General features: G+C 38.0%; 12 protein-coding genes, 2 non-coding genes and 1 pseudogene across 16 annotated transcripts in view; 5 read left to right on the plus strand and 10 right to left on the minus strand.

Moving 5' to 3' along the window:
* Window positions 1-836: 836 nt before the first annotated feature.
* LOC113695096 (protein BREAST CANCER SUSCEPTIBILITY 2 homolog B) lies at window positions 837-7,927 on the plus strand. Its single transcript, XM_027214062.2, has 19 exons — window positions 837-1,240; window positions 1,328-1,480; window positions 2,032-3,111; window positions 3,197-3,321; window positions 3,414-3,568; window positions 3,938-4,060; window positions 4,163-4,360; window positions 4,437-4,518; window positions 4,611-4,661; window positions 4,755-4,830; window positions 4,981-5,092; window positions 5,165-5,236; window positions 5,628-5,826; window positions 5,954-6,136; window positions 6,265-6,407; window positions 6,477-6,539; window positions 6,633-6,843; window positions 7,197-7,367; window positions 7,453-7,927. Exons 1-19 carry the CDS (start codon window positions 901-903, stop codon window positions 7,507-7,509), a joined length of 3,594 nt encoding a protein of 1,197 aa, XP_027069863.1. The 5' UTR covers window positions 837-900; the 3' UTR covers window positions 7,510-7,927.
* Window positions 7,928-12,676: 4,749 nt separating this feature from the next.
* LOC113694624 (protein trichome birefringence-like 35) lies at window positions 12,677-16,082 on the minus strand. Its single transcript, XM_027213472.2, has 6 exons — window positions 15,663-16,082; window positions 15,168-15,447; window positions 14,743-14,914; window positions 14,368-14,564; window positions 14,079-14,231; window positions 12,677-13,124 (listed from the first exon to the last, which is right to left on the minus strand). The coding sequence occupies exons 1-6, from the start codon at window positions 15,904-15,906 to the stop codon at window positions 12,794-12,796; spliced, it is 1,377 nt and encodes a 458-aa protein (XP_027069273.1). The 5' UTR covers window positions 15,907-16,082; the 3' UTR covers window positions 12,677-12,793.
* Window positions 16,083-17,844: 1,762 nt separating this feature from the next.
* On the minus strand, window positions 17,845-19,895 carry LOC113694649 (protein trichome birefringence-like 34). Its single transcript, XM_027213503.2, has 5 exons — window positions 19,491-19,895; window positions 19,223-19,394; window positions 18,654-18,850; window positions 18,373-18,534; window positions 17,845-18,268 (listed from the first exon to the last, which is right to left on the minus strand). The coding sequence occupies exons 1-5, from the start codon at window positions 19,826-19,828 to the stop codon at window positions 17,899-17,901; spliced, it is 1,239 nt and encodes a 412-aa protein (XP_027069304.1). The 5' UTR covers window positions 19,829-19,895; the 3' UTR covers window positions 17,845-17,898.
* A 4,376-nt stretch (window positions 19,896-24,271) lies between these two features.
* LOC113694719 (protein trichome birefringence-like 34) lies at window positions 24,272-26,454 on the minus strand. Its single transcript, XM_027213574.2, has 5 exons — window positions 26,032-26,454; window positions 25,668-25,842; window positions 25,220-25,416; window positions 24,889-25,047; window positions 24,272-24,773 (listed from the first exon to the last, which is right to left on the minus strand). The coding sequence occupies exons 1-5, from the start codon at window positions 26,433-26,435 to the stop codon at window positions 24,428-24,430; spliced, it is 1,281 nt and encodes a 426-aa protein (XP_027069375.1). The 5' UTR covers window positions 26,436-26,454; the 3' UTR covers window positions 24,272-24,427.
* Window positions 26,455-27,277: 823 nt separating this feature from the next.
* Window positions 27,278-29,991, minus strand: LOC113694988 (protein trichome birefringence-like 34). 2 transcript variants are annotated; one of them, XM_027213932.2, is made up of 6 exons: window positions 29,514-29,985; window positions 29,172-29,322; window positions 28,842-29,016; window positions 28,438-28,634; window positions 28,176-28,334; window positions 27,278-27,846 (listed from the first exon to the last, which is right to left on the minus strand). In XM_027213932.2, exons 2-6 carry the CDS (start codon window positions 29,261-29,263, stop codon window positions 27,480-27,482), a joined length of 990 nt encoding a protein of 329 aa, XP_027069733.1. In that variant the 5' UTR covers window positions 29,264-29,322; window positions 29,514-29,985; the 3' UTR covers window positions 27,278-27,479. The 2 variants fall into 2 exon arrangements, with proteins under 2 accessions (XP_027069733.1, XP_027069732.1); XM_027213931.2 differs by having other exon boundaries at window positions 29,172-29,991.
* A 1,219-nt stretch (window positions 29,992-31,210) lies between these two features.
* TRNAL-UAG (transfer RNA leucine (anticodon UAG)) lies at window positions 31,211-31,290 on the plus strand. The gene has a single exon. It is a non-coding gene; the product is annotated as a tRNA-Leu (tRNA).
* A 3,410-nt stretch (window positions 31,291-34,700) lies between these two features.
* LOC113695649 (abscisic acid receptor PYL4-like) lies at window positions 34,701-35,857 on the minus strand (annotated as a pseudogene).
* On the plus strand, window positions 35,839-38,515 carry LOC113695648 (uncharacterized). Its single transcript, XM_027214772.2, has one exon. It carries the CDS (start codon window positions 37,005-37,007, stop codon window positions 37,902-37,904), a length of 900 nt encoding a protein of 299 aa, XP_027070573.2. The 5' UTR covers window positions 35,839-37,004; the 3' UTR covers window positions 37,905-38,515.
* Window positions 38,516-38,631: 116 nt separating this feature from the next.
* Window positions 38,632-41,130, plus strand: LOC113697192 (uncharacterized protein At5g01610-like). Of its 2 annotated transcripts, none has more exons than XM_027216688.2 (3): window positions 38,632-39,033; window positions 39,856-39,910; window positions 40,601-41,130. In XM_027216688.2, the coding sequence occupies exons 1-3, from the start codon at window positions 38,947-38,949 to the stop codon at window positions 40,969-40,971; spliced, it is 513 nt and encodes a 170-aa protein (XP_027072489.1). In that variant the 5' UTR covers window positions 38,632-38,946; the 3' UTR covers window positions 40,972-41,130. The 2 variants fall into 2 exon arrangements, with proteins under 2 accessions (XP_027072489.1, XP_071910304.1); XM_072054203.1 differs by having other exon boundaries at window positions 38,661-39,033; window positions 39,870-39,910.
* A 399-nt stretch (window positions 41,131-41,529) lies between these two features.
* TRNAG-GCC (transfer RNA glycine (anticodon GCC)) lies at window positions 41,530-41,600 on the minus strand. The gene has a single exon. It is a non-coding gene; the product is annotated as a tRNA-Gly (tRNA).
* A 491-nt stretch (window positions 41,601-42,091) lies between these two features.
* LOC113694868 (uncharacterized) lies at window positions 42,092-43,667 on the minus strand. The gene is made up of 2 exons (XM_027213766.2): window positions 42,764-43,667; window positions 42,092-42,548 (listed from the first exon to the last, which is right to left on the minus strand). Exons 1-2 carry the CDS (start codon window positions 43,568-43,570, stop codon window positions 42,345-42,347), a joined length of 1,011 nt encoding a protein of 336 aa, XP_027069567.1. The 5' UTR covers window positions 43,571-43,667; the 3' UTR covers window positions 42,092-42,344.
* Window positions 43,668-49,115: 5,448 nt separating this feature from the next.
* On the plus strand, window positions 49,116-51,467 carry LOC113692674 (ferritin-1, chloroplastic-like). The gene is made up of 8 exons (XM_027211149.2): window positions 49,116-49,628; window positions 49,917-50,000; window positions 50,132-50,192; window positions 50,336-50,423; window positions 50,541-50,602; window positions 50,724-50,789; window positions 50,933-50,996; window positions 51,118-51,467. Exons 1-8 carry the CDS (start codon window positions 49,249-49,251, stop codon window positions 51,180-51,182), a joined length of 870 nt encoding a protein of 289 aa, XP_027066950.1. The 5' UTR covers window positions 49,116-49,248; the 3' UTR covers window positions 51,183-51,467.
* A 1,127-nt stretch (window positions 51,468-52,594) lies between these two features.
* On the minus strand, window positions 52,595-55,663 carry LOC113695813 (small ribosomal subunit protein eS4z). The gene is made up of 5 exons (XM_072054204.1): window positions 55,523-55,663; window positions 54,590-54,667; window positions 54,287-54,467; window positions 53,620-53,717; window positions 52,595-53,283 (listed from the first exon to the last, which is right to left on the minus strand). Exons 1-5 carry the CDS (start codon window positions 55,523-55,525, stop codon window positions 52,849-52,851), a joined length of 795 nt encoding a protein of 264 aa, XP_071910305.1. The 5' UTR covers window positions 55,526-55,663; the 3' UTR covers window positions 52,595-52,848.
* A 4,347-nt stretch (window positions 55,664-60,010) lies between these two features.
* On the minus strand, window positions 60,011-61,769 carry LOC113692784 (uncharacterized). Its single transcript, XM_027211339.2, has 2 exons — window positions 60,443-61,769; window positions 60,011-60,287 (listed from the first exon to the last, which is right to left on the minus strand). The coding sequence occupies exons 1-2, from the start codon at window positions 61,080-61,082 to the stop codon at window positions 60,226-60,228; spliced, it is 702 nt and encodes a 233-aa protein (XP_027067140.1). The 5' UTR covers window positions 61,083-61,769; the 3' UTR covers window positions 60,011-60,225.
* A 484-nt stretch (window positions 61,770-62,253) lies between these two features.
* LOC113692783 (protein TIC 56, chloroplastic-like) overlaps window positions 62,254-66,373 on the minus strand; it is a 4,660-nt gene continuing 540 nt past the window's right edge. Inside the window, exons 1-6 of the mRNA XM_027211338.2 lie at window positions 66,201-66,373; window positions 65,143-65,353; window positions 64,233-64,430; window positions 63,434-63,716; window positions 63,097-63,259; window positions 62,254-62,762 (exon numbers count right to left, since the gene is read on the minus strand). The exon at window positions 66,201-66,373 is cut by the window's right edge and continues 540 nt beyond it. Of these exons, the coding sequence (XP_027067139.1) occupies window positions 62,565-62,762; window positions 63,097-63,259; window positions 63,434-63,716; window positions 64,233-64,430; window positions 65,143-65,353; window positions 66,201-66,373 (1,226 nt within the window). The 3' untranslated portion in view covers window positions 62,254-62,564. The remainder of the gene's footprint in view (window positions 62,763-63,096; window positions 63,260-63,433; window positions 63,717-64,232; window positions 64,431-65,142; window positions 65,354-66,200) is intronic.

Here is a 66,373-nt window from a genome sequence, read left to right on the forward strand (position 1 = left end):
CTGTGATTTAGGCATTTCTGACTAATTTCTCTTATCTTAACAAAGAGATGAGCTTTATATAGAGTTGGCTTTTCTTTTTGGATTATTCTGTTTTACACTATTAATGTAAAAATATTCTAAAACTAGCGAGTTTATATATGAGAGAGAGAGAGATGCACCTAAACTTCGTGTACCAACTTGTTACACACTAACGTTGTACAAAAATATTTAATAAAACCTTAATTGATATCGGCTGTATGAAGATTAATAAGTTTGTTTGGATAAGAATTTATTTGATCCAGTTACTGTAGTACTTTATGTGATGTGATGTATGTGAGATAAAAAGGTGATTGGGAATTGTGTGTATGATGCAAGCAAAACAAAATCTGAAATAAATCTTGCAAATTTTCTTTGTCCAAACATGTGAAATGGTTACTCTTTTTTTTTTTTTTTTTTTTAAACCATGGTAGATATTTATATCACAAATTCATCATGAGAGGTCTCCGGCAAGAAAAGATTGAAAAAATAAAAGAATAATTGAAGCGTTTGATTGGATGGTTAGTCACATACTTACAAGGCATTGACATGCGCCGAAGGCGGGCTATATATCCTTCTTGATCCAGAGCCAGTCCAGCCAGCGCCTGTGTGGGCTTTATCCTGACGAGAAGTAGATAAAAAACCCAGTAAAGCCAGAGGCATTTGAGCCCATGAATCATCGGATCTGGACTGGAGTCCTATAGATGGAGATGGAGATGATGTTGTGGCGCCATTTCTCGATTCAAAAATTCCCGCTTTTTCCATAAAATCACCATCCCCATTCCCCAATCTTACTTTAATATAATTATTTTCCCCCCATTTTCCATCCAATTCATCTCGATTAACCAAACCTCGCCAAATTCGTACACGGAAAATCTCTAATAAATGTCAACGTGGCAGTTGTTCTCCGACGCCGGTAATAATGTCCGATGGGAAATCTCCGATCAACACCTCTGCAACCAAGAGGCAGAATCAAATCGTGCCCTCGAATATCCGCCTCCTCAATCTCACCGCCTTCCTTCAATGGCCGATCTCTTGCTCCAAGGTACTGCAAATGAATTACTGTTTACTGGATATTCAAGGTTCACTGAAGTTCGGGATGGAAATTCGGACAATACTCCTAGTTTTAGGAGCGGATTGGGGAAATCGGTGGCTGTGAAGCAGTCTTCGATTTCAAGAGCCTTAGCGATTCTCGGTGATGAAGGAGACGCGGTCACGCAGACAGGTTCCAAATTTTCAACTCCGTTGTATTGTCTGTAATTTTGTCAGAGTTCCTTAGCAAAAGCTGAAACTTCCAATTACTACTGTGCAGGATGTTCGAGGTTGAGGGATGTTCGCCATGGCAATTTGGATAGTGCTTCAAGTTTTCGGACTGGACTGGGAGAGTCGGTGGGGGTGAAGCAGTCCTCGATACCAAGAGCTTTTGAAATTCTCAGCGATGGGGGAGACGAGGTCATTCCGACAGGTTGAAGTTCTAATAAACGTTGCCACATAAAAGACCAGCTTTTAACTAATTATTATATTATGTGAAACTTCTAAACCACGAACTGTGTAAAACTTCAGTCCGTGTGAGCTGGCCGACTGCTTATAAATTGAAAAAAAGCCATGCAATGTGGTGGATTTGATTTAAACATATGTTATGGTGGTTCTCATTGAAATTAAGAGCTGGACATACTTGAATCCCACCTGCATCAAGTTTTATAGGCCCAATTTTGTGATACAGTTCATCCTATATAACCTAATGCATGTCCTTGGGTTTATCTGTGCTTCATAAATTGGTGACTTAGATTGAAGTTACGGCCTATAACTTCCAAAGCAAATTATGTGTTGCCCTTTTCTTTTAATAACATTGAACCCATCATTATGTTGCAAATAGTATGTTTAAATCACATTTTCAATACTCAAAAATGGGGAGGGATGTAAGAACCAACTAAAGTTTCTGTGAGTTTATACCATGTACTGAGTATTTCTGATAAGTTGATTACTTAAAGGTTACTCTTGTAAACATATGAGCAGGCCAGCAGATTAGAGGAGATAATGAATTTGGTTTTTCAAATACCATTTCATGGACCGGTCCAAGGAAAGCAATTAATGTACCAAAATCTGCTTTGAGGACTAGCTTGGAGCAAATGACTGATACATCAAATTCCTTCTTCCAGACAGCCTCAGGTAAGACGGTCAGCTTATCTTCTGCCGGTCTTTTAAGAGCCAAGGCTTTGTTGGGCCCAGAAGAACATGGTGATTGCAAGAATTTTGAAGACCTTGAGCAGGAAGGACAGCTGTCAACCTCATATCAGCCTAGTGGTTTGAGAAGTTCATTTCTTTTTGAAGGGGAAGCAGGTGTTAATAACACACTGCTTAATGGTGATATAATACTCCCAATATCTCCCTTAGATGGTAAAATTAATTCTGCAAGTTGTCAATCGAAGTATGTCATTCCGGATTTTCTACAGAGTGCTCCAAAACCACCTCCAGTCAAGTTTCAAACTGCTGGTGGGAGATCAATATCTGTTTCAAATGATGCACTGAAACGTGCACTTAGCCTGCTTGGAGATCAGGAGGCGGGAGCCTACTCAGATGAAGGCGATGCAGCAGATCATGAATATCCATTTTCCAGAGACAGAGAATCCAAGAATACAAAACCAAGCAAAGAAAATGACCCTAATACTCCATTTCCATATCAAGAGACAGCAAACAGCAATCATTTGTCAAAGAATTTCACTTCTCCATTCAGATCAAATTCATGTCAAAGAGAATCTTCAGTTAGACCACGCATTATTGGTCAAGGGAGTAACTTGATCAAGAAGTTCGATGCGGAGGCAAAACATAATTTAAGTAGTCCCTGCAATAGTCTACCTAGCTATGAAAATCATTTAAGGAAGAAAACTCAAGTGGCAACCATGGATTCATTAGAAAGGCCATCAAGTGGGCCTCTGGTGGATATCTCAAACAGCATTGGTGCGAATTCCACAGATGTCAAGTGGAATTCTGCTGAGAAGAGAAGACTAGGGAGAAGCACTGTATCTCCATTCAAAAGGCCTCGAAGTTCTAAATTTATCACCCCATTTTGTAGAAATAAGACGTCAAGTCCTAATGGTAAATAATCAGATCTTGTGGATAACCTTCTTCATTCTTCTTGAGACAATCTTATGAGCAAATCTAAGGCATATCTTTTAACTAGGGATGCCATCTTTAACAACTAATGAAATCTCTTATGAGGGACGGGTTTCTACTCGATTGCCGTTTCAAGTTTCTCGGTTGTATGTGAAGGAATATTTTAGGGAGCCCCCATTTGGCCGAAGCAAGGTGTAGCAGTGTAGAATACTTGTTTGTTTCTTAATTTACCATCCCTTTTTCTTTGAGCGGTTGATACTTACATCGATGCTCTATGTATTCAGATAGAGAACTTGTCAGATGAGATAAGGAGGATGAATCCAGGTGTTGCTGAATATTATACGTTTCCTGATGATTTTGGTTCAGGTTGCATTGGAGCAGAAGAATTTTACCATATGCTGGTTCAACCTGAAGTTTCTCCGTATCATGTGTCGAAAGAGTAACTACTTTTTTCAACTTCAATCAAATTGATTATTCAGAAATTGTACATTTTCTAGGCTTTACATGGATCAGATGTACATTCATAACTACATGAAGGACCTAGAGTGATACAGTACTTTCTTTATACAATTTTGGTTATTTCTTGGTATTTCTTAATTACTCTCTGCTAGGGATGCACGTGGGGAAGCCTAATCTCTTTTTTCTTTGTTCTTGATGGTTATCCTTTATATATTATTGACTTTTGTAACGAATGGAGGCCCATAGGTATTTTCCGTACTATATTTTTCTAGAGCCGTTTTTTGTTTCTTTTTTAATTTGTATGATGCTCCTGCTGGTGATATCATAATTTGGTTTTTTGTCTATCCAGGTGGGTTAAAAATCACTATAAGTGGATAGTTTGGAAACTTGCATCTTATGAGAGATGTTATCCTGCCAAATTTTCTGGAAAACTGTTATCAGTTTCTAATGTACTTGAAGAATTGAAGTACAGGTATTCAAACTTCCCATGGTCAAGGGAAGTTTTTCCTTATCCTTTTTTTTCTCCTACTAATTTCCAGAACTTTACAGAAAAATTTCTAAATTTTCTGGTCAGATATGACAAGGAAGTAAATCATGGGCATCGATCTGCTGTCAAGAGAATTTTAGAAGGAGATGCACCACCATCTTCAAGGATGGTATTGTGCATTTCATCTGTCCTTTCAGTTTGTGGCACAGAGGTTGGCTGTCAACCTATTGCATCAAGAGAGGTTGAAAGTGGTGCAGCTGCAAAAATTGAACTAACAGATGGATGGTTAGGAAATTCTTAGTTAACAGTAGTGTTTACAAATTTAATGTCCATGTTTGTCTAAAACTTACCCCTTTGACAGGTATTCTATCATTGCTCTACTGGATGTACTTCTATCAAAGAAACTGGCAGCTGGGAAACTGTTCATAGGGCAAAAACTTACTGTAATTTGTTCCTTTGGTTTCAGTTTCTCCTTTTTGTTATAGGGTTTTAGTTACAATTTATGTAATGCTTACCATTTCTTTTCTATTTGAAGATCTGGGGAGCTGGATTATGTGGGTGGGCTGGGCCAGTTTCGCCACTTGAGGTACTTGCATGTTGAATTCATTTCTTTCATGCCTGGTTTTTGAACTATTTGTGCTACTAGGGCCTTTTGTTTTTGTATGAATTTCGATTTCAGGCACCAAGGACAAGCACTTTACTATTGCATATGAATGGGACATATAGAACTCATTGGGCTGATCGACTGGGTTTCTGTAAGGATTTTGAATATTAACATGAACTTTTATTGGCATAGAGCTGACTAATAACATGAACTTCACTGGCTAAGATTAATTTGGTGCAGCTTTATTTTGTTGCTGTCTGGTTGTGGTTTTCTTCTCTCTAACCTTGATATCCATTCCTAGGTAAGGTTGATGGTCTACCACTAGCATTTAGGTCCATCAAGAGTACTGGAGGAGTTGTTCCTAGCACATTGGTGGGAATTTTAAGAATATACCCTGTAGTGTACTGGGAAAGGTAACTTGTATTAGATCAGTTGCATTTGATACTCATCCTCAGATGAGTATGAAGGCAATCTTTCTCTTTCAGGTCAAGTGATGGTGGATTCATAGTGAGATCTGAGAGGATGTACACTAAGATGCTGCATTCATATAACAAAAGGTAACAACTGTTTGAGTTACTTCAGGCAATTCCAATTTACTACAGAGTTTTTGCCATTGGTTGCCTTTTGAGGATATTCATTCTATTGTCATGCATCTATAACTGCAATAGGTTCTTCCTTTATTGTCTTTGTATCGTTATGCATCTGTGACTGGAATAGATTCTTCCTCTATATAGCTTTTGTTTTTGCTTCTCAAGCCTTCTACCCCTCTCTCTCTCTCTCTCTCTCGCTAGACTGGTATTTGCAGATATTACTTCATAAATATTTCCAGCATTGAAAATTATGTTGCCAATGGTGATGCTAATATTTTGGACCCTAAATAGAATCTAGGCGATCTGTTGATAAAGACCTTCATGATAAAGATTGTAACTTTCATGATCTCAATTCTAGGCGATCTGTTGTGGTAGAGGATGTATTATCCAAATTCCAAGGGGAAAACGAAACATTCCATACTCTAGATGATAATGACAGTGAAGAAGGGGCTAAAATCATGAAGATGCTTGAGAAAGCTGCTGAACCAGAAGTCATAATGGCTGAGATGACTTCAGAACAACTAACTTCATTTGCATCTTATCAAGCAAAATTGGAGGTACATTTTCAAGAACTGATTTCATTTGCTTCTTATCAAGCAAACTTTGAGCAATGTTTGGATGTTTGGCTTGTAATCCCCTAATTCTACTAATGGTTGATAATGACTTTTCTCCATCTGATATTAGATGCTAAGGCACTCAGATATGCAGAAATCTCTTGAGACCGCTTTGAAGGCTGCTGGTTTAGGTGGCAGAGAAGTCACTCCATTCATGAGGGTCAAAGTTGTTGGCTTGACAAGCAAAGATTCTCCACAAAAATGTTTCCCACATACGGGCTTGATTACAATCTGGAACCCAACAGAGAAACAGGTTAAGTGTGCCTGTGAACATTTTTCTGTGTTTCATTATTGGAACCTGCTTCTTTAATAGGCCCCTATGCCAGTCCCGGTTGTGCTCCTCTTTAACAACCTTAATTTAAATGATTGTTACTGTGACAGCAATCAGAGTTAGTTGAGGGCAGGGTTTATGCTGTGTCTTGCCTTACACCATCAACCTCTGATTCAAGTACTCTTTATTTGCAAACCAATGGATCAAGTACCAAATGGCTATCTTTGTCGCCTTCAGCAATTGAGCATTTTAAGTAAGTCCTGATAGGTTTCCTTTTTATTTTCAAAAGTATGTTTATTATACTGATGGGAGTTATCATCAGGCCGTTCTTCACTCCTCGTAAGTCAATTTTATTGTCAAATTTGGGTGAAGTTTCTCTATCCAGGTAACCTCGGAATTCCAACTTCTTGGAGTTTGTGCTCTTTCTCTGAATGAGCCTGTTCCATGCTTACCTGTTTGTGTTGTTTGGCTTACACAGTGAATTCGATATCGCTGCATGTGTTGTTTATGTGGGAGATGCATATACAACTGATCGCCACAAGAAACAGTGGGTGTTTGTGACGGATGGATCCATACATGGATTACATTCAAGGGAACCTTTGGAATCGCTGCTGGCAATTGGCTTCTGTTCACCATTTAGTGACGGTGATATGCTTGCACCAGTAAATTATAATTTAGCAGGTTCCACGGTGAGTTCTAAGTGGGTTTAGGATAATCTTAGAACTTAATACTCCCAAGGTCTATATTCAGTAACTTAGATGACTTTTTTTCTGTATGATATCGTATTTATTAATTCCACTAGCAGCAAACTAGATGATTTACCAGAATAAAGGGAAAAGTAATATGAATATTGAAAATAAACGTGATCTGAGCAAAACGGGACGTCTGACTGCACATTATGCATGCCTATAGATACCAAAGAATTCTTTAAGATTTTACCTATAGATATCAAAGAATTCTTTAAGATTTTACTAAATCTCGAAACGCTGGCTCTTGGTTTTCAGATGTAATAAGGAAACAAACAAATTTATGTCTTTTACAGGTTGGTTTCTGTAATCTCATCAAGAGAGCCAAAGATCAGGTGAACAATGTCTGGGTTGCTGAAGCAACAGAAAACTCAACCTATTCTTTGACATTTGATGACCGTTGTTACTTCTCTCACTTAAAAGAGGCAGCTGCTTCTACCCAAAAGTGGGCGAGCAACTCCAGCTTGGTATGTGAATTGTCTGACGTCGTTGAGTTATCCAAACTGGGGTTCTGGAAGTTGACTTTCTGCAAATTTGTTGCTTTGCCTACAGGCTATTGAGATTCTTAGAAAGAGAGTTGTGTCTATTGTCAGCAACTCTGAAGCCTAAAGTTTTGAAAGATACGGTGGTATACGCCTCCGCTGTTTGGTTGCTTATCATGGAACAATAATAAAGCTTGTGCGATTCATGTTCACATGTTTCATGACGATCTTCTTTCGAGGTGTAAAGCTGCATGCCCGGCCCAGACCGGTTAACTTTTGGGAGCTAAAAGGAGGCCGCGAGCCGTTCAGCGTTCCCTGTACCCCATCGCAGGATCTGTTCAGCGTACCAGTCTCAGTGTGACCGGCCACTGTAGAATGGGCTGGGCTTCCAAATGGTTATGATTATGCGGACCTTTGTCAGTTGTTTTGTGAATAGATTTGGAGCCTAATTGAAATTCCAATCTCTCCTCCCGGGTCCAAGGGCCCCACCAATAGGCGTCCTTGATTTCAACAGGCGAAGATCTTCAGCGTATAGTTTATGGATTTCTGGTTTTACTTCTTTCCACAATTATTTTTTTTTAAAGTAAATCGGCAACCTCTTAGTGCTTTTTTTTTTTTTTTTGGGCCGATTGTTAATCCGAAATTATTGTTGCAAATTCAAAGACAAATATCAGCCAACTGGGTTCAGAACTTTTTTAACAATTTGAATGAATTGATCCCTTTAATAATGTTTTACTAATAAGGATAATTTTTATTTTCACGCGTACATCAGACGAGCGCGATTTGTTGCAAGGCAGATGGTCAACTCCTTGCATAATTTTCACTTGAAACCAAAGTTGAACTCCTTGCATGTACGAGCTAGGACTCAATGCGCCCCGATCCGTTGACGTGCAAATGAGAAGCAGAGAGTTGGGGTAAATCTCCCAACACATTTCCAACAATCAAGTTAGTCTTGGTACGACTAGGGGTGTTTCGCGAATCGAGTCGCTCGCGAGCCGATCGCGAGCGGCTCGAATACGAGTTCGAGCTAATTAAGTCGATTTCGAGCTCGAACTCGAGCTCAAAAACATTAAGCTCGTTGACTCGCGAGCGGCTCACGAGCTCAATTATATATATATATATATATATATATATATATTTTTATTTTAATAGTAAAATTACATATATATCATTAATATTTTATTATTTGTTAAAAAAAATTATTATTTTATTCATTTTTTTAAAATTTTTTTTATTTTTTAAAAATAAAATAATAATATTTTTTTTTTATTTTTTAAGCTCGAGCTCGAGCTTGATATTTTGAGTTCGTCGAGCTCGAGCTCGAGTTCGAACTTCACAAAATTAACTCGAGATCGACTCGTTTAGCCAAAGCTCGACTCGAGCTCGACTCGTTTGCACCCCTAGGTTTGACACATTAGGAACTTTAGAGTTTGAATCAGATACCTTCTAAATGAAGGTAGGTGAAAGTGATTATCAGGGAGAGATGATGAACAGTGATTGATGAATTACTTACTTTAAGATTTTGATAAAGATACGAGACACAAAACATGTTCTAATCAGTCTTTTCATCCAATAAAAAGAGAGTGAAGGAACATCTCAGAGCACGGCGGTCCATTTGGATCCATCCCTTCCATCTTAATATATAGTAAAAATAGGAGTAGAATAGGCAATTTATTGTATTGACAATATATATATATATAGTAGAAATAGGAGTAGAATAAAAAACCTATGGTGTTGGAAAAAAACAAAGTAGAGCACGGCAGAAAGAGGTATTTGCTTTACTGTTGGGGTATTTGCTTTTGACCCAATATTTTTAAACCCAAATTGTTAAGTAAACCGGATGAGATTTCAATTCACAGTTAAAAACTGATTCAATCAGTTTAATTTGATTCAAAAGTTTTTCTTTTTATTATTCTTTTATTTATTAATTAACCTACATGATATTGAAATTTAATAGAAATTAAATTAATTTGAGCCGATTTAGAAATCTCTTATTTTTCATTCATTTTGATTAGTTTGACTAGTAAGTACTTGATCAGATTTGACCGGTTTAAACAACTTTATGAGTTCACAGGTGAATTGAACTAGCATCCCGGTTCATGATTCGACTGGTGGAACAGCTCGGATTTCAAAACACTGGTTTGACCTAACACGAACTTAAGGAGAAAATAATAATCCCAATCACCATTGTATTTCGTTGAAGACAAATCGTATATTGAGGCATTGGTCCAAAATCCAGAGTCTTAGCCGGACGGGCCTCTTGATCTCTGAAAACTAGACAGATAGAATTGTAGAATATTTGCGTTGCTGAAAAGATAAGTTTGCTTCCTCTGCATGGAGATCTTCTGCTGGCAGATGTTTCGTACTTGGAGGGAATCACTTTTTGAAGAATAGCAAGGTCTGTTATGCGTGTCTCCGGTGATCGTATCAATTAGGAGTGATAATACTCAATTCGGCAATGTTTGGAAAATGGTAATCAACGGCCAAGCACGCCATGCCGTCGACTTTGCAGTCTGGTCTCTGCCACCTCTTAGCTACTGCTCAAATGGTTTTGCACGCAGGAATCAGCAGGATGGCCGACATTCTACGTACAGAATTCCGTATTCAATAAGCTTTTTCGTGAACTCCACCAACCCCAAATGCAAACAGTACGATCATAGAAGGATGACACCCAGACAAGCTCAGAAAAGTCTTTCTGGTTATTTTTTTCTCCTCCAAAAGCACAGACATATCTAAAAAGTAGAGAGCAGACCACACATACCGTATGTATGAAAGATGGAATATTATGGTGCAATATATCTCTTTCTCTCCTTTATGCGTATATTGTCTTCGTATATATTAACGCCCTATCAGAAATAGAACACTGCACAAAGTGGAAAGAGAGGCCCAGAGACATTGAAGAGTAGTGGAACAGAACAAGTCATGGCAGAAGACACTAAAAATGCTGGTCTTAGTCATAGGGGATGCATAAAGAGCAGCAAAGGGCCTTGGGTGGTTCGCAGGACCACCAGAAACGGTGGTACAGTCACCAAGTATCGCTACCCTTCCGACAGAGAGCGCCTGAATAATAAGCAAAGGGAGCGCCACCGTCGTGCTGTGGCCCACAAAATCTTTGCTGGACTTCGGGCTCATGGCAACTACCAGCTTCCCAAGAACGCTGACTCCAATGATTTGCTGAAAGCTCTCTGTGAGGAAGCCGGCTGGCATGTTGAAGACGATGGAACAGTTTACAGAAAGGTAATTTCCTTCCTATTCTTGATCTACCACTCCTTGTCATGTTGGTGCTGTATTTCATGCATGATTACCACTATTTCTCATACTACTTATTCATGATGTATTGGCGAAAACAAGATGTTGAGCTAAGTTGGGGTGAATTTGGAATTTGCAACTCGGAGACATCTTTGATACTTTCAGTTTTTCGATTGTGTTAGACATCCATGGTGGAAGAGCCAAGCTTGATTAAGATGGATTCCTATGCTGTTGGCATGCCTCATAAATTGGAAGCAGCAGGTTACTGTGCTTGCAAGGAAGCTATTGCCTCATCATTTGCTGGAGAATGTCGCCAAAGAAATTTGGTGCCTTTCGGTATATACGAAGGAATTCATACCGATCTGGCACTCTCACTCTCACTCCCACTCGCGCACGATCATCAATTTAAGGATAGGGTGGTATAGACACAAGTTTGTTAGTTACAAAATCAAGTAGTCTCTAGGTAGGTTTAGTATGCTACTATTTTCAGTACAAATTCTGACTAACACAATGTTGTACAAGTAAGATTATAAACAAAATGCCCAATTCATACTTGGTTCATTTTATCTAACCTCAATGTCAATGATGTGTAAGTTCCAAAAATCTAAAAGAAATAGTGAGCTACCAGTTTAATGCATATAGAAGAAGGAGGATAGTTATTCTAATTCCATATACAGGAAATATAGCCACAAATTGCAAAATTTTGTGCACAAGTTTCCTTTCTTAGCTGTCCAAAAATAGTTACATACCATATAGGAGTAACATTTACTCGTGGAAATTCGGGGCTAACCCCTTCACTGCACATGAACAAGAAATGTGAGGTGAATGTGTTGAAGTTTTCATGTTTGGAATAAACACAAATAACGCTAATCCAAGACATTGGTAGATGGAGATCAAATAGGAATTGTCTATTGTTACTTCTTGGCAAGATATAAGATACATGTTGCCACGTGGTTGCGGTGTTAATGATATACTACTAAAATTAATTTTCATTTATGCAGATTATGCAATAAAAATAGAGAAGATTAAAAGGTAGAGTTGTGCTTAAACTTAAAGGGAGTTGATATATGCAAACAGCGAACGTAGGTTAAATTGCTAGCAATATGCTTAGTTAGCATTTCTCTACTCTTCTACCATTTCAAACATGTGGGCTACTACGTACACTCCCTTGGGAAAAGCAAGGGAGGAGGTAGAAGAAATAAGCAAAGACTGAATTGCGTATCCAATGTTTGGTCCTTAAAAAATAAACCTAAGAGGACGTAATTTTTATAATGATTTACCATATAAAATAAGACTACGCAACTAAGCGTATTTTGATAAGATAAGAGAGGTATCTCACTGCCCTAGTGTTTCATGAAGCAACCTTTCGATATTCGCTTGCATTGTTAAGCAACACTCGTAATCTAATAGCTTTTCAAAATTTTCTTGATGATGTCCCAAGTCAACAATATTGAGGTGTCGCATGTACAAGTTCACGACTTTTTTAAGTCTAGGTTTGAATTGAAAGAGGATCAAATTAGCACAGCCAAAATGTTTTTGGCTTAGTTAATAAACGAAAATAATTTTACTAAATAGAGTATTACTAGCATAGTGCCTAAGATTTCCCAATCCCACATATACTCCTACATTCACGTATCTAAACCGGAACGGTTCTTCTGTACCACACCCTGTCTCACATCATGTCCCACTCCTTAAAATCTCTCCAAGTGTCCTTAATAAACCAAACCCTCAAACAACCTAACCCAACTTGACAAGTAATTGAAAGTAAAGAAAGAAAGGAAAAAAAAAAAAAAAAACTCGTTAAACAGGCTAGACGCTAGAACAACACCAAATAGTTTAGAAGTGCCAGTATTGGTAAAACTGACGCCATCTTTTGCAGATTTAAGGACCGGGAAAAGGGTATCGTCTATGTGCATGCATTCGTGGCTCTAGTCAGTCGGTACTTAATTTCGAGTCGCAATTTCTAGCCATAGCCGCGCAAGCGCAAGTTTCATGGTCCAACCACTGGTATATGGAACCAGTTGCTAACTCGGTTTGGCCCGCCATTTTCAAGGATTACCTTCAATAATTGAATGTTGGAAACCATAAAAACAGCGTAACTATTATGAACAAGCTTTCTCTGGGATATGTGGTAAGTGCAAAGCACAGGTGCATCGGACCTTCTACAAATATTGAAACAGCAACTCATTCCAGACATCAGGCACACCCGGCAGGCACCAATGTATACAATCGGAATAACTCGCCGGTTTCGACAGCGTCTCAGGGCTCAGCATCTCCCAGAATTTCCGATAAATGGTTGGGTGGCCGTCTTTCCTATAATCTGAGAGCCGTGTGATGTTGAGCACAGAAACCTTTGAGCTCAACCGCCTCAATACCTTCTCCGCTATTTGCATGGTGGGCAAGTGAATACCGTTTCCCAGGTACCTTTCACTCGAAATTGGCTGTCTCTCATTGTAACAGTTTCCTTCACTTCCTGGCTCCCATTCTTCTTTCCTGATAATTTAGAAAAGCAAACAACTGAAAATTTTTTTCCCTTTGTTTTGGTGTAATTTCCAAAGTGAGAGAGAGAGAGAGAAGGGGCACACAGGTCAAACTTCAAAGTGGCTAACACATAAAGACAATCCCTTAACAATTCGGTGATCATCTGCGATCTAATAAACAATGAAAAGAAGTTGAAACTGGTGATGATATGAAACGAACCAAAGAGAAGAACATGATCTTTTGCTTCGGCACACCACATAATTCCTGTATAATGAAGAATCCTTAACAAACTGCTTATGCAACTCAAAACAAATCTAGGCAGTTTTGGATACAAGGACTGTGGCCTGCAAATATCAGCATGCATGCATTTGATGAAATAGATGACCCAGAAAATCACATCCTAAAATCCTGCTAAAGGACAAAGAAAGAACAATATAGAAGCTAAACATGTCAGAACTACGGATTCCACCCAAAGAGAAAAGAAAAACCGAAGATATATGGCAAACGGGTGAAAATTAACGAAGAAACATGTAGGAAACGGAAAGATTCAATCTTGTTTTACAAGGAAGAGTACTATGAAAAAGCGGGCTACATGGTTAACGACTCCAAATCCCCATATGCTCATTTGCAGTGCACAAGTAGGCCCTGATCCAGGAAACTTTTGATTGCCATTATCCACAGCTCAGTGTACCAAAAAAAGGACCATACAACTAATCAAATCATAATACCAACACTTGGGAATTAAGAATTGAACTAAACTTCCATAGTTACATCCAGGTCACTTTTTTGCTGATATAAAAAGATAATTATTGCTAGGAGATTTTGGATCCTTCACTGTATCATCTACCATGCAAATGTGTAAACCAATTTACATAAGTCTAACAAATTTTCCACCATCATTTCTTATCCAACAAATCATTAGCGAGGGAAGAATTGAAAGACTATTAATTGAAGCCCAGCACTTACAAGAAATGTGTAGGAGACATGGTAACAAAAAAGGCCTGCTTGTTGAGGGCGTCAAAATCAGAAGCCATCCAATCTGCCCAGGCCTCCATTGCCAACTCCATGCCTCCCAACCCGTCAATTTCTTCACAAACACCACTATCTTCATTACTCCATCTACAAAATTAACAACTTTTAGAAAACAGTTGCAGGCAAGGCATATTTATGTGGATTTGGCACATGAGAATATACAAGATTTTTATCTCAAATACTGAGATTTGTGCATGTTTCCTGGACGAAATATTCTACTTACAAGAGCTTCACAGGGCCCTGTCTCCACCACAAATAAGAATTGAAGACTAAAATGTCGGCATCCTTCCATTGTGATGCATGCCTAAGAATTGAATCTGGACGGAGAATTCTTTCAGGCAATGTATGATCAACAGGATCATCCGAATTAGATTCAACAAGAAGCGGTGCCCAAAGAAATTCAACAGTAGCGTTGTAGTCCTGCATTTGTCAGGATATGTCATTTTATCAAACAGATACCTTCATCTAGCTATCGCTACTCAAAGTCAAAGGTTTACCAACAGAAAGCGAAGCTCTTAACCATAGAATTAGAGAAAAAGTAAAATCGGAATGTAAGAACAGGTTAGTTCCAAGTTAAGTAATTAGGATTTCAGCTCACCTGGGCTGTAAAAGTTGTAAGTTGGGCTTGGGGTGTCATTGACTTTTTATCGGCTGGAATTATGGACTGCAACAAGCACACCATTGATATCCATTGCCCTCTAGTCAAGGAGTCCCCCACGAACATCAGTCTCTTACCCCTCAACTTCTCCCACATCTCAGTCACATTCCACCTAGAGCATACCAATTTAACAAGCCAGATGCTATGAATATATGCATATAGAAATACGATGAAGTTGTTGCACACATTATTTTGCACTGGACAAAATTGAACAGCAAAACCCAAACGAATACTCCATGCTTATCTGTCCACTCCACCAATTGCAGGCACTATAGATACACAAATTTAATACCAACCACTTAAAATGTGGGGTGGGTGCGTGTGTTTGGGGGGCGGGGGCGGAAGGATCATGTTCAACATTTTACCTCTTCAAATTGCAATTAAGGGGCTGCCATCTCCAATACTGGTAATCAACATCAGGTCTACCGTGCTTGAGACAGGCTAATTGATCCGACATATACGGACAATCTGACTCATTATACAGTGGACGAGAAGCGTTATCAAAGACCCATTCACCAGAAAAGAAGTCGCACCCTTGCGGTTGCCCCCTCCAGCCACCCGGCTCCGGTGTACGGCCAGCTGGCAAAACTCTTCTTCCACTGTACTCCACAGTCGAACTGCATGCACTAGATTTATCCAGAGGCACTGAAAGTTCCCCACGAAAGTACACGACAAAAACAAATAGGATTGAATGCACTAAACGACACTAGCAGAAAAGATTCATAAAAAGCCACGGCTGAACCCTTATCTAACTAATCCACACAATAAAAAGAAGAAGCAAAAAAAGAATGTATGCCGAAAAGAATGTATGCCGAAAAAGTTTAGATCTTGAAAGATGTCGGAAAGAGAAAAAGACCCACCAGGAGGAGCTCTGCTTGAGAGGGATCGATTCAGTAAAACCGTGGGTCTGGGAAGAAATTCTTGTTGGAGTTGGAAGTCGGAGGACTGGGGTTGGTCATCATTAACCTCGTTCTGAGGTTGGCTCTGACGGATTCGTTGAATGGTAGTAATTTCCTTGTACAATATTGAGAAGATTATGCAGACAAAGAGTACAAGTGCCATGAGAGGAAAATGGCCCTTTTTTCTGTGGCATTTCTGCATCATGTTAGAGAGAGGAGTGGAGAGAGAAAGGGGCAAGGGAGTGTGCTACTGCTATGGGTGCTCGACTCCTCTGAAAATGAAGATCGCCCTCGGCAGACAGAGGCCTCCCATGGACGGGGTTAGTTGGCACTGGAGACATTATGATTATTACTGCTATTATTATCGATTGAGGAGAGTGATTTGATTAGATGAAAGTAAGTTCAATTGTTTGGATATCAATCTTCCACATGTGATATTTACTGCACGAAGCCGAAGATCGATTCGATTCTTCAGCTCAACTGTAATTATAATTATAATAAGTAGCATTAGTGAATGGTAGTCTAACCAGTGCCTTTTCGGGTGACATTCTCCGAACCTTATTCTCCAATCCTAACCTTTTTGTTTGTTAATTGTGCAGGTGACAGTGGTCAAACTTTAATCTTAATTTAGTCTTAAAAGCCCCGCTTATGTTTTAATTTTATCATCCACGTGGGCCTAAAACGAAAATTGTATACTAGTGGTAGTGGTTTGACTTGGCAGGAGAATTTTTTTTTATATATATATTTTGACTTGGCAGGAGATTGAGTGTCAACGTCACGGTAAACGATTAAGCAGTCGGATAATGATTAATGAACTCATAAAATTACTCTTTTTATCTCACAGTAGTCGTCATGCTGGCTCATTGACCAAGGCAATGGACTAATCTTGTTCCTAAACCACACGCCGCAGGTGAAGTACATCAAGATAAGAATATCACAAGCATTTCCTCAATCCTAATTAGTCTCTATTTCTGGATACGTGGAGCCATGGAGATGGAGGAAAGCATTTTCTAAATCAAGCAATAGGTTTCCTAAACCCAAAAAACCAGTGTTGTTAGACCCTGACTGAATCGGCCAATTCGACCGGTTTGATTGTGAACCCATCTTTCTTCCCGAGTTGGTTCGTAGCAAAATCGCTTTGATCAAAAATCAATCAAAACCGTAAAAAATTGGCTAAATCAATGATCCAATTCGACTGATTGACTCGATTCTTAAACTTTTCTTTCTTTTTTTTTTCTAAACATAATTTGAATTACATACATTACAACACTTTTATTTATTAATAAGAGTATGAAAATGCATCCACTTAGTGTAAATACTAAAATCACTCATTTTCTTGAATGATCTCTAAATCAAGATGTTTCATCCCTATCATCTTATCAGTTTAGCATCAATGATTCCAACTTATATTAATTTGTTTTTATTTTGTTTTTCAAGTAGTTTTGGAAAAAATGGACATATTTTAGTCATGAATTTACATTTTTATATGTAATTATTAGGTGTATATTTGATTACAAGTTTAATATTTTTGGAATATTTTGTATGATTAGCTGAATATAACCAATAACTTAATTTCAATATTTCTGAAACTTATAAATATATAAAATAATTATGACATCATGTTGACGTCAGCGATTTTTTGAGAACAGTCCGACTGATCTGACCAGTTGAACTCTAATCCAGCAATTTAGCCGAGTCGCTATCCAATCCGAGCTTAACAACATTGCCTTAACCCCCCTCCTCCCCCCCCCCCCCCCCCCCCCCCAAAAAAAGGAACATAAAGATGGCGAATTCTTTTAATTGACAACAATAGCCATCGTAAAAGAACGTAGCCAATAATGATGGACCAGCAGCCACACTCCTAGGTCCGTGATGAAATTTTTGGGCCGGAAAACGATTGGCTTCCCAACTACCTTCACATCCCCTAAATTAACAATTCCCATCTTAGAGATGTCTCTACTATGGCAGTACAATTAGTCAATCATTGTTCTAGAGTCATTAAAATACAAAATTAAATAATACTTGAATTAGAAAGCGCATCAGAAGTTTTACACATAAAATTTGAGTGCGAACGAACTTCTCTTTACATGACAATGATATCAGTTTAGGGCTATAGTCCTTAATAGTTACCTCGTATGAGAAATGAGAAGGAATTATAGATAATACTACAAGATTGGAGGATCCCAGGGCCGGGGCCCTATTCTAATTTAGCATGGAATTCATCGAACATTACGTAGGCATAAAGAATCTGGTTCCAAACATCAGGGACCCCTGGAAGGCACCAATGTACACAATCTGAATAGCTCCTGGGGTCGGCTAATTGCTTCTTGCTTGGAGCCTCCCAGTGCCTCCTGTAGATGGATGGGTGAGCATCTTTCCTGTAGTCAGATAACTGCGTTATATTGAGGTATTGCACTTTCAAGCCTCTTCCTTCTAGCTCACGTATCGCTGCTTCAGCCATGCTCATCATCCCCCGATCTGTACTGCTTCCCCAGTAACCTTCCTCCGATATTGGTTCTGTTTCATTGTAGCAGTTTTGTCCTGAAGATGATCCCCAATCTTCAGCCCTGTAATTTAAATTGATAGCCTCTTGTCAAATTCGAATGTTTTATTTTTTAGACGCCTCGTGAAGAAAGTAAGTCGCAGAGATTTTGTGCATCTTTATTACTACATTTTGTGGTATGGCGACAAACTCATGAAGAACAGTTTTGTGTTGGTTCGGTTGATGTGAATGTCTAACCAATCTGACCATGTTCGCAAAGCCATCTCATAGACGCGCAGTCTCTTCCCTACCTTCTTGTAGATTGCATCAGAGCTCTCAAACGATCCCCACCTGATCAAGAAGCACCACTATGATTACAATTTACAAAGCACCATGCACCCCAAACAACCTTGAGAATCTATTGACGTTTATTGGTTTTTTTGTTTTTTTGGAAAAATGAGTGCACTTACAAAAGCGTCATTTCAGGTTGCAACCACCACATAAAAGAATCAAAGACGAGTATGTCCGCATCAGTCCAGTGCCTGGCATGCTTCTCAATTGCCTCAATTCTGACAATTCGATCAAGAACATGATGGCTCACAGGGTCATCGCAGTTCGATTCCACCAGCAGTGGTTCCCAGTAAAAATCGATCGTGGCGTTATATTCCTTCATTACCGTTAGACAAACAATAGTTACTGCTGATATTGAACATTACTACAAAAGAAACACGAGAGAGATATATATAGAGGGGGAAAAATGAAAAAGAGAGAGAGAGAAAAAAAAAAAGGAATGTCGCGAGCTATGTATATGGACATCTCCGTGGTCCAAGATCTAATGTAACGTAAAATTGGACAAAAGACATAACCAACACAAAAGTAAGAGATAAAGATGTTAGCCAGATTCTGGTTAAGCAGCACTAACAAAACTTTAACCTACCAACTTAGAATCGACCAAATCCACGAAAATTAATACAACCAGAACATGACAAATGAGGAACTAATTTGATGATATTGGAAATGAAGACAGAAATCTTCTTACAAAGGCTTCAAATGTGATCAACGAGCCTTTCCAGGTGTTTGATTTCAAGGATGGTGGAATTGATGATTCAAGCAGGCACACCATTGATATCCATTGATTCTTGTTCAGAGAATCACCAACAAAAACAAGTCTCTTTCCCCTCAGCCTGTTCAGCAATGCTGTCGCATTGAACCTTCAAAAAAGACATAAAAATCTCTAGTAAATCGGACATGCCAAGGGGATGAATCCCTAGTACACCCTAAACTAGCAATGAGAAAGAGAGAATGACCTTGGAAGGTCGCAATCATGGGGTTGCCATCTCCAGTGCTGATACTTGAACTCCTTTCTGCCGAATTTCTCGCAAGCAAAGTCATCAGCCATGAAAGAACATTCTCCCTCTTTGTACAAGGGGTAAGACTTGTTATCGTAAACCCATTTTCCCGAAAACAAATTGCAGCTTGGAGATGAATTCTTACTCTTAGTTTCATCTTCCAGGATTGGGCCGGTGCTATCCCCTGATAGATAATAGAAGGTAGTAATGACCAAGGCAGTTAAAAGAAAGCCTGCGAGAGAATGGAACCGTAACCCGATTCTCCCTGTTCCTGGAACTATGCCAGACCCTGCCATTTGCCTTCTTCACAGTAGAGATGAACTTTCTTTGCAAGCTTGTTTTCTTGTCAACTCAAGATTGAAGACAGACAATGGTTGTTTCAAACATTCAAGGACATAAAAAATGGTTGCCACCTCAAGCTTGAAATGCCCCGACTGGCTTTCTCTTTCTTAAAGATGGTGTTTCGGTGCCGATCTATCAAATGGAGCAGTTTAAAAGCTCAAAACAGAATAAACAAGTCAATTTTATTGTTGTTGTTAAAACAAAACTATCAACTGTCCATTGTGTTTGACCTTCATTGTCAATCAGAAGAACCTTGATTAAACAAAACCACTTATAAAGGACACGACAGATCCGCGCAGCTGTTGTTGTCGATCCTGAGCCGCCGTCCCTCCCCCCCCCCCCCCCTCCAACAACCACAACAACCACCGGTTCTGGAGCCAGCGATCGGGTTCCGAATGACCTCCCACCCTCTCGCGGCGGATGTCAAGTTTGAATAATGTTTGAATAACTAACTACTACGGGCTCTCACGGAAAGTAAAAGCACAATAATAAGATACTTGTGCATGTGCATGGCACCTATTAGTTAAAAACGTGATTGCTGCAAACTGCTTGAGTATGAAAAACTTTAGAAGAAATATATGATCTAAAGATTATTGTTTGATGATACATTTTGTTCGTTTATGTTTAAGGCATAACAGATGGGAATTAATTAAGTTGGCTGCAGGGAATTAATATATTATGATTCGGGAGGAAAGGGGGCCGCCCGGTCTTTTTTCCAATGTATAATTGCCAGTCATCTGATATTCTTTCTTATTTACTTACCACTTTTTCTAAAAAAAAACAGAGGTGGGATTCGTTGAGCAATCAACAATGGAATTGTATGATTATGTTAATCTCACCTGTTCAACATCAACGTAGTAGAGACCACATGATTGTTTGGTTTTGGAAATATTTTTACTATTTCTTTTTGTAGTAGTTAAATCAAGATTATTATTATTAGTTAATTTCTATATTGTTGGTCTTGGTTTTCTAGTCGGTAGTGGTTTTTTAAGTCCAAGTCCAATTGTTTAATAGATTCTCTTTGTGATTCGGAAGCTAAGTTTTAGGAGACTAAGTGATCTATATATATACCACTGCTTGTAGCCTGGTCCTGTGTGCCGTGAGTTGAGAAGAATAAGATACATTGGTGCCTCCTCGGAGCTTTGCTTGTTTTTGTCTTTTGTCGTTGCCTTTTCTTTCCTTCGGTTTTCGTTTCCGCAGCAATACTTGTTTCTTTGACTTTGAGTTTTGCTTGAATTGTTTTATCCTGTGGGTTGTATTCCTACACTTTTTCATTTTAAGATGAAGTTTTTTTTTCTTTGCAACATACTAAGCACACTACTTTATAAAATTTATACGCACGATCAGTATTGCTTCGTTGTTTCCATTTAACATAGAGCTAATAATGCTATTTGGCTCTTTGTTTCTTTTGACATGCAGCTCATCTGTTGCTAATACTATCATCTAATGGATACTGTACATGTTATTAATTTGAAGGGACAAAAAGGAGTATACATAAAGTAGAACTTCAATGGAGATATTAATCTTTAGAGCAGAAGTGAGAAAGGTAGATACTAATTGGGAAATCAATTAGTTTATATAGCAAAAAATTTAAGAAATTCTTTGGAGCCTCTTGTGTACCACTTATTTATTATTTTTTTTCCGAGGGAGATCCGAAGTAGCATTCAAAATCAGAGAACTTTTTGAAGTAGAAGAGTCAAAACAGACTTTGATAATAATTATAGAATGACTTCATCTTATTATGGCCTAACAGAAAAGACCATCTAATTATGGGCTATACAATAAAGTTGATAAACACAGCCGTACAAGAATTAAAAACCTCACGCGACGAAGCAATTAATCTTGACAAATTTAAGCGGCAAACAAACCCATTTAACTAAATTAGTTTTATACCCATTCGTTGAATGGGAATTGTTTAAAAATAATAAATTATTTAGTGTAGTTCATAAAAATATTTGCATAAAATACAAACTTATTGTATAATCTATTATAACCTTTCTTAAATACATTACTATGTGCACATTGTTATTCAAAAATAGTCTTATAATGTAAATTTAAACATCTAATTCAGTGATTAATAATTCAAAAATGCAAAAAAAAAAAAACACATTCGACAATATGATAACATTGAAAAACTTGAAAACTGGCAAGATGATCTTCTGTAAACAAAAGAATGGCCAACCCGTTACCAAAACATCAATTTTGGTACTTAATATAAATGGCTTAAAGGTTAATGTGAAAAGAAAAGAAGCCGAATGAAATATTACTAAAAGATCAGAATTCAAAATCAATCAAGTGATAGGAACACAACAACCTTCTAAATCTGTTCACAGCTAATAGAAGCAAAACGAAAACATAAGATGTATTTTGCTCTTAAATCAAAAATATAAAAAATCTAAATAGTCTGATGTATATTGCATGACATAAACTACTGTATGACAATGAACTTGATGTCTTGCTATTTATGTAATCAACACCTTCTTGTTCTTTAGAAGCTTTCTACCAAAGTTTTAAAAAAAAACATTGAAAACTGCACAAAATTTTTTTGACCCCAAAAACCTAGAAAATAAAAAAAATTAGTACATTGTTGAAGACAATTAATAAATTGTCAAAGGCAATTAAAAAATCTTGTGAAAACACATAGTTTAAAAGGCCATTTTTAAATCACTAACCAAAAAGCAATATGTGTTCTACTTGAATTGAAGAGTGAATCCATAAATTGAAATAACAAATTAATTACAAAAACCTTGCCAGAAATAAAAACCAAACTATAACTTTTGAAGACTTACTTAGAAAATTCAAATTTAATGACCTAACTATGAAGAAGGTGTAGGAAATTACAGACCACATACAGCGAGCATAAACAAAGTCCAAATCCGGTCCTTGCATTGAAGTTAAAAAAAAAAAAAAAACTTTCCAAAAAAATTGGTGGAAAGTGTAAACATTTTCACTGCTTGATAAAGTGATGAGATTGAGAACCATATATATTAGTAAAAGTGTAGAGTATCTGTGATAGTGATAATCTGATAAAAATAATCTAATATTTGAATTGATATTTCGAACTTTTGAGTTGAAGATGAGAGAGAGTTAAAAACATAATTCAAAATTATTTATACTAATCCCCAGAAAATTTAGGTTTGACGATTAGGGTTAAGAAAAAAAAAGGTGAAAGAATGTAAGAGATAATTATGGAAGGATTATCTAAAATTGTAAATGCAAGAGAAAAAAGAGGGATGGAATAACATAGGTTATTAGGGGGTTAACTCATAAAGCGCGTTGCACCTACTTGTCCTGTCGTTAAGCCACGTAGGAAAGAGACAAAATAAAAGGATAAGGATGATAATACGACTTTATTATATATATATCTTATTTATCCGTATTTATCCATGAATAGATGGATATTGATATCTTAAATTTTTGTATATGGGTATAAATGAATTATCCAATAATACCCATCAAATCTAATCTTAAATTTATATTATTGGATAACCCATCAAATCTAATAAACTCATTTAGAATTGTCTTTCCCCAAACCTCCTCTCTTCCCCAACCCATTTTTTTTTTTCAAATTCTTCATTTTGTCATGATATCAACTATTTTTATTTCATTATTATTATTATTATTTGTTGATTTTATTTTCATATAATTTGTTAACTTGCTTATTTTTTAGCATTACCAATTTATGACAAGTTTTAGCTTCTTTTTCTGCCTTTTCAAAATGAAAATTTAAATGTACACACCAAAAAAATGCTAGGAGTTCAAAATTTTTGGATTAAGTTTTTATGTTAACTTTTATAGTACTTAGTTCAAATTTTTATACTCTTATTGTTCAATTATTAAATAGCATGTAATTTTGTGACATAGAGTATGGATGAAAAAAAATTAGTAATTAGGCTTATTGAACATTATAAGTAAATATTTAAAACTAATGATGGGTACAAAGGGTGGTATAAATTGATAACTTAGTTTGCAAAAATGAATTTAAATGAGTTTACAAAAAGTTAAAATAAATAGGTTATAAATGAGTAATTGGGTTATCCAATTCATTTTTTGACTTATTCAGTTATATCTATCTAATTAAAGGGGTATAAATGGATTCACTCATTTATACCTATTATCCATTTTAACTAACACAAACTCGTCCAAATACGATTCTTTTTTGTGAATTATTCTCTCAATTTGTATGATCATAGTTATTTATATTTCAAATGTTTGAAATTATTATTACAATCTAAAACTCAAAAATACTTATTTCAAAAAGGGCTGTAATATCTCCCACTATTAGTCTATTAATTAACACCTATAGCTCTGTACTTAATAATAATTGATCGTCGGAATTGTAAAAGATTATCATTTTTGGCTAAGAAAAAGTTTAGGGAGAGATGACGGTATAACATTATATCCGATTGATTGAAAACTCACCCTCCATTATCTCCAAACTCTCTCTAATTTCATTAATATCTTCAAAATATACCAATATCTGCTCTACCTCTCCATCTATCACAAAAGGCTGCTACATACGAAGTAGAAGTAGTAGCAGTAGATAGGAATTATTAGACAAGGTAAGTATAAAGCAAATGATTCCAGACATCAGGAACGCCGGGAAGGCACCAATGCGTGCAATCGGCGTAAGTTAAAGGGTTGGCTAATTGTTCTTGGGTAAGAGGCCTCCACTGTTTCCTGTAAACTGTTGGATGGCCGTCCTTTCTGTACTCCGTGAGTCCAGTTATGTTGAGGAGATCTATCTTCACCCCTCTCCCATGTAAGCTCTCAACTGCCCTCTCCGTCGAACGCATCATCTCAGGATCCGATTCGCTTCCTCGGAGCTCTTCTTTTGTGATAGGTTGTGTCTCATTGTAGCATTTTAACTCATCATGCGGCCTGCCCCAATTCGAAGACCTGCAACTACACCAGATTAGCAGCAGCAAAAGATAATAATAATATATACACTGCATTTGTGAGACCCATAACTCACTCTCAATCCCAAAATTTGCTACTAGTAATTGATACGTACAGGGTATGAGGCGGCGACATGCTCATCCAGAACAATCGTGTTTTATTACCGTCCACATTCCCAAGCACCCACTTTGACCATGTCTTCAGGGCCATCTCGTAACACTTCCGAGACTCCATTTCTTTGTAGACTGCAGTCGAGTTTTCAAGGGATTCCTGACTGAACAGTGTAACACCAGTTACAACCATACATGCAGAACCCTACTATGCTATAGTATTACTTAGAGAATTGAGCAACACTTGGAATATTCCCGCATTTCAGAACTGTATTCAAATTCCAGCGTATTATGCAAAAAATATTAGTAAATCATTGTATATACTCTTCCACTTACAAGACCTTCATGGTGGCCACTTTCCACCAAAGGTAAGAATTGAATATGAGAATATCTGCATCTGCCCAATGCTTAGCATGCTTTGCAATTGATTCGACCCTAACGGCTCGATCGCTCAAGTGATGGTTGGACGGATCGTCTGAGTTTGATTCGACCAGCAACGGAGCCCAGTAAAAATCAATTGTTGCGTTATATTCCTTCATTCAATTTTTTTTATTTAAAAAAAAAAAAACTCAAAGTTAGACTTACTGTTGCCTGCGTAATAATATTGATGAATGAGTAATTTTGCCATACAAAACATATAATTGTATCAGGCGTAACCTTCTTGGATCAAAAAATTTACAAAAAAGAAAAAAGATACAGGTTGAGTGAATCCTGCAACAGTAAACATGATTAGAATTTGTCTAGTGGATGGGGAACAAAGATGTAAGCAAATCTACGAACTTACTTTGGCATTGAAGCTATACAAGCTTCCCTTTAAACTTCTTGATTTCATCAAGCTCGAAGGAATTGATGATTCAATTAAGCAGACAAGTGAAACCCATTGGTTCCGGTTCAAGGAATCCCCAACAAACACAAGCCGTTTATCCCTCAGTTTATCGAGAAGTGCTTTGGCACCAAATCTAGTTCGCAACATACATATATAGAGTATACGATCATATATTTAAGTAGTCAGGAGAATAGTGGCATTGAACAGAAAAAATTCAACAAGAAGAATGTAGAATACATAATATTATGGCCAAATATATATATATATATATATAAAAAGAGGGGTTTTTTTTTCGGGTTTATCTGGAGGGGAGAGGACATACTTCGGGAGGTCACAGTTATCGGGCTGCCATCTCCAGTACTGATAGTCCAGGTCCTTTCTTCCGTACTTTTCACAAGCCAAATCATCAAACATGAATGAACAATTCGAATCTTTGTATAGAGGAAGAGATTTGTTGTCATAAACCCACGTGCCGGCAAATAAGTTGCAGTTTGAGGCTAAGACCCCATGGATTTGTACAGAAGAAAAGCTTTCAAGTCGTCTTTGAAATAGTCTGCCCTCTCTATTGCAATAAAAAGCAATGGAAAACAATATCGAGAGGAGGAAAATGGCAAGATAACGAAAGCTGCATCCTACTACCCACCATGAACCAGGAAGAAGCGGTTGTTCCTTTGCCATCTCCTGCCTTAGCAAACGCACAGGCATGTCCCTTGAACCAAAATACATTGACCTAATCAATTAATACTGGAACGGTGGAACCTGTTTGCAGAGTTTTGAGGAGGTGGTATTTGGGAAGTGGAGAAAAGGGGAACAATTAATGTAACGCTTCGTTACGTACATACACTACGGAGATGGAAAAAGATCATCAGAACAAGGAAAGTCATTAAATACATTAACTTCTATTTGCTCTGACGCGTCTCATGAAATCAACTCAATACAGAAACCACCAAAACTGGTTGAAGAATTTCCATCTTAGCTTCCACCAAGAAAATCAAGCCAGATCTCGTTGTCACCATTAGTGTACATAATGCTGAGCCCACAATAGTACCCGCGGGTTGCTGGTAATTTTGGATCAATAGCACCTTCTAAAAGGTTTTGTTGCACTAAAAGTAGAAGACGAGGCCCTTTTTGTTTTCTTGGTTTTACTCGCGAAATATCGATCCCGTTTTGCTTTGTTCCGATAACCATTGGTTGAAAGGATAACTCTCTCAAGATTGACCTTCCACAACTATCATTGCAATCCAATAGTAAATTGATAATCTTGTTTCAAGGGTGGAAAATCCTAGCAAATATGTACTTTTTTAGCATCTCAATTCATATTTTTAGTTTATTTTTTTTGGGTGGATATTATAAAAGTTACTACTATGTGACCACTAGGGTCAACTTAAAGTCCCCCGTCGCTAGATTCAGGGTCAAATCCGACAGTTAAGGTAAAACAAAAAAAAAAAAATGGTTACGACTATGTATGTACTTTTCGCCAAAAAAAAAAAAACGACATAAGAATAATACTACGACATAATAAGAAGGATTGGATGGTAATTACCAATTAGACTTCCCTGCCCCGAGAAGAGAAGAACAACGTATAATAGATTATTGTTGCAAATGATAATAAACCCAAATTGATTCCTTAAAATATATATTCACAATTAATTTTACATCAAACATGCGCTGCTTAAAGGTTAAAAATTTTTTAAAAAAATAAAAAAAGGTGCAAGTTAGGTTGAAGATCTAGAATTAAAGAAATTTAGGGAAACTTGGATTTGGTTAGGATCAGAATGTGTTGTGAGATGATGAATTAAAGATGTAAGCGTAGAGGAGTTGATTCCAAACGTCAGGAACTCCAGGGAGACACCAATGTATACAATCTGCATAAGCGGAGGGTTTGGAAATTTGGCGCTGGGTGAGAAGCTCCCATTGTTTTCTGTAGATGGAAGGGTGGCCTTCTTTTCGATATTCTGATAGTTGCGTGATGTTTATCAGTCGGACGGTCAGGCCTCTGCTTTTAAGGTCGTTGATGGAGGCTTCCACCTTTCGCATCATCTCCGGATTCGATCCATTACCCTGATACTCATCTTTCCCGATCATCTCCGTCTCCGAGTAACAATTTTCACCCGCAGACTCGCCCCATTCTTCAGCCCTGCGCTCCATCAACCAACTCCATGCGGTAACCGTAATTTTTTTTACTGGTACAGAAACTTTATTTGATTTCTTTTCTTTCTTTCTTTTTTTTTCATTTTTACATCCCTACGTAAAAATTTGAGTTTTCTTTGATAATTTGGCAGCAAAGTGGTGGACAACTTTGAGTTCTCATCAATCAAGCCACCATGCACACTATGTATATATGTATAGCTTCAAAACTACTACTACTTATTTTCAATCTCCTACGGGGGGGAGGGGGAGGGGAAAGAAAATTAAAAGAAAAGAAAAGAAACTGGAAAATTAGTCCAGTCCCAAAATGGACAATACCTTTGATGAGTGGGGGACATGCTAATGAAGAACAATTGGGTCTTGGTGCGGTTAATGTGGATTTCCAACCAATCGGCCCATGTCTTGAGTGCCATTTCGTAGCTGCGGAGCATCTCTACATCTTTGTAGATGCCATCGGAATTTCCAAATGAACCCCATCTGAGGATTGAATTTGAGGGCCGAGCATATAGCATATTAGAAACCAAAATTTATTTAAAAAAAAAAAATCAAGCTGATTTTTTCCAAAAAAAAAAAAACTCACAACGTATTCATCTTGGGCTGCTTCCACCAAAGATACGAGTTAAAGACGAGTATGTGAGCATCGGTCCAGTGCCTGGCGTGTTTTTCAATGGCGTGGGCTCTGACTATACGGTCTGGTAGACGATGGTTCACTGGATTATCCGAATTCGATTCCACCAGCAATGGCGCCCAGTAGAACTCAATTGATGCATTGTAATCCTTCACATTTACCAAATTTAACCCCAACCAAAAAAAAGTTCCGAGTAAATAATTAGTAGAAGTCATCACAACGCTCTCACCGTACATACCTATGTCTATATATATATACTAAAATCTATGATAATGTTTTCTTTCAAAAAAAAAAAAGAAAAAGAAAAAAGAAGAAAAGAGAGAGAGAGAATCTAAGAAAATGTTTGTTGAGTTTACTGTGGCCTTGAAGGTGGTCAAGGAACCGTTACTGATCATAGATTTTGGAGATGATGAAGGCATGGATGTCTCGACGAGACAGACCATAGATACCCATTGGCCCCTGTTCAGAGAATCCCCAACGAACACAAGCCTTTTGTTCCTCAGTCTCTCTAGCAGTGCTGTGGCATTGAACCTTTCTTAACATGATGATAGGATCCCCCCCCCCCCCCCAAAAAAAAAAAAAGCTCAATACGTACGTACGTATGCATCATGCAATATTAATGAATTAATTAGATGAACCTCGGGCTAAAACAGAAAAAAGAAAAGAGAGAAAGACAGAAGATGAACCTCGGGAGGTCACAGTGGTGAGGCTGCCATCTCCAGTTTTGGTAGGTTAGGTCCTTTCGTCCAAATTTCTCACAAGCTAACTGGTCGGACATGAAAGTGCATTGCTTCTCTTTGTAGAGAGGGTACGAGTGGTTGTCGTACACCCATTTTCCTGAAAACAAGTTGCATTTTGAAGGCGGTAAGTCATTGGTACTTGCGGAAGGAGGAGGAGGAGGAGTACTATTACTAGTGCTACTACTAGTACGGTCGTCTGCTAACAAGTGTCCACTTTGTGCTGTCAAATAAACGGCCCCGCCCACTAAGGCAACAAGAAGAAGGGCTATGAGAGATTGGAAGCTGCACCTTACATCCCATAATATTCCTGCAGCAGGGGAAGTACTTATTATTACTTGGTGCTTCTTCGTCATGGCGGTGGGCTAGCTAGCTTTTGCTAGATCTGCATGAATCCCGTCTCTAGGATCTCTGGTGCCTCTGTCTACGTCCCCCCCTTTTATCAGAGCTCCATTCTTTCTAGTTCTAGGTTGGCAACTTAATTTGAAGCTCCTTGACTTGTAATGATGATAATATGGCGATACGAATGGAACCGATCGAACATCCCCGGTTGTTTAGTGAAAGCAATAGTTGGTGGTTGTTGGATGTTCGATCTGCAGTTTATGTTCACAAGTTTATGTTTTCTTGGTTTTCTTAGTTTTATTTATTTTTAAAGAATGTGATATCCTTCCTAGTGCTGGCAAATGACAAAAGAGTAAGAGACAACAATAATATAAACCTAGCTAGCACGTAAAAGAAGATTTATCAAACCATTAAATTTCTAATTCTAGCAGATCCTCAATCCTACCATGTTCAGGGAAACAAATTTTGTGATGGTCTATGGTTAAGCTGAACCAAAGTCATTAGCTTTCCAGATTTACTTATTAAGTTTATTATCCCTCGAGGAGTGATACCTTTTGATGACTGGAAACAACAAAAGTTCCGGGTGGGCATAGTAGGTTGGGTTGTTAGGGTAGTTGCAATTTCCTAATCCATAGCGGTTGATTCTTCTTGATTGAAGTAAAGGTAACCCTGCTCACTCGGTCTCCCTCCCCACAGATTTTCTTGGAGCATTTGAACATCAAACTGATTAAGGACTCGCTATCGGTAGCAATGGCTAAAAGCCTTAAAATTGGAGGACAGTTTAGACTTTCATCAATGTTTTTAAACCAAGATCGGAGAGTGAACCGAAAAATCTTTCGATTCAATCGGTGCAATCCCGATTCAAAAGTTTAATAATTTTTTATTTATTTTAGTATTAAAAATTTTGAATAAAACTAAAATATTTATTTTAGAAATTAAATACTTAATAAAAACTGGTTGAACCTCCGATTTTTATCGATTCAACCGGTTCAATTAATTTTTTGGCTTTGTAATTGAATCGGACCGAAGACATGATCGATTTGCGGTTCAATCGGTCGAATTGACCGATCTGATTCGATTTTCAAAACATTGACTTTCATCCGGCAAATATATGCTATGCTATCTATTGACGGGGAGTTTTGTTTTTATTTTATACGGCTTCACAAATTGGTCAAAGCCTAAAAGGAGAAATTGTGGATTTCTTTTCTCATACGAGTTCCATATTAAGCAACCCCGTATCATCTTGCTTAAGAAAAGCAATTATCTGTTAGTGTTAATTGTTAGGTTAATTGTAATTATCTGTTACATCAAAATGAAAAGGCAATTATTATCATATCACTTCTACGCGCAAGACATAATCATCAGTTAGTATTGAGCTGTGGTGTGTTAGGTTAGGCTGGGTGTAATTATTATCAATAGAAAAGCAATTATTATTACTGTCACTTCTATTCTGTGCCCAACAAACACTTTCTTTCTGTGAGTGGTCAAACAGATATAATTGATAGTATAATCTTTTCCGATCTCTCGCATTATTGAGAAGCAAAATGATTGGCCGCCTGAAATTTCCTATAAACCGGTCATCAGTAAATTCTTTTATCTCCTAATTTAGATATATAAGGTGTGCTTAATCGGCTACATGCATACAAGACAGTTTGGCCGAGTGGTCTAAGGCGCCAGATTTAGGCTCTGGTCCGAAAGGGCGTGGGTTCAAATCCCACAGCTGTCAACGTTTTTGTTCTGCTTTCCTAATCCTTATATTTTAGGATTCATTACGCCTATCTACGTGTTTTTGTTCTGCTTTCAATTACATTTACGTCAGGTTCAGCCAAAGACAAAAAAGAAAGAAAGCTTCAAAACAAATGAATGGAAACTATTATAATAATAATAAAAAAAAGAAGCAACGACGGAAACTAATTAATTGTGGCAAGTAGTTGAATTATACAGCAAGACCTACTAAGGCCATAGTCATCACCTGCTGTAGCATATTGCCTTAAAAGTTGATGGCTTTTGCCATTTTCTTCTAACCACAATATCCATCAGCTTACACGCCATCTTCCCTCGCCCAATTTTTCCACATCTCTGATTTCTTTTTACCGTTACCTCTTGTCCTTCCTTCCTTGTGATATTTATCATCTTCTACAAAACCCACCAAGTTAACTTCATAGCCCATCAATCAAATTAGCGGCGCAATTACAAGACTAAAAAAGAAGGGCGCTTGGCATTGGCATTCTTTTGTGACGACACATTAGTTATGTTTTCCCGTTCCAAATGATCATTAATTTGGAAAAGAATTCAGAGGAACTGTCGAGAACTTCAGCCTCAAGCAGGTAAACGTATCCAATTGACAAACAATTTTGGTAAAAGAAAAAGAATTTTCAGTTTTTTTTTTTTTTGGGGAGATGGAGTGGCGTGAACGCATTGACGAAGCAAATGCCGAGCACGTAAAGACAAAAGAGGCCCATTAAAATTGTCACTAGCTTCTTTTAAGTTCATACGAACGCATTATCCAAAAAATAATAATAAAATGAAAACAGGTCAAATCGCAAGTTGCAGTATTCTTTTCAACAGGCAGGCTGCGCTGGTGGTTGGTCCCATCAACGTCCCTGCTGCAAGTTGCAGCTGTAGATTCGCATCATTCATCAACTTTTAATATAATATAATAATTACCGGGACTATACTATACTCTGAGTTACTAGTAGTCGTATTATTTCAGTGCAACAATTATTTTAGTGCAACAAATGCTAAAAGCCTCCCCCAATCCCTTCCCTTCCCTCTTCAAAAATTTTTAAAACGGGAAACTTCCTGGCTACTTTAGCTTCATCAACACTTTCAATAGGCTTTCACAGCCAAAATTTTCTTTCCCTATTTTTCGGGTTGGAAGGGAACTGAATTACCTTACGCCCTTCCGTTTGTTACTACTGCTAGAGCTGTCAATGGGCCGGGTTTAAAATCCGAATTTGATAATTTTTTTCTAATATAGGTTGAGAAATAATTTTGATTCCCAGACCCCGATTCGTATCCATTTACTCTAACAAAAAAAAAAAAAAAATCGGATACGGAATATAGAATTCTGACTCGTATTTAGGCCTGTCAATCGGGTCTAATGAGCCGGGTTTTGATGAGCTCAAACTCGGCTCATTTAATTTGAATCGTTTTCGGGCTTCAGGCTATGAGTTTCGGGTTCGTAAATGTGAAGCTCATACTCAACTCACATAATATTCGGGTTGTGAGCCTTAATCGGGCTTAGCCCAAGCTCACTTATTACTCCATAATTTTCTTAATATAATTACTATAACTATTAAGTTGTAAAACTAATTTAACATTTACAAGACTATAATATTAAAACTAAACATGAACAAATAATAGTTCTTAAAACGTATATAAACCAAAAATTTTTCAACAATATTTATATTTAATCCATTCAAAATGCATGAAAAATAGTAATAAAACATGCGATCATAAGCCAATACATCTTTAAAAGTTGAAACTTTTTTTATAATCTTGTGATTTAAATCCAAATATGCTTGATGATTTTTGTGTTTGTAGACCAAAAAAAAATCAACCAATATTATGCCAATACAAAAATTTACTCAACCAATAAGAAAAATTAGAGATTTAGTTATGCATTACCAATATTGGCTCTCAAGAAAGCTCATGAAAGAGTTTTTAGATGTATTTTTGTGTTTTATAATTTATGTATATATTTAGTATTTAGTAATAATATATTTGGATATATAATTATACATAATATCAAAATATAAATATTATATATATATAGGTAATTAAAGGGCCGGACCTATATTGGATTTGAGCCTAATAAGGCCCAAGCTCGGCTCACATTTAATTCGAGCCTAATTTTTAGGCTCAGGCTCAGATCGGCTCACTAAATGATCGGGCTCGTCGGGCTTTCTGTCGGGCCGAGCTCGGGCTGACCCAACTCCATTGACAGTCCTACTCGTATTCGACCCGGACCCAAATAATACATTAATAATTATAAAATATAAATATTTCTAAATACATTTTTTTTATTAAATTAATAAAAGTATTTTTTTTTACTAAATTAACCAAATTACCTGTATCTCAAATGAAGCATCTAAGAAATTAGGATTTGAAAAAAGTAAACTTGATTGACCATAAATGTATTCACCACAAGTTACATATAAGTGTTTTTTGTTAAATATGCTGAGATCATGTTGGGGTTTTTTTTCCTAACATGGATAAAAGAAAATTAATGATACATGTTGAATCTTTTCTTTTCGGATAGATCTAGACCCGACTCGAGACTCGGTTCCGAAATCTTAAGCACAAGACCCATCGGATATATGACCTAGTATATTAAAACGGGTACGGGTTTGAGTTGAAATTTTTAATTTCGACCGAAACCCGATCCATTTGCAGGCCTAACTAATGCACATCCAAGCCCACTAGTGTATATGGATGGCATTTTACTAAGTATTTGCTTCATGTTCCTTTGTAAATAAATTGTACGCCAAATTAATTACTGCTCGAGTCTGTCTATGGGACCATAAAATAAGCAGGCAATACGTATATACACGCATCATCATCAAGCACAACACGAGAAGCATAGATAATTGAGACAAGATCAGTGGTACTCCTATCTACTGAACGGCCTGCCTGCTTGCCGAGTTTCCATTTCCAGGTCAATGTGCCCATCCTCCCGCTTAATTAAAAAGCTTTTTCCTTTTCTGTTTTGGTCAAAAAGAGAAAGAGAATATAAAAAGTGTAATGTTAATTGGTTCAGTATAGACTCCACGTTCCTTTCGTTATGTGTATACGAGTAGCATGCAGAGTAAGGAGTCATACTAGTTCACTTGGATCAAAGCTCGCAACGCACTCGCACTGATTAAGTATCCTCTTCCCCCCCCAATTCCTCGACATTGTACTTGCATGTTCACTATAGGACATCTAGGTGATCCAATTGATTAATGCCTTCCAAATATTAATTTGTATATTCAAACTCCAAGTACTTGCATGTCAGCCGTCTTGCTTCGCTGCTACTGCTTTCGCTCGAAAGACGGCCGATCCACTACACCCTGAACGCTAGCTCATTCCGAGAATATTACAGAGTTGTTATTTCATTGATAACCGAGAGATCCTCAGCAAGTCACCAGCTGTTATTCTTATTGAAGAATAAGAATATTCCATGTCCCCTTGAGCCATGGTTTATACGGATTAATTACAGCTCTATGACGATCGAGACGAAAGGCCAGATCATCAAAGATGAAAGGACGCAAGGCCGCGCTCATGCATTCTTGGCCAAAAATTCTTCCACAAGCAATATCAACAATAATCTCATACAGAACGCCGCATAATGGCAATGGCAATGGGTAATCACGTTCACCAACTACCCGACGTTCCAACTGGACGTGACGTGGATAGAAAACAGCTGCAGGTTATACTACGTACTTGCTTTGTGCGGGCCGGTAGAGAAGCAAAATAAAAATTAAATAAAAGAAAATAACAAGTGAAACATGCCGAGAAAGACAGAGACGCGCACGAAGACGTTCGTTCGCGTTGCATATATATAGTCTAACCTCTATGTTCATGTTCACGAGGAAGAAGCTTTCCGTCTAGTTAAATCATCAGCGATCCTGGCTAGCCACACTTAACAATGGTATCCACAAAAACACGCCTTTCTTCTCTGGTGTTACCTACCGGAACGTGTAAGATTCCACTGCAACCGCACCTTCCCCACGGGGGGAATGGTGGAGGGTCGTAACGGAGCGGCAATTAGACAAACGGTGGTCTCCTCCTACCACGCTGAAGCTGATGACATGGCGGTCATCATCTAGAATCTCCAGACGCTCGGTGCTATTTGCTGCAGGGAGGCCAGAGATGACGTGGACCTGGCGGAGAGTCCCGACGTTGCCATCTCCATGAATGACGTGGCAGCTCTTGACAAAGTGCTTGTAGGCCTGAGGGCTGTCGAAGCGGCGGGCGACCGACCACACGGTGGAGAGCGGGGCAGAGATTTCTTGGATGACGGTGGAGCAGCACTGGTTGGGGCCCACAGCGTGGGTGTGGTAGCGCACAACCGAGTCAGGGACCTGAGATGGGCAGGGGGAGATAGCGGTGGCGGAGGGGGATGGTGGTGTTTGTTGTTGTTGTTGAGATTGTTTACATGTCGTGTCTGTGGCGGTGGTATGGGTGTTGATCCTGTGTAGTAGAAGAGATGATTTAGGAGGATTGGAAGGCATATTTTGTACTAGATGAGATTCCCCTTTCTTTCTTTCTTTCTTCTTCTTCTTCTCTTTTTTTTTTTAAAAAAAAAAAAAAAAGATTGACAAGACAAAGGAGGATCAAAAGTTGGGTTACGAATAGTTAGCAGTACTTAATGATTGATCACGGGGAGTTATATATAATATATGTGGACTGCGGAGGGAAGACTCTGAGAACTTGTGGGTTGTACGTAGTATTCTTTTAGTTTTTCCTTTTTTTAAAAAAAAATAATTGGAGGGGGCGGTGGTTCAGTGATAAATAAGGCTGATGTTATTCTTTTCAGTTTCCAGTTTCCGGTTTGCAGTGCTTTCTCAATGTTACACACTCGCACAGAAGAGAGAAAAGGGTACGAGTTGGACTCAACCAAAAGCTCAAAAACAGTTGCAGTTTCATGACCCATTATACCTGATAGAATTGCAGCCCGCAGTGGAGGGCCAGAGGCTCTGCAGCAAGAATGTAACAGTATGCTGCCTCTGTTCTCCAGAAGTTCTTTTTAGTGAAACCTGAATTGCTCTATGCTTTAATTTGCTTCTTGTCTTAAAACTTGTAAATTCAATTTTTTTTTTACAACTCTTCTTATGGTTGGACAAGCAGAATATTTGGAATCTGCCAGCAGCCTTAGCATTTTGCTTATTCTAAAGATGCAATATTCTCAGCAATCTATAACTCTCTTCAAAGTTCAAAGAAAAGAAAAGGAAAGAAAAGGAAAGGGGAAAAGGAAAATAAGAAACGGCGAGCTTCCTGTGGAGATGGACTTCTACAGTCATATTGATTTTTGACTCCAGGCTACTGGTCAGGTTAAACTGAAGGCAATATGTCCTTGTTTTACTTGCATTGCATGTCATCGTCATGTAGTAGGTTCACTCGGCCAAGACTATTTGCACTGCTATATCCTAGTTTACTTGCATTGCATGTAGTGTTGTGGTACTAGGTTAACTTGGCCACGCGGGTAATTTACATATGGCGCATGAATGGTACGTCCTTCCCCAACACATCACCTGTGAACCGTTTTAAGTGAAACTTTTCAGCTGATTGCACGAGAAACCCATATATAGTTCCAGCTGTAATATATATCTCCTGCACTGCAACTACCTCTTTTAAGACACAGTTCATCTTTAATCGTTCGCTCCAGTCTTACGTCTGCTTCATCTAAAATTATTTTAGCCTGTACGTTCGCTTAATACATATGCCAATACGTACATGGAAAAAGAAGAAAAAGCAGCCCTGAATAGGAGGAAGTGGCCTGCAGGAAAGCTGAACTTAAATGCCCCACTTCTATCGACGAGGCGAACTATTGGTGTCAACAGACTGGAGGATGTGCAAAATGCAAATTCGGTTCGCATTTCTTGGGATAAATTCGAGAGGATACCTTTCTCTTGGGAGCAAACCCCTGGCAAGCCCAAGGAGAGGGGTGAAGAAAGCGACGGCGAGAACGCTGAAGAAATAATACCCCCTCCAAAACCACCGCCGGGCTGCCGATGGCTTCCAACAGAGGAAGAAGCCGATCCCAAGCGCGATTCATGTGAAGGTGAGGCGGAGCGGGGGCATGATTATGATGATGGTTGCGAGGGGGACGTGGAGGATGACGGTGGAGTAGGGGCCCACGAAGATTGGAAGGGCGGTGATGGCGTTTCGTCGAACGAGCTGGACATATTCTCGTTAGCCCAGTCGGTCGAGACGGTTGACACCTGGAAAGAACTGAGGAGGAAATTTGGGATTGGAAATGGGGATATGGAGGAAGGCATAGGCTGTCATTCGCCCAGTTTTATGATCCAGCGATTTTTGCCGGACGCCAAAGCATTGGCTGCTGCGGCATCATCATCATCAACCAGCCTGAACAAGGACCTAATTAATTCAGATGATGAGAAGAGGAAGAAGCATCCTAAATCAAGCAGCGGTGCCGGCAGAAGGAGAGCTTCCGGAGCTATTAGGACTGCGACGCAATCGTGGTCATATTCGTCCTGGAAGGGCTGCGGCCTGGATATTTTGTTGCCTTGGCGAATGAAACCCAGGCCATGCGGGTGTGGGGTGAAGGGTGGACCGGCCATGGCGGCACTGGCAACATCTAGACCTCAGTGGAGCGGCAGCAGCAGAAAATAGTAGTGTAGTGTAGTAGTAACCGGTTTAGCAGTGCAGTAATCTCTTCATTTGCGTTTGCGAATTGCGATGATGAAAGTAAGTGCAGAGCCATAGCCTGGCCGTTGTGTTTGTCGTAGTAATCTGACACCCGCGGGTTTTAGGCCTGCCCAAAAAATGCCCACATATCTTAGTTGACGATTTCAAATCATAAAATTTTAGTGATCTAATTATAAACATTGGAGTCCCTGGAAAAAATCTGCTGCAGCAAATCCAACGAGAAAAGTCAATAGATGGATGGACAACTACAGTGATACAGGATATTAAAGAGTTGAATAGCCTGTTTTACAAACGCTCCATTTGCCTAGATCAATTTAGTCGCAATTTAGTGCTCAAGCATCGATCAATCCTCAAGATGTAGAATGGGTCAGTCGCAATATGCTATGCTGCTAGCACAATGTAAGTATGGAGTCGTTGCTCGCACTACATATACTTTTGATAAATCAACACAAGATAAAAAATATATATAATTCCACAAATACTAGTGACGATATTAGGATCGAGATTATATTTATAAATTAGGTTGTGAAACTTAATACTACAAGGACGGCAGGCGGGATTGTTGTTCTTATGAATTTTCCCTTTGTTCTTTTTTTTTTTTAATAACTGCAGCGATGTCAGCTAAATAAAAAGCAACAAAGACCATAAATATAATAGCATCAGCCCGCAAAGTGTAATGTTTATTTAGATCATATCAATACAATCTCCTATTAATATATTGTTTCTGGGACGGGGGGAAAACAAAACAAGAAAAAAAAAATAAAGAAAAGAAAGCGAGCGCTTTATGCTGAAAAGTCGCGGCGACGAATTTTTCTTCCCCTCTGTCCCGCCCCCCCGGCAAACCCAGTCCTCTTATCTTTCTCTCTGAAAATTACGGCTCAGAGCCTCAGAGAGAAGGAGCGGGGAATTTAGTTTACCCATTGAATTATCTCTTTATTTGATTCAATACAAAGATTCCTTCAAATCTCTCCGTATCTGCACAAGTAATTGTCGATAAACAGAGTATATGGATCAGATTCTGAACAAAGTTGGTTCGTACTGGTTAGGCCAGAAAGCCAACAAGGAGTTCAGCTCCGTCGGCGATGACATCAACGTAAGCTCCCAGCACAACCCCCCAAAAAAATCTAGCCCTAATTTGCCAACTGCCCCCTTTACTTCTGATCTGCATTTCTGTAATTTTGCCTTTGCGGGTATTAGGTGTTGAGGATTTGATTTGGGAAATTTATCTGTTTATAGTCAATTATTGATCTATAATTATTAGATTTTGAATTTAATACGTGCGTGATGTCCAGTATAAGTCATGATATACCATTATTGTATTGATGATCAATCGTTCCTTTTAGCTTTCTTTTTTTTTTTTTAAGAAAACAAAAACAAAAACAAATTATTCCTCTAATTAACTTGTGCAATCATTAATGTGCTCCTATTATCATAAGCTTAGAAGTTGTTCGGGTCATCTTGTTTGTCATCCTTCCCTTTAAGCTTTGAAATTGGCACTATTATCATTAGCTTAGAAGTTGTTTGGGTCATCTCGTTGCTGTTGTTCCTTTTTTTTTTTTTGTGTACTTGCGATTTATCTTCTCTATGGAAGAAAGTCAAGGAATGCTTATAGTAAACAAAAGAAAAACTATTCAGCAACTTGGAGAAGGGTGCATAACTATAGAGACTTAATGTTTTTCTGTTTATGAAAGAGATGAAATCAGTTCCGGCGATAGGGGCTCTTTTATTGCATACTGTGCAATCTTTTAACATTTTGGAATTTTTAGCTATTTCTGAGTTCTTGTGCTTAAATTTTAGTAATTTTAAGTAGACGGGGGTTAATAATGAGATGTTATACGTGTTTAGCAAAATAAATTTTTTTTTTCAACACAAGGATGTTCATGTTGCTGTTCTATTTTTTCCCTTTTCTAATTAGTCAATGTCAAGCAGCATCGAAGGGGGAGCGAAATGGTTGGTGAACAAGATTAAAGGTTTGGCTTTCTCTTATACAATCCTGTTCCTTTCTAGAATGCTTATTGTGCCTGTATGTTCTTCAGGTAAAACTCAAATCGCATTGACTTTCAACTACCATCTAAGGCAGGCCATTTTGAAACTATTGAGTTTAGGACATTCAAAAAGAGGATATAGAATCTTTTGTCTTGTGCTAAAAAAGAAAAAAAATCTTTTTCTTGTGGTTTTGTTATAGGCTTACTCAATTAGGCCCTGGAGCCTTGAAACTTGGAATTTCTTGGACGTTTAGAATAGTGGTTGTTTTGTTGTCAATGAATTAAATGGTCTTCACCAGTTTTTTTGAATGGTAATGGTTGTGGTTATGGTGATCTACCTGTCTATTTTGTTCTTCAGTAATGTTGTAAGCCGAGACCAGCTAAAATTTAGGAAGAGTGATGATGATAAACTGGGGGCCCTGGGCAATAAAGAGACTTGCTTTGATAAAACCTGGCTAGCATCACAAGTCTCCACATATTAGAGATTTGGCGTCTGGGTTATTGCTGCAAAGCACTGTTTCTATGTAAAAGCTGGATCATTCTTGTGCATTTGGTTGTCTGACTTTATCTCCTTCATTTGTGCCTTACTAATGATTAGGCTATAGGTGTTTAGTTTGCCCTTGAGAAAAATCCCCTGTTGTTTCATGCTTATCGAGTATAAATGTTCTTTCTCAGGGAAAATGCAAAAACCATTGCCGGAATTACTGAAGGAATATGATATTGCAGTAGGTATTTTCCCTCGTGATGCGACCAACTATGAATTTAATGAGGAGACACGAAAGCTTACGGTCTTCATACCCTCTGTCTGTGAAGTGGGTTATAAAGATTCCTCGGTCTTGCGTTTCTCCACGGTTGTAACTGGATATCTAGAGAAGGGAAAGTTTGTCGATATAGAAGGAATGAAAACTAAGGTGCTCATTTGGGTGAAAGTGACTGCCATTGCAACTGAAGGATCGAAGCTTCATTTTACTGCTGGGATGAAGAAAACCAGAAGCAGAGATGCCTATGAGGTTCTTAGAGATGGAGTCGGAGTAGACAAGTTCTAATATCAAGAAAGGCGTGGTGTCATAAATTGTAAAATCGCTAAGCAATTGTGGACATATTTGTCTGTTATTCTTGAATGTTTCTTTCAGTGTAATTATAGTTTGAATTTGAACTCGATTGTTTTGCAAATTCAAACTTGTGCATTTAGGTTTCTGATTCAATGTGCACAGCTTATGATTGTGGGAGTGTTGTATCTGATTTCGTCGTGAAATCTGCCTGCAGAATGCTTATGCGTATAGCAGCAAATGAGACTATGGATAAACCGTTGAAATCCTCCGCCAGGCATGTTCATCGTATAGTTCAAACATAGCACGGCAAACCTGTTACACAAAACTGTAAAAGGCCAATTAGTTTTCACTTTTCAGACAAAGATTTCCGGTTACAAAATGGTGTCGGCCACACAGCATAAATACGCAAGTGGCCTATGTTAATACAGAATAATCAGTTAGCAGCGGGAGATGAAATGGTGTAGGTCACCACATGCACAAATACCAGTGGTGTAATCTTACAAAGCAGCAGGTAGCAGAGCAGGATAAACTAAAAGGGAAGTCAACTCCATATGCACCAGCCGGGAATCGAACCCGGGTCTGTACCGTGGCAGGGTACTATTCTACCACTAGACCACTGGTGCTGAATGGACAGGAGCTTAAATAGAACATAATAAATAGTTAAATTTCCAGTCCGTTAAATTTTGATACAACTTCTTTTAACAAAAATATGAAAAAAGTTTACCATTATCTCCAGACGTGTGCATCTTAATGCAACACTGTACATGTGTATCTCTCAAACAATTATGAATTTCAAAAATCAGTGTAGCAAAAGAAAAAGATAATTAAAATTGTTGAGTCTAACTTTAAAACTAATATAATATAAGAATTGCTAGCTAGTTATTTATCCATTAAGTTACTGACTTTGTAAAATTAAAAATATATCGATCCTTATTCATCATCAACAATATTATGAAGAGAAGGGTATGTTCAGGTCTCATAGTACTGGAAATATATACGAGTTGCTTTTGACTGTATGTTAATACATTTATCCCATTGTTTGTGGGTTCATTGTGAATTCCTCATATAATCTTATTGGAAAAGAGGGATCTATTTTGGTATATGGAATTCCTGATAGATTGAAATGAGTTGGTGATATTATACGGTTTAAAGAGCAGCACATCTTTGTATTACATTCTTTAAACTCAGCATAAAACTCTTAGGCATGTGATATCCGAATTGATAGTGTAACTACCAAGTCGGTTGAAAAATTGACAAGTTAATTATTCTTCCAATCCCCTGTACATGAGAAGGAAAAGCGGTTTCTTCAACAATTTTGCTCAACGTGATTTTATAGTTGGCGCATCCAATGGAAGTAACTTTTGTCCTCAGCCATCCTCGGAGCCATTTCTAGTGTGGAAAAAGCTTTTGACAGCTTCATAGGTAGACCAGCAGATAGCCGCGGCCGGTGCATGGAACAGCATTCTGGGGATCCAACCCCGCATAAGCCCCCCATAACCCTCTTTTTTCACGATCGCCTGAACCACATCCGTGATCGAGCCACTCGAGAACCGATCGCAGCCACAAACACCCTGGTGCAATCAAAGCAAACCCTGTACTGAAAAACTAGTAACATGCTACCTACCAGTACAAAATTTAAAAGATTCCGGCTGGAAATTTGGGGGGGGGGTGGGGAATGGAGGACGGCTGTACTATTAATAGAAAGGGTAATTAAGTTTTGAGGAAGAGCGGCCCGTGCTGCAGTAAAGTAGTTTGAACAAAAGAAAAGGCAGAAATTCTTTGTAACCTGACACTGCAACTGAGTTTTGACAACATCAAGAGGAGTAGTAACTGCAGCAGCCAATGCTCCGGCGGCAGCACCTGCAGTAGCATGCAGCAGCAGAGTTTCTTCATCATCCCGCACGTAATTTTGAGGCGATACCTCCATCAGAGCCCTTTTTGCAGCCTCATAAGTTGCGAAATGAACCGCAGTGAAAGGTGCATTCATGACCACGGTGGTCCGATAACTAGCGTAGAAGGCCCCGACCCCCTCTTCTAACAGCACCCTCTTCACACAATCTCCGAATCCCTTGTAAGGACTCCCGCTCAACTGCAGTCTTTGCTTCACCACGTCCATTGGCGTCATCACGGCATCGCTGGCCACGGTAGCAAACACTCCGGAAAGGGCGTGTGCGACGGAGTTGTTTGGATTGTTGGCGGATAGATGCTTCTTGCACAGCTCGTACACAGAGAAATACAATGCATGGGCAGGTCCAGCCCCCAGTCCCATTGCAGCAATCCCACGATAGAACCCACCCAGGCCTTCTGCTCTCATAATGGAAACAAAGGATTGGCCGAGTTTCTTCGAGGGTGCGGCGGTTTTGCATGCGGAGGAGGAGGACCCAATCGCCTGCATGCGGGTTTTGAGGGTGTCGATTGGGAACATTGCCATGTGCTCCACGGAGCCAGCGACCGAACCAGCGACCATAAACTGCCAGAATTGGAGGCCATCATGGATTGGTGGTTGGGAGACGGAGATATTTTCTGGACGGAAATCTGAGGCTGCAGGGTGGAATTTCGGGGTGCCATCCGTCTTGGTGGTGGTTGCGGCCATGTTGGGTCGGGTGTAGGAGTGTTGAGGGGAGCTGTGGTAACTTGGTTGTGTGCTCGACGTTTAAAGGAGGAAGTGAACAATAATTGATAGGGATGGATCGCTTTCTGGTTGAATTGAAAGGGCTTGTCGCCATGCGAAAGTTCTTCATGAGATGATAGCAATACTCCCAATAGCTAATGGGACTATTAAATTTAAGGCCGCAGAGACATATATTCTGGGTGGAAGAGCCTTTTTTTTTTTTCTATTTTCTAAAAAATCTAGTCACTTTAATTATATACGTGCAAAGGTGAAGAAAAATAGATGATGCATTAGAAAGATGAATCCCGGTGTCTTGGAGTAAAGCTAATAATAGCCCTAAACAGATGGAGAGTATCATAATAATGGTCCCTAAATTCAACAAGTGACAAAACACTACTTAAAATAGTACTACTGGCATGGCTTCACTTTAGATTACTACTGTATTGATTTATTATTGGAAGAAACGGGAGAATGATCACAATGGGTGGTGTTGTTTTGACGAGTATGGTAGTGATCTATGGTCTATAGAGATGGATGGGGATGGGGGACGGGGGATGGTGGGGGAGTCAGGAGTGTGTTATCCACAGGCCATACTTTTTTGGGTGGATAATGGCTTTGTGAATTGCGACTTTAGGATTGGATATGCTGCACGCTGTCACCCTCGAAATGGCCAGCTCTCAAGATAAAAAGGAAAGAAAGAATAAAATAAAGGGATAATTTCAGAAACCTCCCCTAAGGTTTCTACAGTCTCACTCTCCTCCCTTATGGTTTCAAAAATATCACAAGCCTCCCCTGAGTTTTAGAATTTTGTAACAAAATCAGCCCATGATGTCAAAAGTGAACATAAAAAAGTGTTTTCAGAAAAGAGAGGGAATTTTGTTTTCATAAATGCCCCTGAGGTAAGTGTACAAGTTATATTAGTGAAATAATGAAAACTAATAAAAACCAAAAATAAATTAGAAAAAAGGGATAATTTCAGATACAATATGTTATTCATCAATAATATTATATCAAAAGCTTTTACTAGATGGTTATTTATTCCAATTGCATATTAAATCAACCATTAGTGCTTATGAGAGTGCATTAAATATTTAGCAGAGAGCTAGTTTTCTTCAATAAGTAGCATGTACATAAATACTTAGTGAATATACAATCTAGTTGAAATAATGTACACCGTATTATCGACCAAGTACGATACATAGAAATTGTTGAACATGCAGTTATTTGTTCACATGCATATTGCAATTAGTCATCGCAGCAATATGCAAAGTGCAATAGTATGTATAGATTTGGAATGGTTATTGGTGTTTTGACCCACTTGTGCATCTCCTTACAAGTTGCAGTATATATGTAATTTTATTTATATGACTAATACTAATTTGCCTATAAACACCTTACACGGGATGATTTATGAGGTACAATCAGTTTACAAATATATACATTATGTTAGATGTTAGTTATTTGACTGTGTATATTTATAAAAGGTAGTGTAATGGTACGCAAAAATTTAGAATGGTTAGGTGTTAAAAAAATTACATCATGTTAGGTGTTAATTATTTGACTATGTATACATGTAAAAGGGAGATTAGATATAGCGTAGAAAAAAGTAATTATGTGAGTTGAAATGTATTTGTCCTGATAATCACAAAATATTAGTTGACTTGTGAGGTATATAAGTCTTTTTAGCCATGATGATGTAAGAAATGGGATCTAAATTCTGACAGAGGAGGTTTGTGATATTTTTGAAATCACAAGAGATGAGAGTGAGACTCTCAGAAACCTCAGGGGAGGTATCTGAAATTATCCCTAAAATAAATGCGTATAGACGCAGCGGAGTAGTAATTAAAATATCTGGAGGAGGAGGAGGAGGAGGATAATTTTGGTGGTCTAAGAAAAGAACGCGTGGTGTCCACAAGTACCTTGAGGCATCTAAACTTCTCTCCAAAAGCAGCAACGTAAACTTCAGTCCTAAAGTGACCCACCCACATCCGATCTTACCATCATGATTTGTAGCTTTGACAACCAAAAGTTCATTGTCCTCATACTGAAACTGAATAGTAATTAGGGGTCCCTCTCCCTCCCTCCCTCCCCTCTTGCTTTTGCCAACACCAAACCACGCTAGCTAGCTACTTGTGTATCCACACACCAAAGTCTAATTCAGCCGGCCGCAGTAGTGGTAACTGGTAACTGGTAGTGGAAGTGTTCATATCATCTCACCTTTCTTTCTTTACGCTTAATGAAGAAGAATTTACAAATTGCCTGAGCCAGCCAATTCACACCTTACCTTACAGCCTGCCTGGGGCAACATAAATGACTTCGTCCTGCTGCTATTGGCAGATTCCGATACGGATTGGTCGAATCATAACTAGAGAGCGGAGGGATCGATACGATATCGATTTTCAAATCGCATATATTATTATATCCACGGCGATTCGCTTTGACTCGATCGATATTGGTCGATTTGAATCCGTAATGCATGGTATCGGCTGATATATCGCTTTGACTGATGTGGAACAATCGAAACCGCGATGGCGAACCATGGCTGCATACACCATTCAATCCTGTATCGAACTCGTAAATTCTAAAAGGTAAAAAAAAAAAAAAAAAATTCAATTCTACAGTAAATATATAACAAGCATTACGTACGCTAAACACCGGCTAGCTGATGATGATTATTTAACCACAATAATTCTATGAGTTATGCAAACGTGGAAATTTTAATTTTCAAAGACGATTTTGGTCGATGGAGAAAGACACTAGTGTATAGTTTTAGTGCGTATTTAACAAGGATATCATTCATCATGCCATTTTAGCTATTACTGCTAGTATTGCTTAGAGGAGGGTTAAAAACTTCTTTTAAGTAGTAGCAACTCTTAACAGGATATATATGGTGATTGCTTAAAGAAGAAGACAGGGTTGAAATCCGACTTACAGATTATTGAAATAGTTGAAAGAAAAGTAGTTCTGAAAATTGAATGGCATAATAGACTGCACTGTATATTATTAAGGTAAAAAGAATATTAAAATTTTTTTTTTTTGCTGTTTGATAATGTAAGCGAGGTGGAAGTACAGCAGTTTCATTCATTCATTCATTGCAAAGCTCGGGTTGGGACAAAGAAACATCATTATTATTGATGATGATGGTATATAGAAACAGGAAGAGAAAGGAGGATTGATAATTCCAAGTACGTACTAGTAAATAACCAACTTCATTTTAAAAGACAGATAAGGAGAATTCTGGTTGAAGAAGAAAAGTTCATGGCAAATGTTAAATCCTAAAATATTATCCATTATTACCTTTACCAAAAAAGAATTTCTTGGAGCAAAATAAATTAAAATTTTTTTTTTGTTTTTTGCCAAACCCCACTGATCGATTCATCCTAGTTGGGTTTCTTCTCCCCGAGTGTTTGTGTCGTGGATTGGGATGACACTCATGATGAGTAGTCCATTAAAGCCACTCGGACCTGCTCTGCACCGATGATACGACTAATTTGGATTCTTGACCCATGGATACTCGTGTTATCGTCATTACTGACGATGATGAATCTGCGTTCACTAGTGATAGGGCCGTGAGATTGCGAATTTGGGTCTAATATTTTCGGATTGGTCCTATGATCCTATCCGGAGGAGCGTTGGATGAATGCGCCCCAAAACCCAACCCATTTGACACATCCAGCAAATATTTTAGCGTTTTTAGATTGAATATTATATTAGTTTTTGGGTATCATCTGTTATTCACTGTGGCGCTATCTTTTTTTTTTTTTTTTTTAACCTATGTGTGTCTATATATATATATATATCATTTGCAAATATTCTAGGGTGGCTCAAATCACTCTCGTCAATATTATTTTTCCCGTTTCCCCTCCCTCTTTAGTACGTAAATAGCTGTGGATAAAGTGCTTTATTGATGTAACAACAAATAGGCTTTATTTTGATTGTATTTTTCTAAATTTTTTGTAAAAAAAATACTGTAATAATTTACTATATATAAGATAAAAAGGTGATGAGAAAATGTGTTTATGAAAAACGTAACAATTTTTCTTGCAATCCAAACACACCGTAAGGGTCCGTTTGGTAGGGAGTAAAATATTTTCTTCGGAAAAAATCTTCCACTGAAAATTTTCGACAGGAAAACAGTTTCTTTTCTCTATTATTTTCTGGTGTTTGGATACTTATTTACAAAAACACCCAAGCCCGTCGTAATGACTGAGCCCATGTTACTGTGATTAACTTATGCCTCTTTTAGCATCCTTGTCGGCTCTTCTTCTATCACCATCGTCATCTATTTTCTCACATTTACATCTGCTGAAGAAACCAAAATCACGCATAGACATACTGATCATCATCACCAACCTTAACCCAAATATAGACAACTTGAATAGTCCTTTGGATCTAGCTTAGTTAATCTCCAGAGATTTGAGTTTGTCAAATTTTTTTGCCTTAGCATATATTTGTGTGTGAGAGAGACAAATAGAGGACAATGAAGAGGCTGTATGTGCGACGTGATTGCTTGACTTCGATGTTTCCATTTCTTTAAGATAGAGAAAATAACTTCAGTTTCTTTTTTGCGGAAGTTATTTTACGCCACCAAGCGTAAAATCTTTTCCACAAGAAAATATTTTCCTATGTTATAATTGAACCAAACACTTGAAAATTAGGAAAACATTTTCATTTTTCAATCCTAACAAACAGACCCTAAATGCTTTGAGTCCATAACTAGGACTCTTGGACCAATCCTCTACTCCGTCCTTGCTTTCTCGGCTTTGAAAGAGTTTTAGTAGTATTAGATGAGTCTTTGACCAGTTCACACAAAATGTAATTTTCAACTATCAGCTTAAAAAAGAATGAGACCAGCGCGCCATCACTACTTGGGTTGGTTCTTTTAATTAAAACTCGCCATTAATTAACGCAGTCAAGATGTAATCATGTTGGAAATTTAGGACCGCATATTCCGGGAAAGCTCATCATGTCCACACGATACTAATTAGTCTAATTTTGGACAAAGTTTTATTTTCAACATTGGCACCTAGACAGAATCATTTATGTGGTGCAATTTGCTCAACAATTTGTGTTTAAAATATCAGGGGTACCAAGTAAAATTATCAAAAACCCCCATCCCATCCCATGCCAGAAGAGGTTTCTCAAATCATCGATTCTTTTTTGCAGTAGGGCGCGACAATGCCAAGTCTAGTCTTCTTTTATTTTTATTTTTTTTTGTCTTTCTGAAACGATAGGAATATATAATGCCACAGTCTAGTCCACGTAGTGTGAAATGAAGAAAAGGTCATTGGATTCCCCTCAACAGAAAGTGACAGGTTTCCGGACATTTCGTCAGATGCCGCAAACTTTTGGATCAGGCCACGAGCATTCCACACGCCCAGTACAACTGGACTACCACGTGTCAGATACGCTACGGTCGATTAGGATCCGTATCCCAGCTCCTCACTTCCACCTTCTTCCCCGCCACAATTCACATGACCCAACACTATCTATCCTCTGTGCTGCCGCTCCCCACCATCCCTCCCCCCCTCGCTCCGCTCTATATAAACTCACAAAAAAAAAAGAAGTATTCAGCACCCAGCTCTAGCAACATCTATACAGTTTTTAATCATCGATCCCCTGCTTCAAGAATTTATTGCTTTTTTCGTAGTCCTAAAGCCATGCTTCTTCAAGCAGCTATTTCTTCTCCAACTTATTCCTTGCAACGGGCAGGCGCTACTGCTCATCCCTTGTTGTTGAGCAACAACTCAGCCACCACTGGCACTACTACTGCTAACTTCTTATCTTCTTCTTCGTTATCGGCCGACTCTGCAGGCGGCCGCCCAACCAGTGTCGTTTTGCAGACTAATCGCCAGAAAGGAGGCTTCAGGACCTTTGCTTCAGATGAAAAGACCAGCACCTTGTCACTCACGGGAGTGGTTTTTCAGCCCTTTGAAGAGATTAAGAATGACGAATTCTTGGTCCCATTGTCCCCCAGTGTTTCACTTGCCCGTCAGAGATTCTCCCACGAGTGTGAGGCGGCAATCAATGAGCAGATCAAGTGACTTGCTTCTCCACCTTATTTACTACCATGCATCTTCTCTCTCTTTCTTCTTTCAAAATATCTTTCTTTTTTTTTTAAAAAAAAAAATGTATTTAAAAGTTTCTTTTTTCGGTCTTTAGTCATTATTGTCATGAATATTTCATCGATCGATTCTGGATCTTGTAGTTAGTTATGTATGTTAACAGTTTAATTAGCTCCTAATCAACTGCAAATGTGCCTATTTTTCTGACCCTTTTTGTTTTGTTTTGTCTTGTCTTGTCTTGTCGTTTTGTCGTTTGATGTCAGTGCGGAGTACTGTGTGTCCTACGCGTATCACGCCATGTATGCATACTTCGACAGGGACAATATTGCTCTTAAAGGCCTAGCCAAGTAAGTACCAGATACTGCCTCCCTCAAAACTGTTGTGTTAAATTCTAAAATAAAAAATATGCAGACTCCGTGTATATACTACACACACTTCCTAAGGTTGGTTTTACTGAAAGTTGTTTACGGTGTCTCAGATTTTTCAAGGAGTCCAGTGAAGAAGAAAGAGAACATGCGGAGAAGCTGATGAAATATCAGGTAATATTCGACGCCAAGATACTCTAGATCAGTGTATAATATTCGACGATGTTAGTTAGTTAGTACTTTGTAATAAGGAATAATTTCAGAAACCTCCCCTGAGGTTAGGCCTCATCTCACCTGTGGTTTCAAAATGATACTAGAACATACGAGGAGGGAGAGTGACATTACTTCCTCTGAAGGAACCCAAATCAGAGTTCGATCACGTGGAGAAGGGCGATGCACTGTATGGTAAGCTTAATCCTGAGGAATGTAAAAATATGCCAGTTCCATGACCTCTTTTTTTTTTTTTTTGTTAAATTGAAAAAAAATGACTGATGATTGACGAGGCACTTGTAATTCATTCAGCTATGGAAGTAGCTTTGTGCTTGGAGAAATTGATAAATGCGAAGCTTCTGGAAGTGCACAGCGTAAATTACTACCACATCTTGATTGATCATATCATCTGATTCTGGTTTTTTTTTTTTTCCCCAAAAAAAATGAATATTCATATCTGCTGCTAAATGGACATATATATATGCATATTCTCAGGTGGCTGATCGGAATAATGATCCTCAGATGCAAGACTTTATAGAGAGCGAATTCCTGGGGGAGCAGGTGCGTAATAAGTAGTACTACTAATAAGTAATAACTAACTAACTAGCGATCGATCGAAGTGAAACGGTCAATTCATTTGATCTGTACGGCTTACTTTATCGTTATTTATTCATTTGATCTGTTACTCCATAATTAATATATAGGTTGAAGCTATCAAGAAAATTTCAGATTATGTCACTCAGTTGAGGATGGTCGGAAAAGGACACGGTACGATTTTTTTTCCTCGATTTTGCACGTAATTTTCTTGGATAATTGTTTGATTACTGAGTGCCTTAGACTTGCGCGGCGGCCTTTTTAATTTACTAATTTTTTGATGTTGATGTTGTAGGCGTGTGGCACTTTAATCAGAAGCTTCTGCACCACGAGGGGGAGGGCGACGACGGCGTCTTTTAGATTCAAATATGTCTCCCATAATGTATCACTACTTCTTTTTTATTCCCTTGTTAATTTCCAATTCAATAAATGTAGTACTATGTCCAGACTGGATTTTAGAAGTTTTTTTTTTTTTTTTTGGTATTTTCCTCATCTGATGTCGTTCAAGTAAACTCTCTGTAAATATCACTAGTCAATAGCTGTAAATATCACTAGTAAATAGCAGCAGTGTGTTTCAGACTCTGCTCTACTTCCGCTGTTTGTTGATAGGGTGCTCAATAAAATACGCTTTTTTAGTTTAAGCAACTTTAGATTTGTTGAATTACGCTTTTTTTTTTTTGTCTGTTAAATTCATTTGATCGCGGCTCTTGGAAAAATTGATGCCTTTTAGGCTCCTTTTATACCACTTTTTGTGTCTGAATATCCTTCCATTTCCCGGTAAAGCTTCATCATCAATAAACAGATTTCTCCATAAAATTTGGCATTATTTTAAACGATCCCTCCAATAAGTAGAAGGACGCATCGCATACATTATTGTTAGTCCAAATACGATCCAACGAGCAACAATCAACAAAAGGGTGTGCAGTGTGCAACATGAGCTGGACCTACCGACAGTGGTGGTAGGAAAAACTAGGGCACGTGCTCTCAACATTAAAGCGGAACTAGGACCCAACTAAATTGCCTACTCTTCAACCAGACTTGTTCTTTTCTGTGTCGGTACCTTTCTCCGGTGACTACTACTGAAAGCGGAACTATACGATCCCTAAATTGCCTACCCTTTCTCGCGGATTATTACCAAACAGCGCCGCCCACCCCAAGAAATAGAATAGAGCGTACCACAACGCTGCTTTAGGCAATAATAACAACCGATACCGGACATGCTCGAAAGGGATTACCTTCCAAATCAAGCTTGACCCTGTTTTTACCTGATTTTATCAAATTCCAAATTCCTACAGAATATCGCCCCATGCAAACAGGTATAGTTGTTGAGCCTCTCTCCCCGAGCAAGGAGCTTTCAAATACTAGACGCATCAAAATGTGGGATCTGAATGGTGAAAGTAATCCGAGAAAACCTAACCCAGCTCGCGCATCTAAACATAGAGCAGACTAAAAAATTCATGGGAAGATGCACAAAACTTAATCAACTCAAAGAACAATCTTCAGTAGAAAGTATCCATGAAGACTCTGGATGAAAACATCCAGTTTACTGGAGGCTTTAAGAGAAACTGCAAGTATGAACTACATGACATTACAGGCATGAAAGCTGGTCCGACTAGCAGATACCCGTTCAACCCCACTAGTTTCATCTCATCTGCAAACCATGCTACTCGCTGTGTTGACCAGGTTTTCAGTCAAAAGTAGAACAAAACTCCGCTCAGATCTACAATCACTTGAACCTAATTAATCAGTGTCGTCTGCACATGGCGAAGGAATTCAAAGATGAATGAAAATTCTCTTATCAGCCCCAGTAATTGGAAGACTAACAAACGTCAAGCCAAGGCTTTTAAACCTGTAACTATAGGTTCTAGATAGCAGTGCAATCACCGCGCCAACACAATATTTAATGTCCAAAACTGTAACTAAACAAGACAAATAAAACATTAAACCCAACTCAAAAATTGCAACATCTTAATACCAGTTTTGCAAGTAAAATGTTACCCTCCCAAAGACGCTAATAGTAGAAAATTTAGGCAGTAGTAGCCCCCTGGGCAGCAATCCTCTTCCTTTGTTCCTCTATAACTGACAACTTGATACCTTTGCCCTTTGGAAGAGACACCCAGGGTTTTGCACCTTTTCCAATGATGAAGACATTACCCAGACGAGTAGCAAACTCGTGACCTGTGGCATCTTGGACATGGATGGTCTCAAAGCTTCCCTTATGTTTCTCTCTATTCTTGATCACTCCAACACGACCTCTGTTCCTTCCCCCAGTCACCATGACAACATTCCCAACATCGAACTTGATGAAATCAGTAATCTTGTTGTTCTCCAGGTCAAGTTTGATGGTGTCATTGGCCTTGATGAGTGGGTCTGGGTAACGAATGGTACGACCATCATAGGTATTCAGGTATGGAATGCCCTTCTGTCCAAACTGTACTGATCGAACCTTACACAGCTTAAACTGCAACTCAAAACATAAATATATATTAGAATACCATGTTTATTCCCAGAAGACAACCTGTGCACGTAATAATTAATTTCTGACAATGCATATGAGAGGCTGGATGTCAGTACCAATACTGTCAACAAAGGGAATAAGAAACAGGTCAATAAATGTCTAGACCAATGGATTACAGCAACAGGAACTGAAATCAATATTTCCTATCATCACTAGCACCCCAATTAATAGACTTGAGGGCAAAATAGCAGCTGGTCACAAGTCATGCATGGATCATTAGAACGAAAACAACAGTAGTTCCAACAGCAACAGAAAAGGGAAAAAAATAAAAAGACAGACCTTTGCCTCCTCATCCCTGATGGAGTGAAGTCGGAATCGACCCTTTGTATCATATAGCAGACGGAAATTCTCATTGGTCTTCGGGATAGATACAACATCTAGCAACAAAGAAGAAGTCAGGTGAGATGAATATCAAATGGGCTGGAAAGCAGACAGCATATCATAATTAACAAGTAGACCAAGTTTTTCAGGGTAAAGCAGCTGCAACATACACGTGCCTAGCAAAAATGTAACATGGCAAGCAGAAAAAATTTAGATCAGGGGTCCACAAAACTGACATTTCTTCTCTCAACTTTCTTATCCTGATTCTTCATATAAATCTTAACTAACAATGTGAAATGCCCCCTCTCATATTCAGTGTAGTGTTTCTAGGCAAAACACCTAGTCTGGTAAAACAAGTAGCCTTGAAAAATCTGCCACAGAAACTTCTATCTACAGGAAAAGAAAGAAAAGAAAAGCTCAGACAAACATCTGTAAAGGCATTCCAACATGAACATTCAACAGCTCCTACACTCACTGGCTTCACTAGAAATTAATTCCATTTTTCTCCTAAATTAATGCCTTACCCTAAAGGAATCTTCAAAATATTAAATCTCAAATCCTTACTACCAATACTATGCAGGGAAAAAAGATAAAGGTTAACAATGGGGCAACAGGGCACACATACCCATGAAACCAGAAGGGTATGTTTTGTCAGTCCTAACTTTGCCATCAACAAGAATATGGCGTTGCATCAAGATAGAAATGACTTCACGATATGTGAGGGCATACTTCAGCCTGTTACGCAGAATGAGAATCAGAGGCAAGCACTCCCTAGATTTGTGTGGCCCTGATGAGGGCTTCGGTGCCTGTGTTTAGAATATCAAGAGGATCAAACAATCAGCACAAGGAACAGAGACAAATAGTGAATGAAATGAATAATCCAAAACACCCTTGGGATAGGGAGAGGGCATTAACAAAGTTCACTTACAAAAGCACCACCAAGCTTGTCCAACATCCAGTGTTTTGGGGCATTGAGCCTCTTCAAGTGCTTCTTCAAACCTCGAGCCTGCAGTCCAATGAAACAAAAAAGACTAGTTACAACATTATGCACCAAGTTTAGACGAGAAAATAAAGCCAAAAGCGGCATTCTGATGGCACATTTTAGGGACTCAAACATCTGGTGTTTTGTCCATTAAACGGATACACTTTCTTCCAATAGTAACAGCACCTTCAACATTATGGACAAGGGGAACCACAAAATAGTCAACCAGGCCAGACTGACCAATTTTTTGTCATGTTCAGATTTTTCTCTCTCAATTTCTCAAACACCACTGGAGATTTAAAATGTCGACAATTTATTCCATATTCACAACAAATCTCATCTTTTTCTAGGATAGAATAAAGAAATAAAACCAACCCCAGTATTCTACTGACCAAAAGTGTCCTCAGTGTCATTCTATCCCTTCGTTTGGCTTTAAAAAGAAGCATAGAATCATGTACGGTTTTCGAAAACAAACATGTCAATAAAAGAAATAAAACAGATAAACTGCAAAAACAATGAACCACTTATAAGATCAATCCCTTAAGAAAACCACTAAGCCACTAAGAACAACAGCAAATCTTTGCGTCCTATCAGATAAAATTTCCATACGAAGTTCTACGAATTATTAATTTAGGGGCCAACCAAACAAATGACGTCTTCCATATCCAAACTTCGAAAACTACATATTCACAAACGAAATGGCACATCAAATAACCGCCCCCCCCCAAATTTTACAGCAAAAAAACTCATGAAGTGCAAAGAGAATACGCAAAATCCAGACGCGATAGCTCAAGACACAGAGCCCATTTAAATCGTAGTACGATAAGTATAAAGCATATAAGAATAAAGGAAAAACTAGTGAAGATGAAGAGGACCAACCATTGTTAAGGATAGGAGTTGGGGAAGGGGGGATCAGGCTCCTTCGGCTGAGCGGCGCTTCTTCTCTCTCCCTCACTCTCTCGCTGCAGGATTAGGAAGAATGCCTAAACCCTAACTCCCAGTATATATACGAAAGCGGCGTCGCACACCAGGGGTAGTTCCGGAATGGAACCTCTAGGGCATTAGTATTTTTCTTAGGGTAAATTACAAAAACTCTCTCTCCATGAGGTTTAACCAATTTGCACTTTATCCCCTAATGTTATTTTTTTTCTTATTTTACCCCCTAAACCTTTAGTCAACTCTAAACTTGGATAATGAAAATATTAAATAGGCATTGATAACCCCAAGGGTTAATTACAGTAAATCCCCTTAAGGTATGGCCATTTTGTATTTTACCCTCTAATATCACTTTTCTCTTAATTTGTCTATTTGTCTCTAAAACCATTAGTCAATTCTAATATTTTATACAACTCAAGACAAATAATATTTAAAAAATTAATATCCCAAACATAATAATGAAAATTATTATATATTTATAGATATATGTCTTGTTAAATTTATCTCCATAATTATTGGTTTTTAGATAAAAAATATATCTTGCTCATCTCACTTGATAAGAGAAAAAATTGGGGAGTTTCAAGCAAGAAAAAAATATTTTTTTTTTTTTTTGTCTCTTATCACCATCTACTTCTAATCTAGCCTATACTAGGGGGTGACCCAACAGAGTCACCAGGAACAGAGATTTTGACGATAGTGATTTTGCCACAATGATTTTGACGATTCTAGAGTCCAGACGAGTTTCAAGCATTCTATATTTACTTTTCTTTTCCCTAATTGGCAAGACAACAATAAACATTGATTCAAATTTAGTATCAAAACTGCCCTTCAAATTTTTTTATACTACAACTTGAACTTAAAGATAGAAAAGCTTTTGGAATTTCTCAAATCATTTCATTTTCCTTGCTCATTTTGCATTTCCTTTTTAGCAAATGCTTTGGCCTCCTTTTATCATAACAAATTATTCAATTTACCACTGTGATTAGCTTCTTCTTTCATATTTTTTTCCCAAGATAGAAGAGGCGTGTGTATGTATACACACACATATAAGTTTCCAGCCTAGCAAAGGATTTTGTAGAGGTCATTTGTGTGGAATAAACTAATTGTTAATTGTAAGACAGTAGTGATATTGAGCAAATTTCATTTCAGTTTCCTTTTTTTTAAAAAAAAATGTCAATTTATTTTCTTTTTCTTGTTTTTCCTTCAAACTTTCTATCCTGCTGTAATAGCAGGCAAGATCAATTTTCTCTTTTATGGTAGGCAATCAAATTTGCACATTTGTAAATTTTCTTATTATTGTTGGGTTGTAAGAATAATAATCTAACTTAAGTTTTTCTCATCCACTTTTAAGTTTCCTTGTTTCTTATATATAGTTGTTGCACCAAGAGAATCTAGCCTGTAGATAATTTGGGGATGTAAGTGTTAAAAAAAAAAGTAAATATCGAATAGAATGCAGATACCATTGGGGAAAACACAAAAGGTAAACTTGGAATGTGCCTCTAACATCATGATGGATGAGGTGTGATTTGGGATGTTCTGTTAAATGACAAGCTTTTTATTTGTAGGGTTAATTCCACTTTGTCCCCCCAAACTTTGGACGATTATCCACTTAAGTCCCTAAACTTCAAAATGGGACACTTAAGTCCCTAAACTTATAAATACCTCCCACTTAAGGAAAATTGTTAACAAATCCTGAATGCCGTTGGTGGTCGAAGTGCCCCATTTTATGAGGGTTTAGGGATGAAAGTGTCCCATTTTATAAGTTCAGGAACTTAAGTGGGAGGTATTTATAAGTTTACGGACTTAAGTGTCCCATTTTGAAGTTTAGGGACTTAAGTGGATAATCGTCCAAAGTTTGGGGGGACAAAGTGGAATTAACCCTTATTTGTATGAGGATGGGCAAGGGATTCAGATTCACCTATTATCCATGTAAGGTTGAAATACGAACCAAATTATTAAATACTTGAATGCAATTCGATTTGATAAGAACTCGTTCGATAGTTTAACAATTAATCAAATTAAACTTAAACAATATTTTATTCTATTCAATAAAACTCCACTCGAGTTTGATTCAATTAGTTTAAATTGAAATATATATATATATATATATAAATTGCAAGCACTCAAATTTTACTCAATAAAAGTTCATTTGAGTTTGACTCAATAAATAAATAAATTAAATTTAAACACAATTTTAAATTCATTAAAATAATCAAATAAATTTAAAAATTAGAATCTTTGACTTAATTAAGTATACCCCTACTTGTATGAGCTTCAAAAGAAAAACACCCTTCAACATCCATGTAAGTTATGAAGACCATGAGAATGGTATGAAAAGTTGCAATATTTTGATATTGATGCAAATCATGGCACCATGCCTTCGCGTTATGGTAATTCATAACGCGGATTGATTGAAGAGATCAAAATTGGGAACACCGCGCAGCGCTATTTCATTGCATAGAAGCCAAAGCCGTACGTGCTTGTCGTCTGATTAAGTGAAACTCTAATTTAAAACCCAATTTGGGGCACTTAAAATACGTTAAAGTCTACACTAACATTTTTTTGTATGAAATAAAAGCCAATATTATTAATAAATTAGCTCAAAATCTTCCAGTAGAATTTGTTTGATAAAGAAAACTACACTAATGATAGAAAATTGAAAACATACAGAACATGTCACAAATATATATGATCTGAAAAATTATTAGATTTAACAGAGTTATAAAATGTTAAATATTATACTCTGAATCACAAATATTGGTTTAAATTCAAAACTAATGATGAGATTTAATCAAAAGATCTAAGAAATTTTGGATATAATATATAGATTTGAAAAAATCTGTTAGATTTGAGAAAATAATAACAAAAAATTAAACAAAGCTCTCACTAGAATAACTTAGAATGGATGAGAACTTTCACTAGCAAACACTTTGGGAAAGAGAACTTTATTAAACAGAAAACAAGGAAGGGAGACCTCTCGACTTAAAACTAAGATCTCGTTGAGGAAGATGATGAGCAGAGAGTAGAGAAAAAGCAGAGAGAACAAGTGGACAGAGAGAGCAGTATATTTTTGGGTTAAATGCAAAAAATCCCCACAAACTATATACCCAGTTGCAGTTTACCCCCTAAACTATAATAATGGGCATTTTGCCCCTTTGAATGATATGTTTGGACAAATCTACCCCTTTTATTTTAAGCATTGTTATTTTTCTTTTTGCCTATCATTTTCTTTTTAAATTCTTCCTTTTTTTTCTTTAAGCATTGTTTAAATAAGTAGACTAGATTAGTCAAAATTTGTTTATTTCTTAATTTCGTATGCCAATATTTTATATATATAAAAAATCTTTTACAATATTAAAATAACGGCAGTTGGTTTCCATGTTTAGTGTCATTTTTTTCCTTGAGAACAGCTTTTACCACTAAACAACAAATTATTGATTTCTTTTTTTCGTCATTGGTCCAAAATATATAAAAAGTCACCAATAGACATTTGCCACATAGCCTACTAGCAGCATTGTTTTTAAAATACCAGTAATAGATACGCCGACAATATATATATTCGAAATCATTTTCTTATCACAGTAATAGAAAAGAGAGAAAATTAAACATCAACAAGTTTATCGTTGATGATGCAATTAAATCTCTTAACCTTTTGAATAAAATTTGTTGCAAATATTATTATCTATGTACTCAATAAGAATCTAAATGCCATGTCATCATAAATTTCTCTAATTTTTTTCCAATGGAACTATTTCTTTAGGTTTTATAGCCATTCAAGAAATATGTTATTGTATTTCACACTTTCTTTGATTTATGCATTTCAGCTATAAGCATCGTACAGCTTTAGGAAGCACCTTTATAAGATAAGGAAAAAAAAATATTATAATATCAAACTAATATATATATAACGTGATAGGTGATTTTTTATTCAATTCAATCTACCCCCTAATCTATCCTTACGAAACGTTTTGTCCCACCCAAATTCTGAATATATACACATCTTGCCCTTCTGAATATTTTGTAATAACAAAGAGTTTATGACAAATTATTAAGAATGAATTTAACAAATAAACAAATTAAAAAAGCAGTTTAAAAATGTTAAAATTTTTTATGTAAGTCTTTTCACATCGGAGAAAGACGTTGGCTAGTTCCATGAGAGAAGGAGAACAAAAAGAAAATAAAAGGAAAAAATGAAAAAAGCTAATAGAGAAAAAAAAAGAAAGGATTTAAGATAGTAGGGGTAGTATTGTCCAAACATATTATTCAAGGGGGCAAAATGCCTATTATTATAATTTAGGGGGTAAACTGCAACTGGTTATATAGTTTGTGGGGTTTTTTGCATTTAACCCTATATTTTTCTACACTAACAACTTAAGAGAGTGATAAATAGAGAGAGAGCGATAAAGACGCAAATAATTGGATCCACAATAGTTGAGCAAAGTTGAATTTATCATTCCTAATGAACCCCAGCAATATTGCTCGACGATGATGGGGTATGGCCAAAACTGAGTAAATTAAGGAACAATTTGGGCAAAAGAGTTTCACTAAACCATCAAAACAAGAAACGAGACATCATCGTGTACATTAGTAGGAGGGACATTTGAATTGGAAGAAGGTTAAATGACCAAAAACTTCAGCTGCCCCAGTTATTCGTGCACAATGGAATGAATGAGAATGGAGGCCTCATCCGTAGCCGGGGCTGCATCCTCTGTTCATCAAGAAAGAACCAGTTTTAGAAACTGAAGCTTAATTTGGTCAGAAAAAAAAAATATTAATCTTCAATTCACAAGAATAAATTGAGACAAAAAGGAAATAGGAGGGCGAGGGTGTTGTATGTAGTATAGATAGCAAATTAGCGAGTACCTGCAAGAGGGGTTGGCAAGCTTGAAACCAGGCTTTCCACGAGCCCACCTCCTCTTTCTGACTTCACTTGCTCAGCACCCTGATTAACATCCTTAACTTTCCTTTCTTCTCCTCCTATGACGCCTGGGTCTTGGTCTTGATGGAAAATATTGGAAATCAAACCCTTGAGTATCCCTCCATCGCCACCGCTGCTGCCACCAAATTCCTCCACTGATTTTGAAGGCAATCCATCACCCCTTTTGTCCTCTTGTTTCGATTCAGATTCAAACTCATCAGCTTTCCTCTTGTTGCTAAACTCTCTCACCCTGGGGCTCAATATGGGTGAAACCAAGTTGGAGATGAGATGATTTATGGGCCCACCTGATTCTTTCTCTTCCTCTATATTCCTTTCTTCACCAGATAACCCACCTGATCCATTCTTCTCCTCATCGTCTCCTCCAGTTACAGAGCCTATGGTAGAAATCGAGTTGTTAATGAGACCCATCGGCCTCTCTTTTTCACCTTGTATTTCTTCAGCCTCGTCCCTTACTTGTTCAACTCTTTGCTCTGCTCCTATACCAGCCGCCGGCTCACCAACTAACGAGCTTCTCTTATCATCAGGGGAAACTGTATTCTGAATCTCATCCACGACATCCTCCATAGCTAACTAATTCTAAATCCTTTAGCAAAATTGAAGGCTTTTGAAGAATGGGTTCTGTTATCTTGATATCGCTGTTGGAGCGTAGTATAGTATTGAAGCAGAAGATTGAGAGAGGGACGGACTAATTCTCAAGGAAAAGAGGGCTGTAGTTTGATTCCACGTAGTTCGCAGCTTTCGGCGCAGCAGCCTCACTGCCCACTGCACCGACCGACACCTGCCCCTCGCAAACTGCAAATGTCGGTTACTCGGCCGGGAAAGTAATCATATATTATAGTATGTACTCGCTATTCACCACCCACAATTGACTACTTAGATACCAGCAAATCCCTCCACTCCAGCCCAGACTCCTCAAAATAGCTCCTTTTTCTTTCTTTAGTTTTATGGGTACTAATTGGGTAACCCCGCTGCAGCGTAGTTCTTGGTAATAGTTAACAGGTTCTTTCCATTTTTCTTTACTCCTACTTCGACAAAGACGAATGCACTGTGCACTCTCTTATATGACATACATCGGACGGGATTTGAAAGAATTCTCCCCAACTATTGGACCGAGGTCGAATGATTTTTCTCTATCTGTTTCTTGGCAATCCTGTTGCTCGTTGCTCAAGCCAAAGGGGGAACAGAGCTTGTTTATCTGGGTTTTTTTTTTTGTGTGTGTTTATCGCCGTACTATTATCGACATGGCCCCCCAATATCCTCTCCAAGCACATGACTCTGTAAAATATAGGTAATTACCGTCTTAATCTGTCTCTTTAATCTCAAACCTTCCCGAAAACAGGTATAAGTATTCAATTGTTAACACTATAATATAAACAAAAATTTCCTGTCCTAGCTAGTACCGGAATTTTTCTTGCAATTAAATATTCACTTAACGGGTAAACATTCGCTTAACCTGCAATTTGCATGCACAGAAATCTGCAATTTGCTAATAGTACAAAACTTGTTTCCCTGATCACTTTGTTTTCATAAATGCCAACGCATATTTAGTAGAGGACACGTCTTCTTTCCCAGTATTATCCTGATCATTATACATTTCATTTTTTTTTCTTTTTCCATTTCGTTTTATGGACAATAGAACTCGGGTGGTTTAGTCATATATTATGCCAAAAGACGAAAGTAACCTGGCCGAATGAAAGTCGCCAATTTTAGGCAGAAGATCAGGGAATAGGAGGGATACCAAAAGCACAAATGGCCACTACATAAGATCCGCCTGGATTACATCCCCCCCAGAAGGCCGGAAAAATGCAAAAAATGTATCATGATACATTCTGGGAGTTCTATTATACAACACAAATTACTCTCTCCTCGTGCCTAGTTCGCTCGTATACTCTTTTGTTGTTGTTTTTTTGGGAGTAATATACGAGTAGTTCACACACTGTTTGAGCGGCTACATCTCACTTACCATAGAACTCTAGGGGTTGAAAAAGGGAACACGAGGAGAAAATTTTCCCCTCAAGGAACTGCAGAGGGAAACGGCCGGAGGGACTACAGGTCTCCTTCTACTCGACCAAATGACTTTTCTTTCTCAGCCCTCTTCTCTGCTTCTCTCTTCTCCCTCCTTTTCTCCTCTCTTTCGATAGATTCTGCTTGAACTCTCTCCATAACAGTACTAAAACCTGGAATTGTCCTCTCCAGCTTGTTGTACACTTGGACACTAAGGTTGTGGAAAATGTCAAATAGCGTCTGCAATAAAAAGGCAGTAAAATGTTCAGTAACAAATATATGTACGTGCAGACACCAATATATCTACATCTCATGTGATGACAAATAGATCCATGTTTCGATCCAAGTTTCGATCACGCGTATAAAATAATTTGAATGATAGGTACAAGATGCACATAGAAGAAATGAAGATCTTCCAAAATCCAAAGCTTTAAGTGGTGGCTTGTGTTGCATGCACAGAAACATATCCGAGTCTCTTTGATTCAGATTTACCTTTGCAATGTAAAGCTCACAAAATTAGCTGACCTAGTAAAAAAATTCAACAAGTACTATGAGTTAGCGGTAGATTATGTACCCTGACATCCTTGTTCCACTCTTGAATGTATGGGGGGCCAGTTGTGTATGAACCAAGAGGTTCACGGTACCACTCCCCACCATATGTAATCTGATCCATGGCTTGCTCAACACTAAGAACCTCCCATGGTCTCAACCCAGGAATTACTTTTGCTAATTGATACCTGTCTCAACAAGTAACGAGTAAGTTTGGATCAGAAAATGGAGCTGAAGCAGTTCAACTCTAACTAAACTACAGACTCTAATATCAAGAACAGTTCTGAAAACAACCTGATCATTTTAAACCAGCATTACCTGCCATAAGAAATATAAAGAAAAGGAGTTCATAAATATGATACCTGAGATCCTTGGGGATAAACTTATTGGGCATGTGGTCAGCTTCCAAAACTGACGTCAGCTCAGAGCCACTAGCCCATAGAAACAAGGCATGACTAGGTATCCTTACACCAGGCCAAACACCTTCATTAGCTTCCAGCACAGCTAAATCACGTCTTTTGCTTTCATAAGCTTCTTCTTGGAGCTGCTTGTATGTTTTTTGTTCATGCCCCTTCAGAGGTGCCCAAGGGGGCATGCCTTTTTGTAACTTGTGAAGGGCAGCTGTTGCAGCAGCACCAAATCTAACTGGAATGAAGCCAAAATATATTTTTTTTTTCAGAAAAGGAAAAAAGATCTCAGCGTCCGCAGTCCAGACAATAACTTCCCAGGTGAAGAACACTCGTTACAAAAAAATCAGAAGCAAAAAATAAATAAAAAAAAAACCTTCAACTGCATATCACTATTAGAAGAAGTCCAGAAAAGTTTGCAAACACTCAAATCTCAACTAAGCCTAGCTTTGTAAAAGGCCTGATATACTTGATAGTGTCTGTGGATGGCTGCACATATCACTTCCCAGGTAATGCATTTCATTTAAGCATCGATTCAAAAAATGAACCAATCAATTAATGGTATGAATTTACAAGAATATTATGTCCATACAAAATCATACAGAGAGAAAATATTCCCTCCCTGAAATTGCTTACACCCTAGTACTAGGCCACTAAATGGTCCATTTCATGCCTAACAACCGTAGCACATGTTTATAAAGCAGATGATAGCACAAGATATTAGCAAGTCTATGCAGCAGAATCACGTACAAACCTTCCCAAGTGGCAATTGCTCGTTCAAGACCATAAACCATGCCAATTGGTGCCCATTCATCCATGTCATCGCCCCAAATGAAGGTGTGTTTGTCAATAATTCCAGCCCCCCATGCAGTCTTAAGCTGGATCAACTCCATAGGCCCTCTTGTTCGGCCTAATCTATCCTTGTAGTACCAACCACTACTTCTCATGATAACTGGCATGGAGGTATCATAAATGTGATCAATTTAGATGCCATGTAATGCACTACACAGTAAGATAATGGAACTGTGCATCTATGAGAAGCCTTCATATTTCATCCATTCTATTGGACACATTGCCTTGCCTTACATTCCAAGACCAAATATATTGCCAAGATATGAGTAAGATATGGTATTCAGAGCATCTAACCTAAGGAGTTTAGTTACAGTCAGATTAAAACAGGACTAACAATTCAAATAACTTCATAAAAACTGAAAGCATCATTAGATTAACAAAAAATAGCAACTAAATTCAAATCCCCAGTGTAAATAGGATTAGAGTATGAAGTACAAATAATTTAATGCTTGGCAAGAGGTAGCAACAAGAAAGAAATAGGTAAGGATAACCAATAAGTGGGCATGGTTTTTAACTAGGAAAAACTTATTAAAATTAGTAGTACTGCACGACTTACAAAATATATGTACCCAAAAGAAACAAAAGAACATTTTCAGTTGTTCCATCCAGGAAGCTCATAATGAAATAAGTTGTCAGAAAATAGTGAACTATGACATCTACAGCAGCTACATTCGCAACAAAAAAAGGCAAACATATAATTCACTTCAGAAGGTAGTGACCCAAATACACCAAAAAACTTATTACAAATAACATCCTGCTGACATAATTCACAAGCTTAAGATACATCAAATCCTCTGTATGTATGTTCTTACAGTCATAATAGCGTCTTTCAAGCCTCTTGTATCCGATAGCTTGAGCAACATCAATCGGTCTCCCTGGTGGATATGGCCTTTGACGGAAACGCCAGAGACCAAAGAAGAACTGCCTAGCGAAATCCCAAAATTTATCATCAGATTCCCTCTTTGTCTTGATTGCTTTCCTAGGCATTGGCCTCCCATCCAATCCAAGTACATTAGGGACTGCCTTCAAAAATATCACGAATAGGTTCTTCAAAAATTTGGAACAGCAAAAGTAGGCATTTACTTTTGACCCAAATGTATTCAAGACAGAGTAAACATTATAACTGCAGCTCCTCCAATAAATAATACATTGAATTGACCACTTGTACTACCGAAATCAAACAGCAAAGATGAAGGCGTGACAATACCCTGTTCACATTCATATGGAAATTCCAATAAATTTTGAATTAAAAAGAGTTACTTAAGTCATTCTGTAATCACGTTCCCTATATAGTGCACCAATATCCATCAAACTCAAACTCAGGATAATCTTCAATGTTGCATTCATTTGTTTGCATCCACTTTTTTTAAACAATAGAATCCTGCTGCAACTTAAGCTGACTGATTTTCTCGATCACACAAAATACCAAAGAATACAAGTCCACAGCCTCCAATCATCCAAGCCTTGAACAATATGACCACTAATGCTAGATACTAGCTGAAAACGAAAAATAGGTTTAAATTGAAGGTTTTTAACAGTAAACTGTTCACATTCAAAGTGGAATTCGCATATACTGAAAAAGAAGGAAATTCGCTACAGCAATTCCGTAATCACGTTTCTCACATGACTCGACCAAAATTCATCAAAACCACCACCAAATTCAAAGCAACAGTTCCACAGAAGAAAAGGAGAGAATATGAATCCCCATAATAATACAGAACAAATTTTCATGCCTCCGCAATTTCGAATCGGAAACCAGCTCAAGCTGAATCAGCTTTTTAATAGCAACGAATTGTAAGTGACAATGGGGAAAGCACTAGCATGTAAACCCAAAATACGTTGATACTAATAAAAAATATCAGCAGCAAACCTTCCACAGTTTCCTGTCTTCCTTTCTGTAAGGGGTGGAGTTCTCTTTAAGCTCAAGTTCGTTGATTTTGTTAGCAATTTCCTCAGCGCGGGCCAAGAACTGGACCACCGGGCTGGCCCGAAACTCTTCCCACCGCTTGGCATTCTCCGCAAGCTCTTCGGGCGTGGGGTTTT

This window comes from Coffea arabica, chromosome 6e (genome assembly GCF_036785885.1).
Source record: "Coffea arabica cultivar ET-39 chromosome 6e, Coffea Arabica ET-39 HiFi, whole genome shotgun sequence".
Lineage (NCBI taxonomy): Eukaryota > Viridiplantae > Streptophyta > Magnoliopsida > Gentianales > Rubiaceae > Coffea > Coffea arabica.

Coding starts and splice junctions, on each gene's coding strand:
- LOC113694719 (XM_027213574.2), bottom strand. CDS start 26,435: ATGTATTTTGGTTCAAGGGACATGCCTGTGCGTTTGCTAAGGCAGGAG. Junction 25,417..25,667: donor TGTATAGCTTCAATGCCAAA/GTAAGTTCGTAG, acceptor AATTGAATGAAG/GAATATAACGCAACAATTGA. Junction 25,048..25,219: donor GTGGCCACCATGAAGGTCTT/GTAAGTGGAAGA, acceptor TACACTGTTCAG/TCAGGAATCCCTTGAAAACT.
- LOC113694868 (XM_027213766.2), bottom strand. CDS start 43,570: ATGGCCGCAACCACCACCAAGACGGATGGCACCCCGAAATTCCACCCT. Junction 42,549..42,763: donor AAACTCAGTTGCAGTGTCAG/GTTACAAAGAAT, acceptor TGATTGCACCAG/GGTGTTTGTGGCTGCGATCG.
- LOC113694624 (XM_027213472.2), bottom strand. CDS start 15,906: ATGATGCAGAAATGCCACAGAAAAAAGGGCCATTTTCCTCTCATGGCA. Junction 15,448..15,662: donor CTCAAGCAGAGCTCCTCCTG/GTGGGTCTTTTT, acceptor GGGAACTTTCAG/TGCCTCTGGATAAATCTAGT. Junction 13,125..14,078: donor ATGTCTCCTACACATTTCTT/GTAAGTGCTGGG, acceptor CTAAATTATCAG/GAAAGAAGAATGGGAGCCAG.
- LOC113695813 (XM_072054204.1), bottom strand. Junction 54,468..54,589: donor ACAAGCTTGGTGGTGCTTTT/GTAAGTGAACTT, acceptor TTCTAAACACAG/GCACCGAAGCCCTCATCAGG. Junction 53,718..54,286: donor ATACCCTTCTGGTTTCATGG/GTATGTGTGCCC, acceptor CTTTGTTGCTAG/ATGTTGTATCTATCCCGAAG.
- LOC113697192 (XM_027216688.2), top strand. CDS start 38,947: ATGGATCAGATTCTGAACAAAGTTGGTTCGTACTGGTTAGGCCAGAAA. Junction 39,034..39,855: donor CCGTCGGCGATGACATCAAC/GTAAGCTCCCAG, acceptor TTTTCTAATTAG/TCAATGTCAAGCAGCATCGA. Junction 39,911..40,600: donor GTTGGTGAACAAGATTAAAG/GTTTGGCTTTCT, acceptor GTTCTTTCTCAG/GGAAAATGCAAAAACCATTG.
- LOC113692674 (XM_027211149.2), top strand. CDS start 49,249: ATGCTTCTTCAAGCAGCTATTTCTTCTCCAACTTATTCCTTGCAACGG. Junction 50,193..50,335: donor AGAAGCTGATGAAATATCAG/GTAATATTCGAC, acceptor AAATGATACTAG/AACATACGAGGAGGGAGAGT. Junction 50,603..50,723: donor AGCTTCTGGAAGTGCACAGC/GTAAATTACTAC, acceptor GCATATTCTCAG/GTGGCTGATCGGAATAATGA.
- LOC113692784 (XM_027211339.2), bottom strand. CDS start 61,082: ATGGAGGATGTCGTGGATGAGATTCAGAATACAGTTTCCCCTGATGAT. Junction 60,288..60,442: donor CTTGCCAACCCCTCTTGCAG/GTACTCGCTAAT, acceptor CTTGATGAACAG/AGGATGCAGCCCCGGCTACG.
- LOC113694988 (XM_027213931.2), bottom strand. CDS start 29,578: ATGACGAAGAAGCACCAAGTAATAATAAGTACTTCCCCTGCTGCAGGA. Junction 29,017..29,171: donor CACCACTGTGACCTCCCGAG/GTTCATCTTCTG, acceptor ATGTTAAGAAAG/GTTCAATGCCACAGCACTGC. Junction 28,635..28,841: donor TGACCACCTTCAAGGCCACA/GTAAACTCAACA, acceptor GTAAATGTGAAG/GATTACAATGCATCAATTGA.
- LOC113695096 (XM_027214062.2), top strand. CDS start 901: ATGTCAACGTGGCAGTTGTTCTCCGACGCCGGTAATAATGTCCGATGG. Junction 4,361..4,436: donor ATTGAACTAACAGATGGATG/GTTAGGAAATTC, acceptor CCCCTTTGACAG/GTATTCTATCATTGCTCTAC. Junction 4,831..4,980: donor GGCTGATCGACTGGGTTTCT/GTAAGGATTTTG, acceptor ATCCATTCCTAG/GTAAGGTTGATGGTCTACCA.
- LOC113695648 (XM_027214772.2), top strand. CDS start 37,005: ATGGAAAAAGAAGAAAAAGCAGCCCTGAATAGGAGGAAGTGGCCTGCA.
- LOC113694649 (XM_027213503.2), bottom strand. CDS start 19,828: ATGGCAGGGTCTGGCATAGTTCCAGGAACAGGGAGAATCGGGTTACGG. Junction 19,395..19,490: donor CATGATTGCGACCTTCCAAG/GTCATTCTCTCT, acceptor TCTTTTTTGAAG/GTTCAATGCGACAGCATTGC. Junction 18,851..19,222: donor TGATCACATTTGAAGCCTTT/GTAAGAAGATTT, acceptor ACGGTAATGAAG/GAATATAACGCCACGATCGA.